At 34.5% G+C, this 72,089-nt stretch overlaps 2 protein-coding genes, 1 long non-coding RNA gene and 1 pseudogene across 4 annotated transcripts; 2 read left to right on the top strand and 2 right to left on the bottom strand.

Annotated features, from left to right (window-relative positions):
- Positions 1–15,644: 15,644 nt before the first annotated feature.
- LOC125656132 (uncharacterized) lies at positions 15,645–40,186 on the bottom strand. Its single transcript, XM_056144624.1, has 6 exons — positions 40,143–40,186; positions 29,853–29,962; positions 28,347–28,582; positions 27,196–27,340; positions 20,574–20,717; positions 15,645–18,858 (listed from the first exon to the last, which is right to left on the bottom strand). The coding sequence occupies exons 2-6, from the start codon at positions 29,956–29,958 to the stop codon at positions 18,626–18,628; spliced, it is 864 nt and encodes a 287-aa protein (XP_056000599.1). The 5' UTR covers positions 29,959–29,962; positions 40,143–40,186; the 3' UTR covers positions 15,645–18,625.
- On the top strand, positions 28,835–33,723 carry LOC125681085 (uncharacterized). The gene is made up of 7 exons (XM_056144623.1): positions 28,835–31,058; positions 31,231–31,376; positions 31,553–31,772; positions 31,909–32,102; positions 32,366–32,434; positions 32,657–32,892; positions 33,037–33,723. The coding sequence occupies exons 1-7, from the start codon at positions 30,848–30,850 to the stop codon at positions 33,371–33,373; spliced, it is 1,413 nt and encodes a 470-aa protein (XP_056000598.1). The 5' UTR covers positions 28,835–30,847; the 3' UTR covers positions 33,374–33,723.
- Positions 40,187–45,473: 5,287 nt separating the features above from the next.
- On the bottom strand, positions 45,474–61,370 carry LOC125656141 (uncharacterized). 2 transcript variants are annotated; one of them, XR_008797075.1, is made up of 7 exons: positions 61,334–61,357; positions 54,030–54,135; positions 52,291–52,526; positions 51,215–51,359; positions 50,558–50,583; positions 48,328–48,471; positions 45,474–47,689 (listed from the first exon to the last, which is right to left on the bottom strand). It is a non-coding gene; the product is annotated as an uncharacterized LOC125656141 (long non-coding RNA). The 2 variants fall into 2 exon arrangements; XR_007363030.2 differs by lacking the exon at positions 50,558–50,583 and having other exon boundaries at positions 61,334–61,370.
- A 9,665-nt stretch (positions 61,371–71,035) lies between these two features.
- The window catches only part of LOC125655029 (uncharacterized), a 2,058-nt pseudogene continuing 1,004 nt past the window's right edge, over positions 71,036–72,089 (top strand).

Genomic DNA, 72,089 nt, shown 5'->3' with positions numbered 1-72,089 from the left:
TATGGGAGAAAAAATATAATTTCTCCCATAGGATTTTAACTCCCATATTTAAACTTAATATGGGATACAATGTCCCATAGGAGGAAATGTCCCATAATGAACATGAAATGGCAGTAAATATCCTATTTGAGCATGAATGGGAATAGATATCCCAAATAAAACACAGGATGGGATTTTTATTCCATGAATATAACAATAAAACAGAAAATTGTATCTTAAAAAGTGTTGTTTGTCATGATTCTTAAAATGTACTTCAAAGCCAAGGCATGACATTAATTTTTAAATATATATAGTAATTATAAACTCTTATGTGTAGGCCTATGTGTTTGTGAATAAATGTCTAAAAAACATGAGAGATAATAAAGGATATTAGAGCTCTGCATTACTAAACTTTTCCCCATGCAATTTTAATTGTATACATATAAACCTTGCACAAAAATATTCATATAAAATTGGACGGGACTATATTATTGCAACAAGCAGACAAGAACACTATGAAATACTCATTCACACACGGGCACTGTAAGTTAATGTAAATATATAGTATGTGCATGTATAAATATATACACATGCACATGATACTACATGTATCTATTTACATCAACTTCCATTGCCCGTGCATTCACATGCAGATGCTCACATTCACTATTCACAACCCTTCATATGTCGTCAGGTGTTAAAATATGTTCACAGGAACCGTTAATTTTGTCAGTGTATTAATAATAGTGTGGGTATATACCATATACCGTACCATCCCCTAATCAGCTGCTATGGAGGGGGGACCTACAAGGGCTGATACTTCACTCAAAACTTCGTTTCAAAAAAGTTCTTAAAATTATCGTCACCCACTATCCTTGTGGTTTTATAAAGGGTAGCAGTATTATTACTACATATTAAATTAAAAGTTCCTGTGATATGTTGTTGAATTACGGAATAGGCCTAGCTTACAACTTGTTTACATGTTCTAAAATTAGTGTTAAGTGCTTACGGTGAAAGATGAACTCTGCTAGGTGATGCTAAGTTGTTTAGTGAACCGAATCAGACATCTCAAATAAGATTCTCGATTATTTAACAACACAAGAATCGTTTTACAAAATGCATGCTTCGGTCCATCTTTCCCTCCCTTCTATAATCGTATTCATTCTCAAGTCAAAGTACTTTCTCCGATTGCTATCATTACCTTAAGCGTCGAAAAGACTTCAATGACAGGCGTGTCCGAATAAACGGTTAACAGACGTCTCGACTCTAGGGAAGTTCGGCTCTAAGTGTTCTAAACATCTCGAGCGATTTTATAGTGATAAACTTCTATGGTTTTCGACATTTGTGTATCAATGTTTTATGAATATTGTAGACTATTTTACTCATAAAGCAAAGCAATGTTATCGCAAATTTTTAGGTCTACTTACAAATGTATTAACCCCGAGATCCGCCACTAATTAGTTACACAAGTTGTGTGGTTACAACAGTCTTATCATTTTAATTTCATTGGATGATAAAATAGATGACGTTAATATTTTGAATACCTTGTATACGCAAAAGAATTTAACTATACGATGTTTATTTTTCAAATTATAACTTGAGTGGCGAATGGTCGAATCCCCCGTCCCATTCCCATCCCTCACGCATAGTACTAATTATTTCCCCAGCCACTTAATGACCAGATATACACGACTATTGAATGTAAAGCACTGTTCAGTCATTGTGTACTCCCAATTAATTAACAATCTACCCTCGTAAATCATAATCGTTACGCTTCGTTGGACATGAAACCTTAAATCGATCCATTGACACTACTTAGTCAACGATTTTGTATTGTGATACATTTCTATGATTTCGGACATTTATATATCAGGATTATCTGATTTATTTATCAGTGTTCAAAAAGCAAAGTACATGTACCGTTACAACGATTTTATACCTACTTCTTATAATAACCCCCTGGATCCGCCACTAGCTAAATTAATTCTGGTGATGCCTATAACAGCGGTACATGTACTCACCTATCATTCTAACTTATTGAAAGTTAAAATAAATGTAGATATAATATAAACATTTTGAATACTATATATCTATATATATATATATATATATATATATATATATATATATAAAGGCATGCCTTCATCATATGATGTTATGATGTTTATTAACTTTAGTGGTGGATAACCGAGAACGACACCCCAACCCTACTTCGCACAATTCAATTTCTAATATTGACAAGCGGCCCATTTTGACCAGATAGACATTACCCTTGAACGTAAAACACTGGTCAGTCATTGTGTATTTCTAATAAATTCATCATTGAATACAGACCGTTAATGTTGCCACTGACACTACTTAGTCGTGAGTTGATTTTGCACGTGATAAATTCCTATGATCTTTACTCGTATGTTTCATTGCTTATTTAGAGTTTTTATTTGTTTGGTTTTCCCCCCTTCTTCTTCTTCTTCAAGAGCAAAGTATTGATATTGCAGTTTAACCCCCCCCCCCCTGGAACCGCCAGTTATTAGGTAGACGTATGGTGTTGATCTACTAATTAGGTAAATGAAGTCAATGGATATCTGCGGTAATATTTAGCGTTATTCACTTAATATTAGCTTCCTAACTATATTGAAAGTTGAAATAAACAACGTTAACATTTCGAATACTTTAAATATCTAGGATACATAATCATACGAGGATTATTTTTTAATATTTTGAAATTAGAAAAACAACTTTAGAGGCGGAGGAGCGGAAGCCATCCCTCTTCCTGCAGGATTTATGGTCCAAAATTGACAAAAGGCTCGTTTTGACCAGATAGAAATGGCACTTTCAAACGGAAAATATTGGTCAGTCATTGTGTACTTCCAATTAAAAAAACTACTCCCATTGTAACTCTACTTAGTCCCTGGTATTCTACAATGTACAATTTGAATATATCATATCTGTATAGTATAAACAGTCACACGATGTTTAGTTCGGAAATTAAAAAAAAAATGTAGTGGGGACACTGGTCAGTCATTGTGTATTCCCAATTAACAAACTACCCTTTTAAATCCTACTCGTTACGGTTCGTCAGACATGACAACATATCCGAACTAGTCTTGTATATATGGATGTACTTGTTTATTGTAATTAAGGTCTGCTTCGCAATGAAAACCTGGTATCATTGACAATTAATTTTTATTCCACTTAGTCATCGATTTTTTATGTGATACATTTCTATGATCACGGACATTTATATATATATATCAGGGTTGTCTTGTCAGGGTTTATTTATCATTATTCCAAAAGCAAAGTACTGTTATCACGATTTTATGCCTACTTCTTACCCCTCTGGATCCGTCACTACCTAAATAATTTTGGTGATGCCTATAACAGCGGTACTCATCTATCATTGTAACATTACAGGGCCGTAAATTAACCTTCAATTTGGAGGAGGCAGGAAATTAGGCGGGGGTCTGGGGGCCGCCCAGGCCCCCAAACGCTGAGCACATTTTGTGCACACTGAACACGTTTCGTGCAAAATCCTTGATTCTAGGGCCTTCTAAGATGTTACTTGACTAACTCATTCTAAAAGAAAGATTTGGAATGCTTTTTAAGGGAGGTATCATGTTCTTAGTTATTGGAAACAACATAAATTCTAATGAACTTTAAATTTTAATTTTTTTTGGCTCAAAAGTTGGAGGAGGCAGCTGCCTCCTCCGCCTCCATGTAATTTACGGCCCTGCATTATTGGAAGTTAAAATACAAGTAGATATAATGTTAACATTTTGAATACTTTACATATATACATGTTAAGGAATTCATCATATGATGTTTATTAACTTTAGTGGTGGATGACCGAGAGCGAACATCTCCCTCTCCCTCGCACAATTCAATTTCTAGAATTGACAAGTGGCCCATTTTTACCCTTGAACGTAAAGCACTGGTCAGTCATTGTGTAATTCCAATTAACGAACTTCACCATTGAGTCCTGACCGTTACGCTTCGTCAGACACTAACCCACTAATACTATCTAGATACTGATTTTGTACGTGATAAATTCCTGTGATCTTTACTAGTATGTTTCATTGTTTATTTGGAGTTTCTATTTGTTTGGGTTTCCTATTTTTTTCTTCTTCAAAAGTAAAGTATTCATATTGCAATTTAACCCCCTGGATCCGCCACTTTTTTTAAGTAAACGTATAAATATAATTGTGTTGATCTATTGAGGTAAATGAAGTCAATGGATATCTGCGGTAATATTCAGCGTTATTCACTTAGCTTCCTAACTATATTGAAAGTTGAAATAGACAACGTTAACATTTTGAATGATTTAAATATTTAGAATAGATTATCGTGCGGTGTTTATTTTTGAATATTTTGAAATTTAAAAAAAAAACAAAAAACTTTAGCGGCGGAGGAGCAGAAGCCACCCCTCCTCCTGCAGGATTTATGGTCCAAAATTGACAAAAGGCTCGTTTTGACCAGATAGAAATGGCACTTGAACGGAAAATACTGATCAATCACTCTACTTAGTCCCTGATATTCAAAACAATGTACAATTTCAATACTTCATATATGTACAGGAAATAATCACACGATGTTTAGTTCGGATATAAAAAAAATATAGTGGCCCAACTGGTCAGTCATTGTGTATTCCCAATTAACAAACTATCCTTTTAAATCCTAGTCGTTATGCTTCGTCGGACACGACAACATAACACATTGACCCTAACCGAACAAGTCTTGTAATTAAGGTCTTCTGCTCCCAAATGGAAACCTGAATAAGATATCATTAAGGTCTTCCGTTTCCAACGGAAGATTTCGATGTTCTTGACACTACTTAAATAAATAAAAAATAGTGGTCCCACTAGTCAGTCATTTTGTATTCCCAATTAACAAACTACCCTATTAAATTCTACACGTTACGCTTCGTCAGACACGAGATCATAAGCCATTGACCCTAACCTATCTAGTCTAGTATATATGGGTTTTTTGTTATCTATGTTATCATTATGGTCTTCCGCTTCCAAAAAAGATTTCGTTGTTATTTTTGACACTACCTAGAGACATAATCTCGAACATTTATGTATCGATGATTTGTTGTTTGTTGTAATTTTTGGTGGAAGCTTTACTGGAGTTGAAATAGTTATGGTTGATATTGGAAATAGATTTTACAATGAAGAACTAATACTGTCTTCATTACTAGGAAAACTTTAGTAGCGGACTGATCAAAGCACCCACCCTTTCCCCAACCCCTCGACCAGCCATCACGTATAGTTCATTTTCCAAAATATATAGATGCAACACTTGATCGTAAAATAGTGATCAATCAATGCATATTCCTAATCAACAAAATACCTTTAAAAGTGCGACATTTAACTCTGGACACGATAAAAGTGCGGAGTTTTTTGTCTATGACAACCACATATTTTCCTCAATAAAAACACTGAAAATTTCACTCTGTCATTAAATGTACGTATACGACGCGATCTAATCAAGCCGGCATAGAGGCGCCCCATGCGAAAATTACCCTTATCAAATGTTACATACTTCGGATTTTTATTGAGCTTAATCCTAAATATTGCACATCTAGATAATTTTCCAAAAATATATGAAACTTTTTACTTGTATCAAAATTCTTTCTGTTTTATATCTTCTAAATTTTATCATAGAGTTAACTAACAGTCTCACTTGCGAAATTATGGGGTGTGGAGATCGCACCCCCCCCCCCCCCCATCATTTCAAAGATAAGAATTTAATGTGCTTGAAATTGCTCTGCTTCAATATTTTCTCCCGTAAGGGAGGGGGACAACCCCTCCCGAACCATCCTAACCGTGATTTGGTTAGTCCTCAATTGCAAAGCCCCTGTAGTCCAATATCCAGTATCCAGTTAATGTAGGGCTTTTACATGTAATATGTATATCAGATATGTTTTATCCCGTGGGGATCCGGTGTTGTATCATAGACACCCCCCCCCCCGGAAAAAACGGGCCCGGAATTGCGCCCCAGCATATAATTTCCCCCTAAGTACAAAGTCAGTATAGAGTCTCCCCTTTGGCGGAAAAATCGCCCTGGTATATATAGAACACCCCCCCCCCCTATTTCCGGATTTCATTTGTTATAATAGTTTAAGGAAATAGATATGCGCTCATTAATATTACGATATTCATAAAACAAACGAATATTTCTTGTTATTGACATGATGAAGTTGGATTTACACGCTGAAAACTTTGAAGTGCATATTGTAAATACAATATGCTTACCAAAAGACTTTAACGATGGTCAATATAAGTAGGATTTTTCGTAAAAAATCGACTATAAGATGTATAATTAAAATATTTGAAAAGTAAAATAGATAAACTGTATAAATAAAAGTAATTAAATTTTCTCGTTTATTTAAATTAAAAAAAATCATTTAAGTTCTTCCCAACTTTACTAATTCAAATGTTAGATACTAGTAAATAACGATAAAGACTTAAGATGTCTGAATGAATTTTGATATACCATTACACGATTTGAGCAATTTCCTTTTTATAAAAAATCATAAGATGATGATTGTTCACGATACACACACACAAAAATAATCAGAAGAATTACTGGGTCTAAATAAGAAAGAGAATTCTAGTAATAGAAATGGAAACAGATACATAGCTAAAATGTAAGAATGGGGGTGTACTGTCATTTAGGGGGAATTTCTATACCGGGACGGTTTTTCCAAGGGGGGTTGGGTTGGACCCGGGTTAATTCTTCGTAAGGGGAAATTCTATTCCAGGTCCATCTTTCCGGGGGGAATGTCTATCCTGGGCCCGTTTTTCCGGAGGGAAAGTCTATGCGGGGGAAAATCTTATGCTTTACAACACCGGGTAGAATAGGTCCTCAGTACTCCTTGCCTGTCGTAAGAGACGACCCAATGGGACAGTCCTTCGGATGAGAACGCAAAAACCTAGGCCCACTGTCTCAACTTCTGTGGCACGATAAATTCCCTCCCTGCTCAAAGGCCGTAAGCACCGAGCATAGGCCTATGTTTTCAGCCCTTCACCGGCAATGGTGACGTCTTCATATGAGTGAAAAATTCTCGAGAGGAAACTTAAACAATATCCTATCAATCAAAACTGAGTCTGTTTTCATATCCATGTAACGTGTGTCTCTAGTACTTAATACATTCTAAGGAACTAAAGATCATGCACCCAATGTTGGGAATGAACTAAGTAAACTTAATTTGTACACTTTTAATGCGATATAGTTTTAGACTTTTTTTTTCATTAATGTATATTAAATATGCGCATGCCAAATATATAGCTTTTAAGAATAGAGATATGCAATCAAAATACTTTAGAGAGTACTGGTGCTAGTTTTTGCAATAAAAAGAAGAGAGAAAAAAGCAGGAGCTTTCATAGGCTTTGTCCCCTGGAACCACCCAGGACTTTGTCCTGGACTTACTGAGGTCTAAAGGCGGTCTTTAGACCCACCCACCCAGCAATTTCTCCGGGCCCCAAACTGAAATATTGCACCCGCCTCTGAATACAATACATAATTCATGGTTATCTTGCTTTAAAATCAACAAATGTAAATTCATGTAATACTACACAATTGTCTATTACTTGAATGTGGCCATTTGCATGGATCTTGAGAGATAATTCAATTATCCCCTAGATTATAACGCGAGAGTCTGAAGGATAGAGCCAGTCAGACAGCAGAAAGGCATGCGCATGTGCACGCGTGTAGATTCTTCTTTTCCAATATAATTTCATACTAGAGCATTACACACCCGTTTTTATTTGTCAAACTGCGTTTTGGAAATCTTAAAATCTTCAATTCAAAATACCCAGTCTAAGCTTCGATGATTCGGGCTGTATGAACTTCGTAATATCAGGGGCGGGTCCAGAAAATGCGGTTACAGGGAGGGGACGCCACTTTATGAGGCAGGGGGTCTGGGGGCCGCCTTGAGGCCCACAGTGGATCCAGAGCAAAGCGCTGGTGGAGTTCAGTTGGGCGAAGCCCCTGGAAGCTCCGGGATTTTACAGGGCTTGAAATATGTCTCCTATTTAGTCATTTGTGAAATTAATAAAATGACTCAAATTTTATGGGTTTTAGAACAAAATTAAGTTCTCCCAATAAAGGAATGCAAGAAATCAAAAGGTTTTGTCAATTATTTCTCCGGGAGTGGAAGAAATTATTGCTTCTTTTATCGTTTTGTACATTTTTCTAAACAAGATACCGCGATTTACCTTAAATTTGAAAATTTTAGGTGGGGGGGGGGGGTTTGCACTGAATATAGGTGTATGGAAATGTATAGATCTATGTACGTGCATTTTAATAACCAATTGGGACTTCGCTTCAGAGTAACACAAACTGGGACTAAAGCATGCCATTCCTAACACTAAAAGCTGGTCTGAATCCCCCCCCCACTCGCTTATATACCCTACAAAATTTACCTGCAATATTACATAGTATTTACTAATGTTAATTATTATAAGTTCTTTTCATTAAAAACATGGAATTTACAAATGGATGAAAAATACAAATTTCACTACATAGACTTAGGTGTACAAGTGGTTTTCGTCAAGTTTCCGCACTCATTTTTCATCTTGAAAGCTTTCTCCCTGCAAAAACTTGGTGTGTCCTGCTGAAACTTGATATATCTACGTTGTTTTCAAGTAGTTTCCGCAACGAAAATTTGCTGAAAGCTGATCAAGTTTGGGCAAATTTCGGTTTGCAGAAACTGTTCTGTTTTAGTATGCACATTGCTATACTGATAGTCTACCGCAAAGTTTTGATAAGGTTCCGCAATATTTTAGTTCTGTATCAGTTTGTACAATATGGTGTATACCAATTTTCAGCTTTGTGGAAACTTACTGAGACTTTATCATCGCCATATAATTATAATAGGATGTTTGTGTTGCAATCAATATATAGAATTTTTAAAAAGATAACTGAAAACAGTCGGACTAAATGCAAAGACAGCCTGTTACATGTATATTATAATTTGCAGAATGTGTTTTTCCCCTTTCGTTGTTAGTCTCACCCCCTCCCTTTGGGGGGATGGTGGTGGTGGTGGTGTTCATTTGTACTAATGAAGTATCACCTATAAGGTGTCAGTATATTCTGGTAGATTATTGCAATATACATCAGTGGCGGATTTAGAGGGAGCGCAGGCGGAGAAATTAATGACAAAATCTTTTAATTTTTTTAATTACTTTATTGGGAGAACTTAATATTTTCCAAAAAAAAAAAACCCCTTATTTTATTAATTTCACCTTATTAAAATGATAGAAAATACATGTAGTACAAATGACTAAATAGGAGAAATATTTCAAGCCCCATAAAATTTGTAAAACCCAGGAGTTTCCGGGGGCTTCGCCCCCTGAGCCCCAACCAGGGCTTCGCCATGGACCCACTGCCTCATAAAGGGGCGCCCCGTAACCACAATTCCTGGATCCGCCCCTGTACATGTAGATATGAGGAGATACTGTCTGCATAAGTTGATTAGCTCATCAAACGCACCTCCTGCGATGTGAAAGTGAAAATAGCTGCAATCCTCGCCGGCGGAATTATGGTAAGGTTCAATTTCAGCAACTATTTGCGATAATGTGCTCCACGAAGATTTCCTTAAAGATTACAATTATTCTGAATGAACCCTGTGCTTCCTAATCCCCGTAATGTAGTTTCTTGTTCATCAGTGGCGGATCGAGAGGGTTGTAGTCACTCCACTTTACTTCCATAGTTTTAAACAAAACTGGTCATTTTACCAGTTTGCGATATTCACCCATCTTTGGGGCCGGGGCGGAATAGGCACAAACTTGGGTCGCAATCCGCTCATCCTTTAAACAATTCCTGGATACGCCCTTGCCCACAGGCACCTTAAATATGGATATTACTACCCCTCCCCCACCTTTTTTCATATTTTTTTTTTTGGTGGGAATAATTTCTCTGAAATGTATGAATTCGTAGTCTATTTCATCCCTCTTTCGATTTATGTAATCGTTTCACGCTTTTTTGTAAGCTTTAGAGATTGGCCTTCTACCGGTATAGAGATTGGCCTTCTACCGGTATAATAAAATTCATTTTATTATATACCAGTAGAAGGCCAATCTCTAAATACATGTATCCATACTTCCGGTGCCTGTGCCCTTGCCCATGGAGAACAATACGTAAAGTGCACTTGTAAATATATTACCATTTTGTCTGTAATGATATTTACGGGTGTATTCAATACCACCTTCTAATAAAAACACGGGGGTGGGGGGGGGGGGGGGGGTATCGTATAGACTCATTATTATCATTACAGACAAAATTACCGGTTCCTGTGATTAATATTGATTTATGTTCACAAAATAAAAATTAAATCAAAATCGGAACCAGGAAAGCTTAATTGATTCCTAACTACATGGAAATGGACATAAGATTTTAATAGTGATATTGTTTAGCTACAGTTCATAATGCATAAGATATAATTGCAAAAGTCTATCTGTTAGTTGGATAATATCTTGTATACAATATAAGAATTTCATAAGTTAACATCAGGGACCTATATACTAACTAGTAGATAGGTCCCTGTTAACATCAACACTGTTCCAAGTATCTGATTTAAATCATTACTTCTTTTTACTGGCTAACAATTTATATTTCTATTAATTTGTCTTGAAAATGAAAAATCCATCGTACCACTGGACCTGTTCATAAAATGAAATTGATCCAACTTCGCCCCAAAATCACAGATTAAGCAGTGGCGGATCTAGACCTCACTGTGTGTGTGTGTGTGTGTGTGTGTGTGTGTGTGTGTGGAAGGGGGGGGGGGCTTTTTTGGTCAAGCAAAGGAGATATGGTTTTGGTATTAAATGTTAATGAAAATTGAAACATCCATACTTCTTCATTATACTAGCCCGAATATTTAGAAGTAATTGTCAAAGTGCACAAATGATCTTACAAAGATTTGGCCTAAAAGCAAAATATGCTTGACCTGGACCATTTAAATTGGCTTTAAAAGTGTTTCAGGTGTTTTCCCCCAAAAAGTCACTAAAATGATTTTAAAAGATTTGAGATGACCTTATAGAAATTAACAAATTTTGCACTAATCAAAATTTATAATCCATAGTTTTGAAATGTTTGAGTGGAGTATGAATGGTTGGTATGAGTGATTATATATCAATTGTACATCTTACCTTTAAAAGTATATATTATGATGCACTTAATTTCTATTTGTACAAATAAATAAAAAAAAAATTAAGCCTAAAAAAAATAATTTAAAAAAAATATTATAATCCGAGTATTAATGTGCATTAAATTATACTTTGTTATACAATATGAAAAAGGTACAAATTAAACAAATATTAGAAAGGGATTACATATCTTAATGGTAGTATAAGTTAACCACATTCACTAACTGCAAAATTGTAGCTCTCTGAGAAAATATTGGGACAGATCTGTACCAATTAATATTTTCTCAGAGAGCTACAGTTCTGCAGCTATGCATTCACATGATTATGAATTTCACAATATTTCATATGAATTTAAACGTAAAAATTAAAATGTATCCTTTGCCTTTGTATTGGGTGATGTATATTGCAACATAATTTTCAATGTTCATGCTGAGAATTGCTTTGCCATTATTTTCCAAATATCACCATATAAGCCTACAATATTACATATTATGTATCAAATGAATTATTTATAATATTGACTGAAATAGCATGATATGTTGATCATGATATGAAATGCTTATAAAAGTATTAGATGGCAAATTACAACCTCACAAAGTCATTCACCCAGTAATTGTAGATAAGGAACAATGAGAAACAAAGCCAGGGGCTTGCTGAGCTGTAAAGAACATCCCATGTGTATTATACACAAAGGGATTAGTTGGGGTAAAAGTCACAAGACAAAACCTGGGTACAGATATAAAAAAATGAACAAAATGACCATGCAAGGACAAAGTCAATATTAGAAGTTTATTAAAGCATAATAACAAAATGTCACAGGACATAATACTGATTCTTATATAAATTCAGGGGGGAAATATGTTCCTTTTGTAAAGTTTACAAAAATCCATGTGTAAAATATATGTTATATTTTTTATGAGATTGTTTTTCAATTTTAAACTATAGATTTTGATAATTATTATTAAATGCTTATTCCTTTTATCATATCTATTGCAAAATATGAATTAAAATAGGATTTTCTTTTACTGATATAGAATAGTAATAGGCTTTGTAATCATTGGGTTTACAAATTGCTACACAAGATCTGACATTTTTCACATAGCTTCTGTGTGCATGCATGTCATTTGATTCCATATCAACATATCAATTAATAAGCAAGATTCAAAATGTGAAATTACTTTGAAAAAAAAACAAAAACAAAAAAAAAAACACAACAAAAAACTTGATGACTGATAATCTATAATATGCATGATAGTTCAAATTTTCTTATGAATATATATGTATATCAAATGATATGTCAGAACAATCAATTTGCTATTATTGTACGTACATGTATATGCTTTCATAATTTTGCTGTTGTGTGATAATGAAATATTGTCAAATTAAAAAAAAATGTGAAATTACAATTTAGTGTCCTTAGGTTTGTAATCAAGAATTAAGGAGTAAATGATAACCCAGTGGTGGATCCAGAGGGGGTGCTGGTTCAGGAAATTTTGCTAAAATAAAGTAAAAATAACACATTTTGAGGGTGGACCCCCTCCCTTGATAACCAAAATTAATGGTAAATTTCCCCTCTCTCAAAAATTCCTGGATCCATCCCTGTAAGCATTAGACAATCATTAATTTGTCATTCCATTATTCATAATTTCTTCATTGGACACATGGAGGCCAACTCTCACATGTGTGTATATAGACATAATTCCAATTATTTTGAAAATAAAGAGGTCAAAGTACCAAATTGAATTCAATATAAAATATATAAAGAATATCTTATCATGGATATACAAATTAAAACATTTCAATCATGTTAATTAATAGATTTTTAGGTCAATTGATTCTCTCATGTGACCTATTGCTAGTGGTCAGCTTCTGTTGTGAGAGTAAACAAAACATCAAGCTTGTAAATATCATGATTCCTAGGGTAGAAATTCTGACTCCAGGAGGAACCAAACTTGATATATAGTGTTTATGTGTAAAACATTTAAATTTAGATAACATCTTCCTTAATGCTATTGATGCTTTTAGGTAAAGAAGGAACAGGTAATTGTAAATTTCATGACCTCGATCAGTGATAATAATAATAAAATTTATATACATGCAGCCTTATATAAAACAGTTTATTACTCTAAGGTGCTTTACACAATCTGATTAAAATAAGATCTTTGATCCGCTCCGTTATTGTTATGTCGTTTCAATAAGATCTTTGATCCGCTCCGTTATTGTTATGGAGCGGATCAAAGATCTTATTTATAACAATAACGGAGCGGATCAAAGATCTTATTTTAATCAGATTGTGCTTTACAAGGGCAAGAAGAGGAATGCAACAATAAAATAAAATTAAATGACATTATGACAACTTATAGATGTATCTGTAAATTAAATTATCAAAATAAAACACTATGATTAAGATCAATAGCTAAAAGTTGGTTGGTTTTTTGGGGTCTTTCTTTTTTGGTATTTGATAATTAAAAACACAGTTTATATATACATGTTAGAATCTAAAGGTTTTGATACTAGCTTTAAAATAGATGGAACCAAAATGGTCATAGTAATCACACGTCTTTATGATTTAAAAGAATCCTTCTTTAATTTTGTTGACACTAGAATATTATAAATGATGGATGCATTGTCAAGAAAAACAGAAAGAGATGTACAAAAATTGTGACGCTTGCAACTCCAGGGTTCTGATTCAAGGTCAGATCCAAATAGTGTTAAAAGTGTATATCAAGTTTATAATTGTAAAATGTTTCATCAGTATAGACGCTTTTGGGGGAATGAATTACACCTTATATTATACTTCTACTGAATATTAGAATTTAGCATATAAATGCATGCCTAGAGCAAGAAAAGTTACTGTATTATATAGATTTCATTCATATTGAGGTTAGTAATACTTTTAACTAAATAACTCAGGTGACTGGTAAGGTCAGTGTCTTGTTGATATTTTTGATGTGTGTATGCATGTACGTGTATGTGTGCGTGTGTGTGTGAAATACAAAAAAAATCCATAAAGATTTGTTTCAGAGTTTTGAGTAGTGATCAGTTTTAGCAATCATCAACAGCTAGGGTATGAATCTGTACACTCATCTTTGTTAATTTCTAAAAAGACTTAAATTGCATTTCAAAAGTAGTCAAGTGTTATGTGAAGGAGATATGAGGAATATATGTTCCTGCTAAATGTGTGTGATCATACATTTGGGGTGTCAATGGATGGAAAATCATCTGAAGATCGAAGTTTTGAAGAAATTGAAATACTTTTTTGAATATTAATCAATCTTATTTTCATTCTAAAATCATGTACTCAAAGGAATTTTCTTTCAATTACATATGTAAGTGCATTGAATTGAATTATTTTTCTATTTCTGACTTACATTTAAAACAGTTATGTTTGTCATTTTGTTTCTCAAAGTAGAAAATATTTTCATGTAGATTTTTCTTCCAAGATTATTATTCCTTAGGTTTCAATTTAGAACATTCAAGTAAAAGAAAATAAGACTCTAAAAAAGGAGGTCTCCATGTGAATTGAGAGAAAGAAATGGAAATTATAAATTCTGTGGTGACATTAAAATTTCATTTCATAATTTTGCCAGCTATAATAAGGTATGATATGAGATTCAGGGTGGTACATTTATGTGCATACATGTACCTTGTTTCTCCAATTGAAAATTGATTGCTTTAAATCAATTTCAACATTATGAATATCCTACAAAAGTAAAACATAATGATTTAAAGTTAAAAAAACACATTGTTTCACTCCTGAAACCTTGACCTCACATGGATATATATTGGTATTTAGTGTTGGTAGGTTTTGGTTCTTTTTGGGTGGATTTTGGATAATGTAGTGAATTTCAGTTAGTTGTAGCACAGTAACATGGAGTGAGCTTGCTTGCTTCCTGATATCTAGTCAATCACTTTTTAAGACATACATATTTTTCAAACTCGCATTGCACATATTTGTTTACATTTTTGGTAGGAGTGTTTTATATGCTCACTATATATGTCATCTTCATATATAGATGTGTAATTGTTTGCAAAAAGAGGAGACATCTAAATTCCTAATAAAAATGATAATTACATTTAAATCATAATTGTGCACTTCATGTACTTTTTACATGCAAAATCATTTCATATAATTATATGGTTTTTGTACTTTCTGTCCATATCTGTAAGTCTGTCTGTCACAAAGTCTTAAATTGTGCATTAAAATGCTTCTCCTGTATGGATTATCTGATAAACTTGAAACTTTGTACAATGCTTCATTGCCATTTGCAGATGTACACATTGTTGGGAGAGGATTTATTGTTATCCTAAAAGTTATAGTGGTTCGATCCAAGAGGGATGCGGGTGTAAAATAGCTTGTGACCATTTCTCCTAGTTGCAAACATATTGGAGAGTCTTGAATTTTTTTTTTTTTTTTACAATACTTCATTATCATTTAATGATGTCTAGATTTCTCTGACCCAGGTATCTAATATTTTCCTAAAATCTACAGTGGATCAAAAACAAGTATTTTAAGTGTTTTTTTTTTTTTTTACCCTTTATTGAATAATCTTTGTAAAATTGCATGTGCAAAAGTAAAGATGCATTGAAAATTCAATTACAAAATTAAACATTTCACTGGTTTGTTAAGGTACTCACTACACTAAAGCTTTATGATACTATGTTACAAGATGACGATTTAAATGTTTTGGGAAAGTATTTGTATTGATCGATTTATTCGTCTATAACACCATAGCTAAGTGGTTAATTAATAAAGCATTGGGCAAGAGAGAGAGAGAGAGAGAGAGAGAGAGAGAGAGAGAGAGAGCATTGGGCTGGTGAACTACAGATCTTGAGCTCAAATCCACCAGTCTTTTGTTCATGTGTTGAAATAATATTTTTGAAAATCATGTTTTTATCCAAATTTGCATTTTTTGCTGTTTTTGGCATACACACTTATTGTATATCATCAGATCTTTTTTAAAATATTAAATCAATTTGTACTGATTTGAGAAACTATTTCCCGGTGTAGTGAGCCACCTTAAATGTAAACATAAAAAGACTCCAGTCTTTGTTTACATGACACAGAATGAAGGCTAAAATTTTATTCCTGCATCCAGAAGGTTAAAATTTTGGCTGTGAACACAGATTCAGTTATACTTTTCATGTTTAACATTTAAAAAAAATGAAAACAAAATTTAAAAAAACAAAACAAAAACGTAAACGTCCTGCTTGAGAATTTTTCACTTGTATGGAGACGTCACCATTGCCAGTGAAGGGCTGCAACATTTAGGTCTATGCTCGGTGCTTATGCCCCTTTGAGCAGGGGTGGATTGATATTGTGTCACACATTTAGGTAATGTCATATAACTGTAAACAATGTCTCTAGAGGATTTGGGTGTTGCTCAACCGGAAATTTAATAAATTAATGCATAAGATTGGGTCATACTTCTTTTTGGACTAGAACATCCAGGACTGAACTTTCTTAGGGTCGAGATGTCTGTTAACCGTTTATTCGTATTTACCTGTCAAAGTCTTTTTGACGCTTAAGGTATAGGAGAAAGTACTTTGACTTCAGAATGAATGTGATTGTCAGAGGGAGAATGATGGACCGAAGCATGCATTTTGTAAAATGATTCTTGTGTTGTTAAATCTTCGAGAATCTTGTTGGAGATGTCTGATTCGGTTCACGAAACAACTTAGCATCATCTAGCAGTAGCAGATTTCACCGTAAGCACTTAATTAACACTAATTTTAATATATTGTAAACAAATTGTAACTGTAAGCTAGGCTATTCCAAAATTCCACAACATATCAGAGGAACCGGTAATTTAGCCTATACATAATGATAAGAGTAGGGGTATATACCACACACCCCTAATAAAAGCACTGGGATTACTGAATCAGAATGACAATTGGGGTGGGGACGATAAAAGCAGAATTTTCGAATTATTTTGAAGCGAAGTTTTGAGTAAGAAATGGTGCCATTCCTTTGGGGTTATTTTTTTCATTGGGGATGGTACCATAGGGCCTACTATTATTATTACAGACAAAAATACCGGTTCCTGTGAATATTCACACCTGACGACCTGTAAAGGGTTGTAAATAGTGAATGTGAACAGCTGCATGTAAATAAGTTAGTGTTCTAACTGCATAATTTAATACCGTTCAATTTTATTCTAATGTTTTTGTGATAGGGTTATATGTATACAATTAAAATTGCATGGGAAAGAGTTTAGTAATGCAGAGCTCTAATATAATTTAATTTCTCATGTTGTTTAGACATTTATCCATTAACACATGTACATAGGTCTACATAATTTAGGAGTGTAATTACTAGATATAAAGTTAATGTCATTCCTTAGCTTGCAGGTACATTCTTAAGAATCATGACAAACAACACTCTTTAAGATACAATTTTCTGCTTTATTACTATATTCATGGGATAAAAGTCCCCATCCTGTGTTTTATTTGGGATATTTATTCCCATTCATGCTCAAATAGGATATTCACTGCCATTTCATGTTCATTATGGGACATTTCCTCCTATGGGACATTGTATCCCATTTTGAATTTAAAAATGGGAGTAAAAATCCTATGGGAGAAATTATATTTTTCTCCCATGAGATTTTTGGTGGGAGTGAAAATCCCCCAAGTGGGATTAAAAATCCCTCCAAAATCCCATGGGATTTTTTGATTTCAGGTGAAATATCTTAAAAACTACAATAGTTACAATTGTAAATGTTGGTGCATGTCTTGTGGACATAAAATCCCATCTTTTTTTGTAAAGGGTTTATTTGTATCCTTAATAAAAGGGTTGGCGAAACTCTGGACTTTTGTCGTGTCCAGAGTTAAATGTCGCACTGTTTTAAATAAATAGCAACAGAGCTTTGAAATTAAGACAATATCATTGCTCAAGAAATGGACTTCATTCAATATTGGTTTTAAATAGTAATATGTTAAGCGCATCTTTAGAACCAGAGCTATAGTCTTATATATGTAGGTACGGATCAACAATAATATACAATGTATACATATGCATTAATGGCTTACATGTAACTTGCATGAAATATATTAGAGGAATGGTACATATTAAAATTATCTAAAATATTGAATACATGGTATTTCTAAGAAGCACCAATATAGGAAGTACAATATAATACTAGTCATTGATGGGATTCATAAAAGATATTGTGATTGAAATGAAACAATATGTCATGTACATGTGTGTAAAATATGGAAATAATAAATTGGAAAAAATAGGGAGGACGTTAAAACTCCATGAAACAGTATAAAACACTAGACTGAACTTCATGAATATGTAAATTAAAGGAAATCCACTCCAAAACATACAACACGGATTAAAACCTCATAATGATATACACCCCCTCCCCCAAAAAATACCCCCAAAACAAAGCAAAACTGTAACAATTTCAATTGGATACAAGTAGCAAACATGTCCACATTACACATATCCGATAGAATTGAAAATAAACTTTAATTCAACACAGAGAATGAATTTATTTCATCACATCATCATAACTAGGAGGCGGGGCTGCAGCTTCAATATTTCCCTGTTCTCCAACATCCGGCTGTTCTTGTTCTCGCTGCCCTTGTTGAGGTTGGGATTGCATATTGTATCCCGCTGAATATGGTGTTGAATAATTCGCTGTCGGATAGGGATTTGCATTCATGGAAGGCTGTTGATAATTGGTTGGTGTATATGGATATGCTTGTTGGTTTAGCATTGGAGCTACAGAGCAAGAAGATATACGTTAATACATATGGTTATACTCATTGTCTCTACAACAGAAATATCTTTCCGTTTTAAAACTATATGAAAAGATATACCTAGAACCTTTTCACTCCGGCATATTGAATGGGGTTCATTAGCGCCCATTGAGATATATGTTTTGATATCATCATGTAGATTATGTAAATCAAATTTATGCTCGGTGATAGTTGGAAGTTTATGAGATATCATTTCAGTTTAAGATAGTAAGAATGTTAAGGAAAAGGCATAGGGAACACATATATAGAGGTTGGGGCTCACATGATTCTCATATCAAATTTGCATGAGCATCGTTGAATTCATCACATGAAATGCAAACGATAAGAAAAACGCATGATATTTGCATGAAATATTCACATGCTTTTTGTGTTGTGTAGAAAAGTCCTCGGGACATAATAGATCTTGTAATGCAAACAGCAATTATAGACTGGTTATGAGATATCATTTCAGTTTCAAACCCCAGTTTTGGATAGTAAATGAAGTTGTAAAGGGACTGATTCACGATTTTACCCAAAATTTTGTTTTTCACTTTTAATGATCAAAATCTACTGTCTAATGTGTTTAAAAGATTTCACATGAAAATTAAGGTTATACATCATCACAGAAGCTCATTTTAGAGAGTTTATTATTTGTTTTGTAAACAAAGATTGCGATATGCTATTGTTTACGAAATTTTCAAAAGAAATGGATATCAATCTAAGTATTATTATATCTTTCACATTTCAAGCATTATTGGGGTGAAATGTGTCATCTAAAAGTTAGAATTTGTTACTATGCAAAATTAAGATGCATTATATTGCAAAATTAATATTTCACTTGTTTGTTTGTTTACATAAAAAGACTCGAGTCTTTGTTTACATAACACATATTTAAGGCTAAAATAGTACTTTTATTCTTGCATTCAGAAGGTCAAAATTTTGGCACTCAACATTAAATGAGCTATATTTCTAATGTTTAACATCAAAAATGAAAAATATTTTGATCAAAAATCGTGAACCAGTCCCTTTAAAACACAACTGGTATCAAATGACGCTATATACCAGTTTTGTGAGTTCAAAAAATTAAAGTATACAAAATGTTTTATTAGGTTTTTGTTCCTTCGTGTCTTCACAGATCAATGTTGCATTATATGAATAGTGCATACAAGTATGGAATAGTTATTATCATACTGAATATCATAAATTATTATTAACTTTAAACAAAGCGTTAGTCGTTTTTAGGTGATTTTTTTGTAATACATGTACATTATTATATACGATTATATAGGATTACAAAAATGGCTTAGAACAAACTTAAGTATCATGTTCTGGAGAAGTTATTTCTACGACTTAGAAATCTGAAATGGCGATGAATGTACACGTCCACTGTTCAGAGAATTCTACTTCTAAACCAATTCTCACAATGTTAGGTTTCCTTGTTACAAATTCGTTTTACGACTCGATGAGCGATATCTTTTGTGCGTGTTTAAAAAGACATTTCATCAAATAGTGTCACAAAATACTTATCTTTAACATGACAGATCGTTATGGTTTGTTGAAACTCCCAATACTTAAAACATGATTTATCGATCAATGGCAAATAACTGCACACTGTACAATCCACAATCAAATACTGTCTATGAAACCTTTCTACACATTCATGTGTTGTTCCAGCATCCCAACAGTGTTCACACTTACTTTGAACTGTTTGACTCGGGCTTAACACCCGTCCTTGCGTGGGCTTTTTCCTGCACACAAAGAAACACACCACCCCTGTCACCAAGGTGATGAAAACAATGCCCCCGATCACACCTCCCGCGATAGCTCCAACGGTACTTCCATCTGTGTTCAGAGAATAGAAAAATACAAAATTTTCGCGGTTTCTTAAGTGAATTCTAATAATTACATGGATATTACATGTAATTATTTGATGTTTATTTAGACTGTACACATCTCACTACAAAATACATTATTTCCTCTTTATTTCTAGGAAAGTTTTAACCAAATATTACACGTATAATCTCAGCCTAGCCCCACGAGATCATGACAACCCGACTTTTGATCCACAGAACACGATGGAGATTTTTAAGATCAACATATAACTAACATGGCCTTGCTGGTTTCGAGAAGCTTTTATAATACCACCTTTTTCTTACGAGTCATTACGGATTTCAGACTCGTAGTCAATCGTAAGCATTCGTAAATCACTCTTCGGTATCTTTTAATAACTCGTCACAATTCGCACACATTTGTAAGGATCCGTGAAAGTAGGGGCAAATTGTTTGACAATTCAAAACAATTTCCACGATTGTCCATGGATTTCATTTTCTGTGAATAACTTGCAACAATCCGCAAGTATCGTAAACTGGTCGCAAGAACACGTAAACTGCTCGAACGAATCCGTAAAACACTCTTAAAAAGTTTTGTTTACGAATCTTTGCGGTTAGTTTACTAAATCTTACGGATAGTTTACGAGTTGTTTACGGATTATTACGAATGCCTAAGTGATATTTACGATTTCATTCACGTCGGGTTACAATCGCTTTACAGATTGTTCAGAGTCGTTACGAGCGCTTTACGTATAGACACGATAACTTTACGTGTATATACTTAAACTTTACGGTTAATACCACCTTCACACTCATGGATTTTTCTTACGAGTCCTTACGGATCACCGACTCGTAGTCAATCACAAGCATTCGTAAATCACTCGTCGGTATCCGTGTCTAAATCGTAACTATACGTGTACTTTTACGGTTTTGTGGAATACGTAAGGATCCGTAAGAAAACTCCGTGAATGTGAAGGTACATGTACCATAAAGGTTTTCTTTCTATATTCATGTACTATAAACTTTTATCCCTGATTTTGGCCCCGTCCTAGCCCAGCGTCCATAATTGGAATGAAATAAAAACAATCTTCACAACTTGGAAATATTTGCATATTAATAGGATCTAGTGTGGCTTTCTTTACTACACTTAAAATATTTCTAATTCCCTATATATTCTCGTGTAAAACTTTAAATACTGGTACATATATATCTGAGTTCCATCCTATCCCAAGTGCCATGATTTAATCAAATATAAATGTACACTACACTGGAATGCTTGTATATTATAAAACATGACTAATCATGGTCAGTGGTTCTCGAAAAGATTTGTAAAGATTTATATACATATTATCACGTACAAGTTTGATCCTCTATTGTGGCCCCCAAAATATTTACACATTCCCATGTAAAATTTTGATCCCCTATTGTGGTCCCATTTTATCCTCTAGGGCCATAATTTGAATAACTTGATTTTGCACTACCTGGGGATGCTTCCATGACTAATCATGACCCTGTTTTCATTTTGAAGACGATTTTGAAATATGTTTTTCCATATGCGGCTGTGTTAAGACATACATGTACTCCATCTATGCATGTAAATTCACAGTGTTTAAAATCTGTCCTAAACAAGAAAGAGCTACTTAACTTTCAATACTTTTTTAGGTGTTTACGAAAGAATATTTTGTTCCAGAACAACGTGACAAATATGCGCTTCGGTATGACGTCATTACATGGCTGGTATAAATAGATCACGAGTATGTACCTTAATAGAAAATGAACAAGTACATGTATAACACTATACCAGGATTCAAACATTGATCTGACTCAGACTAACTGGCGATAATAAGAATAATAACGGCACATGTAAAACACACAAAGTTTATCAAAAGTGCCGATAAATGTCTGTTATCATTAAACATCTAAACACGAACAGACGATACTAGTAGCACTTTCCCTCTACGCTGGTTTATTACATCTCACCCGGTGAGTAAAAACCTCTGAATGTATGCGGCGTAGTGTTATACTTTTGCCGTTTTATTACAGTGCACTACAGACGAAAATCGGTTCGATACACTCAACGATTTTATTTTTCGTTGAACAAAACTGTCAATAAATGAAATCAACATACCTTCATAATACCATGATTTTAAATACTTAGAATCTACATTACGTCAGAAAAGTTTCACAGAAGCTTCCCTCTTTCTTGTCTGTTGGTTCCTGAACAAAATATGTTTTCTAATTCTACCTCTCTCATTGGAAGGGTACGTACAGAACCCTTCATCTAAATAATTTGAAATCCCAGTTACCTGAGGACGTTCTCTATTAAGGTTGATTAAGGGGATATGATGATGAGATGAAAGTAATTAGATTTTTCTGAAAATCATTTTATCATAGAAAGGAGGTCTCTCCTGTTTGAAAAATGACAATTTTTATATATGTAAAATGAGTTCGTTTCCATGGAAACAACCCCTGAACCTAACAATGTTGAAAAAACACAAAAGGCCAAAATTTAGCAGTAGTAGATCCAAAAATATGTACAACAAACAAACAGGTTGTAATATGGCTATATTTAATGGTCACCATACAAACAGTCTATGTGCAGACACTATGATGTGAAAATATTATCCACGTAACGCAACAACAACTTGCCCAAAATTCAGTCCGAATGTCCTCAGCGCCTCTAAAAAATATCTTTTTGAGGATAGAGTTTTCTAGGAAAATGGTCTAAACATTTACTGAATGTAATTAGATTTTAATTCTTTTACTATGATTTAAAGATGGCATCCATAGCTACAGGACTAACTAAAAATATTGGCATGCCAATGAATTGGATAAAAAGATATGATGAACCGAAGGTCATTTGAGGTCATCAAAAATTGCTACAAATAAATCGGACTGATTTTTTTTCTTTCTCTAAAACACTTTTTTTAAAAACATCAAACACAACGTTTAAATCTGATGTTCTTAAAGTGGTTAATTTGGGGAAATATTTTAGTTGGTATGAAAACGAATTCATTTGGAAAGAAAAGTCTGAATTTCCTCTGTCTTTTTTTTAAAATTTTGCATTTTGAGCCTAAATTGCTCAGATAAACACCAAAAAAATCATATCCTGTATGAATGTATATAGAATTCTTGAAATTCCATATAGCGAATAAATAAAGGTAACAAACCAAACAACAAAAAACCACTTAAAAGCATATTAAAATAATATCACCGACCAACCTAAATGTTCTGATCTCATTAAAACTTTAATACTTTAGTGAATCTTTAACCACAATAACCAAATGTTTAGCTCGAATTGTTTTGAACACAGCCTTATTTTGCTTTGAAAAAATAATTCAAACAAGTAGCAATCTGACATCCGATATTGATACCGTAATTGCGCCTTAGTATTTAATAATCTAAGATAGTATTGTGCCATTAGTTGTAATTGAATCAGTGCATGTAATTCATTATAGTAAAAGTGTAAACTGTGAAAAATACAATAGAATTGTCATGAATCAACGGATGATGGACACATACTAATTAGATCATTAATGATTCAACTAGATACTCGCGTAAAGAAATTACATATCGCAGATCTACATTATGTACCCCTCTAAACTGCAAATACTGTTTTAGATGTATGTTTAAATTATTTGATTGCTATTGATTCTAACTATTCTAAAGTTTCAATTTATATTGTGGTGAAACCTATTAATGTTTTGAAAAGGGAAGGGGTGTAACAAGTTGGGCGCACTAAACATTTTCATAAAACTATTAATGAAAGTTGAAGAAAACGAACAATTAACAATCTCATAACTCCTATAAGGAATACAAAATAAAGAGTTGGACAAACACGGATCCCTGGACTTACCAGAAGTTAGATCAGGCTCCGGGGCCATAAAACTTAGCTAGCTCACTTTTGAGATTTAAAAAAAATTCTCACTTTCTAAACTCAACTTAGACCGTCTCACTTTTGGTGAGCTAGCTAAGTTTTATGGCCCCGGAGCCTGGTGCCTAGGGGGGTGGGGGTGCGTGGGGTGGGGGTGTTAGTGCTTCATCTCCTCTAGACCCCCTACTTTATTATTTTAAAAATGTATACAAGGATTATAATAAAATGTTTGGTTTTCTTTCTACGCAATCTGGGGAGGGAGTGGGATTGGGTCTATTTGAATATGGAATTTTCGTAACAAATATGCCGGCCCGTTTCAAAGTAGAAGAGAGACAGTCAAGAACACTCGTTTAAGTCACCCCCACCCCCCATCTGCAAATGAAAATTAGATGGGTAAAATACATTTACTATGTTATATTTTAAGTATACAATCATTATTTGATGATAGCAGCTACAGGATGATAAAGTAAGTTTTGATTTTGCCTATTCCGCATTTCCTCCGTTTTATGACATCTAGGTGTTTCGACCGGTACGGCCGATCTAATTTCAAATCCAAACATCTAACAATATATAATTTTGATTCAAATAAGCAATTAAACTTACGTACATTTCAATTATTTTTGCAAAAAATGCATGCATGCACACCTCATTTGGACTTCATTTTCTCTGATGAGTAAATCCATCGGTAATTAAATTCCGCCATGCATATCCAGAAATCAGTGCTAAATAATACATAGCCTGCTTTGTATATCTCTACTTACATGTATCATAGATGAACCAATGAATTGCATTAAATAATTCACAAGACGCAGACACAGTATATACATGTACCGGTAGAAGTATATACGTGAGCGGTACCACATATACCTATGTGCTGACAAAATGTTTAGTCCTCGGGTAAATATATTTTTCAATTATTTTTATTATTTACGAAATCTCGGAATATAATACAAAATATCTATTATTACTCTGGCATGATAAAAATTTTGCAGAATTTTTTAGCCCCAAGTTTATTGTCGTTCAATTTGGCTATATGTACTTTTAAAATTGTGCAGAGATTCTGTTCGACGTGTTGCGACTCTGTCTTTCATTTCTATTTTGAGTCTATTTTGAATAGAATACACAGGTCTAGAACTATATAATAACATGTGGTACCACGACATCTGTCAAACTCTATTTGCTGTCAACGTAAACAACGTAAATATGGCGTCAAAAATCACGCGCTTATGTCGTTACCTCATATTTTCTAAAAACACGTCATAACGGCATTCATACAAAATTATTTAATCAAAATAAGGCCCCAACTGTTATGATTTATGCTTTTGTATTTCGAAAATATGACTTTAGTCAAAGTCATAATCAATATATGTCACGACAATCATGACCTACGTACGTTAGTTCGAGTTGCGCAGTGACTTCAAAAACGTCACAATCATAGAGGGCGAAGCCCTCTCACGGCCCGAAGGGAGCTCTCCCTATAGGTAACACGTATATACATGTTTAAAAGGAAAATATAGGAAAATGAAAAATTAAACCATACCTATGGAACTTGAAAAGTTTGGTACCAATGGCGTCGATTCGAATATTAGCGCGTGGACATGTATTCCTCCATTTTGAATCTCGTCTACCCTAGTTCACGTCGTTCTGAGATGTTACATAAAATCCGTAATAACCTGTAAATCTTATTTTCTTAATCATATATAATCACTCCACGATTAACGCCATGTTTTTTGCTGTGGTTCAAACGCTATGTTTGTAAATTTGCTAAATAACGACGCTGAATATGACGGCACAATGTACTGTTTACATCGATTGCGTTATATTTCTCGCGTTCAATATATAGGCAGATCAAATGTCCAAAATTAGGATGCTTTGATACAGCTCTGTCCTCGTGCTAACTTTGGGTTATTTTTGTCCTGTTTTGGATATAGATACTAATGCCAAAACTGTTTTGCTTCGCCCTCAAACACGGTCACGCCGTAAAACATATTATCCCCTTAATATTGATCCAGTAGTTTTAGACATATAATTAAAGATATGTAAAGTTTACAGACAGTCGGACAGACGGACTAAGGACAGTGAGTGATTAGAAAAGCTCACTTGTGCGCAGGTGAGCTAAAACTGCACGTATTTATTAAAACGTCAACCTTCAAGGCACAGGACATACTGACTGCCCCAAAATTTTTATATGTCTTTAATGAATAAATTTCTCCAACCCAGTGCACAGGAACCAAACTATGGCTGATTTCCTTTTAAAACAGGGATGGAAAAATGAATATCAGTAATATTTGTTTATTCATTAAAAAATTATCACCTAGCTAAGTAGCTCAGTAGGTCAGCATGTCGACTGCGGAATTGTAGATCGCGGGTTCGAGTCCAGCAGGGGTTTTAAATTTTATTCAGATTGTTTTCTACTAAAACTTCATATTTTGAGTAAAGTAAATTTGAAAGTTTTCAATTTTAAATTATTGTAGTACGCGTCCTCCACTTTTCATCCATATGAAATTTTTGGTGTAGCACACCTTAATATTAATGAGTTATGCAGCACATATCTCAAAGTTTCACATGATTCTGCGAGTTACAACTAATGTTTTTGAAAAATTTCAAGAAAACGTACAATCAAAAACCTTATTGGCTGTGACGAGTAGCTTAAATCTGGCACTTGATGTGTCTTTTCCGTTACGTTCCTTAAAATATATGAACATATATTTCTCAGGAGCACCACAGAATTTCTCGTTGTAATTTGAGGTACAAGTTACACTCTGTAAAAGTAGAAATAAATGCTTGATTATTTACATGTCATACATTAGAGTAAACTATATAATGATAGTCCATTGTATTTATTTATGGTTTCGTGGAAAATGAGTACAATGTTTTTCATTTATTGCGTAAATCCCCTTCAGAAACACGTTTTCAAAGTATCTCCATGCTGTATACTTACATGTACATGCAAATGAGATATACTAGTACTTTCAGAATTCAAGAATACTAAAATAGCATTAGGTGAATAGGTGCAAATGAAAAAATATAAATTTGAATTGATGCTTTTGTTTTCTTGTTAGGAGAATCCCATTGATTTTAAAGGAGATGGAAGAACAAAGTGGGTTTGATATTGAATCATTGAGATACTAATATCTTAATTACTAATACACATCGACGATGTTCTCTGAATATATATTAGAGATTTTATATAGAACAGATAACAGTGGCAGTAGGCATTATATAGTATATGCCATTCTGTAATGATGTATAGGCATGTACCACATAAATCTGTATAAGGTTTTTATGAAAACAGGTCAATCGATGTGAAACTCTAACTCGTGCACTGAGTCATCAGTAAAACGATGCATGCCAAAAAAGGCAATACAGAGTGTCTACATGCAAAGCAAACAACAAAGTCCAGAAAAAAATTAATAATTTTTAGAAATTGTCAAAGTCTAAGGGCGTTACTTTGGAGAAATGAAGTTAATCGAAATGAAACTCTACTTTAATGTAAAGAATACTAGATCGTTACCTACATATACAAGCTTTTCAACAACATCCTTAAACGTATGACAGATTGACGGTTGGAAAGGGATAACAATATATATCCGGAACATTTCATAGTGGGGGCATAAAATTTAACAAGAAGATTCAATATAAAGCTACCCAAATCCGTATAATCTTTTTATGTCACAATTCGCGAAACTACACAATACAACGTATTAAACCAAGATAAATTGTCTAGTGTAAAAATTAGATATAAACTGCTAACCATGTATTACATACCCGTAAGGTGCCGCCAGTAACACTTGATTTATATTCTAATTCTACGGCACAGTCCGGATCCTTAAAGTACTGAGGTGTAACACACAATTCATATTCATCCATTATTTCGTCTCCTTTTCCATCAAACGATATGTCATTGCAGAAGATACCAACGTCACCCCCATTGTACTCAACATAAACTTGACGATTTTCGTCCAGATCCTCCAAGAATACGGAACAGTCCTTTCCAAATTCATCTTTAAAAAGAGTCATTAGATACTATGTGAATGTTTATAAAACAAGAATTAAACTTTACAATTGTTCTTGTGTGTACACCACCAACATTGACTCCTGGAGGAATTGGGAGGGGGAACGGTGTTAGAGATTTGCCATCCCTACAGCATGACGTGTATTTTGTTTAAAGGCTATCTCAATCCTACATGGGGAATCTAAAATCCACAATAGTAAACTGTTTCAACATAAATATTTACGTTATGACTTTACCATCGTCCAAATATGTCCCCCAAAGCGATGTATCTTTTGAAATACCGGAGGAAGATATTTCTTAAGGTTTTTTTTTTTAAATTCATAAGTGCAGGAAAACCTATCGCATCTCGCATACATCAACAATTTGTCGGGTTAGGCATGAATTCGGATTGTACTGGGGATGGAAATACAGTCGGAATTAACATTCAAACGAAGTACACATGTGTGCAATTATGTAGTTTCAACCGCACATGTATCTTATTTCAATGAGTACTAATTTTTAAGAATTGTATTTGAGAAAAAAGGGGGAGGAATCTATAACACTTCTCTTTCGAACCGAATAATTACATGAGTCATTGGATATCGAAGAATCATTTATTTTCGTGGGATCATAATTTCGCGGTCTAAGAAAATTGGTTATGTTCGTAGGGACTTAATTTCGAATGGATGACGAGTTTTAGTCCAGTTCCCGTTTCTCTCATTCAATTCGTATAGAACAATTATGAAAATCAACGAAATTATAAATTCCTTTTTTAAAGTTGTTAATATCGCACCTTTTCCCCTACCCCGACATATCATTGGAAAATTATCAATATTCTATTCTTCAACTGATTGCGGGTTGAATCTTAAAAAAAAAAATATTAAAATATCAGGTGCAAAGTTTGAATCCTGTCACGAAATACATGTAGTTGTTTCTTACAACCCTTGATCTCTGAAAATTTACAATGGAGGCTGGTTTCCGAAATTGCCAACAAGCAATTTTACTTCGACCCGTTCCAAAGTCCCCTGAACATCTCAAACCAATAACATCATTTGATATGTCACACCTCATAAGCGTTTTCCATGCATTGGTTCCGTCTGCCAATGTCCAAATAAAACGGTCGGCAAATTTTTAATCAGTCATAGAAAATTAATGTTTTTAGTCCTGTAATTCTTTTGATCGGGCAACAGTAAAATGCCCATCGAACGAAAATAAAACACAATGAAAATAAATGATTATTCCGTGACAAGACTATGATATGAGAAAAAAGTCAAACTTACATGTAACAGTGTATCCGTATGTTTCAGTAAGATATAAGATTGCAATGAAGGTCCATCTGAAAATCCCTTGCGTCGATTTCATCTTCATCCCGTATACATGTACCATATATCTGTGAGATTAATGAATACTATTAGCATAATGATCATACTTTATCAGTACATCTTAAGAAATAAATTTCCTTTTTGAAATTGCAGGAGGGTATGAACTGCGATGTTTCGATTCACGCTGGCATACTTCATGAATCACGTTAGCCACAATGTATATTGGTAATTCATCATAATGGCTGACTTCTTATCAAAACATAACATCAGCAATGTTTGTATATGCCTTGCCGAGTAGCTCAGTCGGTTAACGTATCGTCTGCCGATCTGTGAATTGCAGGTTCGATTCAAGCAGGGGTTTTAAATTGTTTAGTAAGCCTGCGTTTATTTTTATATTTTAGGTATTTTTAAAATACTAAATAAAGTAAGTTTTCAATGGTATTCGCCGACGACCGTTACCGGTTCTAAAAATTATGTCGTTATGGGGGATACGTTAAAACGCTTTATTTCACTTAGACGCTTGTAAACACTGAAATGGAAAGAGAAACTTACGTAAAGTTTTCCGTCTCTCGACTCAAAGACGAGTTAAAGAAAAAAGGAGCCACCACGAGAGGCAGAAAAGCCGACCTTATAGACAGGTTTGTATTTTCATACCTCATAACCGTTATTTTCGTTTGTAATATTTCAACAAATTCGTAGCTCTGCACCCATGCAGACGACGGAGGATGTTTACGCCGGCATGATTATGCCTAGAGATTGTTTTGATGCTCAGTGCGACAATTCTTTTATCAAAATGCCTCAAAATTCAATAAATTAATGTGATATAAGTTATATTTATGTCATCAATTATACGTAATAATTATAGTACTATACGGACTGTTGTTATTGTAATACATGATACAAGGGCATTCACTGACATGTACTAGTACGTCTTGGTACCTAATATTTTTTTTATGGGAAGTGGACATTGTACAGTACTTTATTGTAGGCTTAAGGCATATTATAGAAATAAAGATTTCAAGAATGACCCAATTCAAATACCTGAGCCTTTGGAAGTTGATTGGCCAACGAGGGGATTTCAACAGCTCCAGGAATCACATAAAGAAGAAATCCCAAAGATATGCATTGAGCAGATAGACATGTATTTTGTACATAGATTAGCAGGTTTGTTCATATAATTTACTCATATGATTAAGAACAACATTTTTGTAAAACATACATCTAACATTAGGAGTCATTTAATGAATGTGCAATATATTATAGAATAATTTATATATATAATTATGTGTTTATGAGTAAATAAATTATAAAATAATGAGCTTGTACTTATGTGTAGGTGACAGACAAAGCACTGGTGATGTCAAGGCTATCGAGAAAGGAAGGCTACTTGTTGAAAGTGATAGAGTCTTGGCTGCGTCATATTTAAAGGAAGATGATTCCCTGTTCTTTACAGGCATTGTTGGCGCAGCCATGAAAACAAAGGCAAGTATTACATTTAATTTGTGGATATAATATACATTGTAGTACTAATTGTACATGTACCATGTATGTTATCAGTTATTTTCTCTTATTTTATTACTTTGTACTGAGATATTTCTGTAAAAATAACTAAAAAAAATTATATTACCCAGAATACATGTATGTATTTCAAATTAAAGGTAACATACAACTTCAAATTAAAATTTGACAAAAACTCGGGAGACATCTTGAACAGCCATTGTGAGTGTCCTGCAGGACGAGGTCCCCATGGAACTTGCAAGCATCTTGCTGCTGTTGCCTTAGTTTTACTCTCTTGTTCTGAAGGAAAAGGTTTGAGGATTCAGAGATCATGCACAGAAAACCTGCAGACATTTCATAAACCCAAACATTCATACTCAGGTAAAAATACATGAATATTATGTGATGTTCCATGATGAACAGAAGCAATAGTTTTATGACCATATATTGAATCAAGTACAATAATTTATTTCCAGTGTTTTTTCCACATGTTTAACATATTCAAATTTTGATATAGGTTCACCAGTCAAAGCTGAAGATCTGCCCAGGAAGCGGAATCTGACTGATGATTTTTTAAATGATCCCCGCCCTGAACATCTAAAAGGTGTGGCTGGTTACCCGGATAGGGTTCGCAATATGGTCTTAAACCATTGTGCAGAGACCTCAGACAATCTGACATACAGATATCTCATCGAGAAAGCAAATATTCAGGTAAACATAAGCATGAAAATGCATTACTCACACAAGCAAGAATCTCACTTAATGTCCCTGTACATCGCTAATTATAAGCAGCGTCAAGTCAAAACTATCTCGCTAGTGAACTTATAGCAAGCTATATTAGTAATGCATATAAAATGTTGATTTTAAAATTATAAGTCTGTTAATCTAAAGCAGTAAGTAGTGATGGGTAAAACTGCACATATAAAATAAAGTGTTTAATAACAAACAAACTGTAACACCTTTTGTTTCACTAGGCAGCAGTATTGGACCATGATTATTTGGAAAGACCCTTCACAGAGTATTGGGTTCAACGAGCTGTTGAGGTAGGTCTTTTGTTAATTGGCTCAAACTGCATTTCAACAAAATTAAATTTTATGACATTTGTGCAAATGTTGTATATGTGTTAAAATAAGATATAATGTGCAATGTAAATTGATTGCAAGGATTTTTTTCTCATGTTCATATGTATTACTAATACCATGCAAGTTTATACTACAAAACACAGTACAAGATATATGGTTTTTGTTATATACAATTTCTTAAAGGTTACAGCAGATAAAGTAGTTGCCATTGAGGAGCAGACACGTGGACAAGCCAGCTCAAATAATTGGTTCAAGGAGAGATCATGGCGGATCACAGCATCAAGATTTGGAGATATCTGTTTAGCTACAGACAGGCGTAATAGGCAGAAACTCTGCGAGTCTCTATACCAGCCTTCTGCTGCTGTATTTCGCAGTGAAGCTCTAGTCCATGGACGTACCTACGAGACACGTGCTATTAGGTATGTTTTAGTGGGAGCTAGTCAGACAATCACATGTACAGCAGAGACCTAGTTTGTAAACGCTCTACATAAGCATTGGTCAAATCAGTAAATTATTATTTACATATATTATATGCCTTTTCTTATTTTTATCTCTCATTACAGATCCTTTGAAAGAGAGACTGGCCAAGGTGTTCAAAGATGTGGTTTCTTTGTTGATATGGATCGACCTTACTTGGGGGCATCACCGGATGGACTCGTTGGCACTGATGCACTAATTGAAGTCAAATGTCCCTTTGCTGGTCGCTTTGAGAAGATTCAGCCTGGAAAGTACTTCCCATATCTAACAATGGACTCTGTAACTGGTGAAATGAAATTGAAACCCACCTCTAAATATTTTTTCCAAATACAAGGCCAAATGCTTATTGCCAAAAAACAAATTTGCATTTTGTTGTATACACTTTCAAAGATTTGTTCATCCAGAAAGTACATATTGATGTAGAATGTTGCCAGAATTCTCTTCTTCCAAAGCTTGATGTATTCTATGATAAATTTTTCATGCCATACTTGTTATCCTTGCTGTAAAGTGGAAGCATATATGCAAACTTGTGTAAAAGTTTCTTCCAAATGATTTATCGAGACAGTTCATTTTTTTTTATACAGAATCTTTTTTGTATTCATGATTTGATTAGAGTCTGCAAATGATTCTTCATGTTTTTTTGCCTAAGTTTCTGCCCAGAATGCCAATCAATTTCAGATGAAATACATTGCATATCCATGATATGAAATTTTCTGTATTGACAATATACATGTAACAATGCATAGATGTTGGTTATATAAAGTGTTAAACTTTTTAAATTGATTTTTTTAAAAAGATATTGTACTTTGACCCTTTCAAGGTAAATAGCTTTTACACTTAAAAGTTGATATGTCTACCAAGATCCGTGTATGATGTATCCCTTTGAATATTGACAGCACATGTTGCATAAAGGATACAAAAAATGTACGATACATTTAAAACTTGTAAGCAGAAATATGAACACAACTCTCAAGGGATTCACTGTATGTGCAGGGCATACATTTATTAAACTTAGACATGTATGCATGTACATTTTGATATACTACTGGCACATGTTTAAGCACTTTTATCAACAATGCAATTCCTAAAATTTGACAACATAAAACAAATGTACACAATTCTGGAAGCTAGGGGGATTTTTGACATTGGTAGCTCATGTTTCAAAATTTTGAACCTCTTTGCAAGCCCAATCACCCTCTCTACATGAATACGTTTTGAGGCAACTCGCCTATCTCTAACTATTTCTTCGGGGTCAAGTTGGCTTTTGCCCTTGAGAAACGTAGGTATATTAATAAAAACATTCTGATTCGCAAATAAATCTTGAACAAGAATTCCCCGATCTGCCATAATGCTGTCACCAGCATCAAATTTGCCTACATCTAGCAGAGTAGAGTGTTCAATGATTTGTCTGTCAGACACAGAACCCCCATAAGTAGAGGATACATAAGATACTGCTCCATTTGGAGTTACACCTACCATGGTTTTCAACGTGTTTTTGTGTTTATAAGAAGACCATGTTTTGGATTGTGCCTCAACATTTGATGGTTTGTGAATTGGTTGCTCGGTTGCATCTAATATTACGCGTGTATTGGGAAACTTTTTAGCAAAATCTGTTGGCATATGTTCTTTAATGATGTCTTTAGAAGGCCAGAATTGTTCCTCTAACTCTTTTAATTGAAAATACAAAAAGTTAATCCAAGTTGTTACAATTTTAGAAACAGTAGATTCACAGACTTTAAAGAGCATAGCAAGTTCCACATCTTCTTTTGCTTGTCTTGAGTTTCATCAGAGTTAAAAACAACTGATCTTGTGGACTTAATAAGCCACATTTGTAATTCAAGTCAAAAGCTGCTGGCCCAAGAATATTAAAGAGAAGCATGAAATGATCATAGCCATTCAAACCAGTGTAATAAGAAAGCATCTTAGTGTCCAGTTTCATACCTTCAATTGAAAATCTACCTAAGGTAGGTATGTCACACTGGATTTCTTTCTCAGCTGTTGAACACATTTCTTCTGGCATGGATGTGGACATACTTGTAGATGACTGATCTACGACAACTTCATGATGTACAATCAATTCATCCATATATATGGGCAGGTCTTCAATCATTGGAGTACATGTATCTTGAGTAGACTCTCGCAGCCTCTTTCGCTTAGTTCTGTCAGATTCCTGGGTAGTACTGGTATTCTTGAAGTCAAAAACAGAGGGCGCAGCTCCATACTTAAGTCCTCTTCGTTCACCTGTCACAAAATGAATATGTTACAGGAATGTTGGTTGTAAGTTATACTTTATATTTAAAAGCTTTAAGATTCGCTAATTATAAACTAGATTTGTTATAATTGATTTACATAAATAGTCATGTAGCAAATTCAACCTTGCATTTTTAACAGTCACTTCTACTGTAAAAAATATTAGGTGGGGGGGGGGGGGGGTGGTCACCAAATATATGAAAATAACACCAGAAAATGGTGATTGTTAATGTGGAGACCCAATCTAATTAAAATTAGATCTTCCATCCGCTCCCCAGTTTGGGGAGCGGATGGAAGATCTAATTTTAATTACATTGTGTGGAGACCAGGACTCAGCTGGTTATATGTGTGTATATATATACATATATGGTATCATAGCACTCTTTCATCCTGTAACGCTTTATCAAAGCAGTATATGTCTCGTCATATAGCCTAGTATTATATTAAATGAATACTGTGATACATACCACATGTCAGTAGTTGCACCTGAAAAAGAGTAAAAACAAACCACAAAGCAACGCATTCAAGAATGTAAAAAAGAACGTTATCAATACACGAATACAAGACAAAATGAAGAAACTTTATAAATCAATATTTGAAAGAAGGAAAAATTCAAACAATTCAACAAATCAATTGACGAAGCAGATTTATATAACTGATTGATAGGACCTCGATCTAACCTGATTCGGTGATTTTGTAGTCATCTTCTGTGAAGTGTATATGGCAAACAACGTCTTCTTTTCCTGGGTTCCATAATTTTTTTGTTTTCCTATCCATCCGTTTGATCGCTACCCTCCATTTTAAGAGTACTTCCTGATCTGTGGGAAACTTGTGACCCCCAAAACCACCACAAAGTGGAACACAACAATATTTCACCATTGTTTACTTCAAGCGTCTAATTGATAAAGCGTTTTCAGTATCCCCCATAAACCGTGACTAATATTTAAAACCGGAAACGGTGCTGGCGTAAACTATTACTGTACATATCCTCCATTTTTCATTCATATCAAATTTATCTGATGTTTGGTTTATCCTTTAAAGCACTGCAGTTCGTCTTACCCGCGTCGGCGGGTTATGCATTTGTTCTGCATTGATTGCTACCTTCATCACCAGAAAAAACAATAAAAAAGCATGTAACTGATTATTGATATATTAAGGGTAATTATAGATCCATTAGTGTTTTACATATGTACCAGCTATATCTAAGATCTTTGAAAACGCTATCAATACTCAGTTATCAGCCTATTTTGATGGGAATTTTCACCCCTTCGTAACGGCTGTGGACGCCAATCCACCCTCTTAAGAATAACTGAGGATTGGAATAAAACACTTGATCAAAATAAATATACTGCTGTCATCCTAATGGACTTCTCCAATGTCCTTGAGTGTATACCTCACAACCTTATTCTGCTCAAATTAAAATCTTATGGTCTTTCTCCACCTGCCGTAGATGCACCCTACATACAGCTCTGTAGCTACCTATCTTGTAGAAAACAAATTGTGTCAAAGTTGTCCAAAAAATATGTTCTTTTTTATATTTTCAAAGGAGTTCCGCACGATTCCATTCTCGTACCAGTAATGTTTAATATTTTCATAAACGGTATTTTTCATTTTGCTAAAGACTCAGCATTGTACCATTATGCAGATAGAAATACCCTAGCTATCCCACTCTGATTTTGTTTTAGATAATCTTATTAATACATGTACACTTGAAAGGGAAAGTGGTATTCTCAAAGACTGGTTTTCAATAAACAAAAATTATGCATGCCATCGTCGGTTACCCACGGGTGTTTCTCATCGATTCTCTCCATCTGGACTCAAAACCGTGGTTTGTGACGATGAATGCATGCTAACCCGGAAAAATTACAAGCAATCTCCCTCGGTAAAACACACATCATAAAACATATCTTTTACTTTAAATGGCACAACTCTTGTCTGTGACGTTTCTCTTAGCTTCTTGGTGTTAAAATAGATTTTTATAGCCTAAATTTTGATTCCCATATTTTAAATGTTTGCAAGAAAGCAGCACTTCAGATAAATGTACTAAAGCGTAAAGGTAAACATCGTTGTAGGTTTAGTAAACTCACCATCTACCATTTTTTAAATGTCAAATTTCAGTTACTGTCCTCTAGTTTGACATTTTTGTAAGGAACAGAATTGTTGAAAAATTGGGGGGAAATTCAAGAGCGAGCGCTACGATTTATATACGAAGATCATATTAGCACAACCAACTCCTAGAATCCAGGAGATACATCAAATCTTCCCCTCACTGAAAACCAGATGTATGAGAGCCAAGGACCTTGAAGTTTTTAAGATTATCAAAAAAGGAAATACCAAGATAACGAACAGTAAGCAATCCCATAACTCCCACAAGGAATGCAAAATAAAGAATTGGGCAGATACACACCGACCCCTGGACATACCAGAGGTGGGATCAGGTGCCTAGGAGGAGTAAGCATCCCCTGTCGATCGGTCACACCCGCCGTATGCCCTATGCTTTGATCATTCAGGTAAACGGAGTAATCCGTAGTCAAAATCAGTGTACCAAGAACGGCCTAACAATCAGTATCAAACATGTCAAACAGCATTTGACAAGCAAAGTCCTTTCTTTCTGCAAGATTTGGTTCAGATAAGAAATTCAAACTACAATTTCAGAACTCATAAGACTTTGGAACTAGTGCCTAGGCCAAGAAATACTAGGTATGGTTAAACAGTTGTTCAGATATACAGCCGCCATGCTGTGAAACTCCTCACCTAAATATGTAAGGGAAATGTCCACCTTCAATCAATTTAGGTCATTGATTGACACTTGGTTTCCAAGGGAAAATCTGCAGATGCAGCTTCAGTCGAGGACACAGCGTGGAGGTGAATGGCTGAACGAATGCATCTTTTAAATATACTGTTTTTAGTCTGCAGTTTGTTTCTTCGCTTTATGTCTTTCATCTGCTTTACTGCTAAAGTTGTTTTTAAAATCTTTATTTCAGTTACTTTTCTTCTTATTTTTTTCTACCCAACATTTTTTTCCTATACATTCAATGTAACTTAATTTTTTGTTCGCCTTTAAGAATTATTATTATATTTTCATTACTTTATTATAGTGGTGGTAGGGATTGACACAACCCATGGCAAGATGTGTTGGTTAATGAATTGTTAATCTTTTATTTCATACACTTTCGTCTTGCTTTGCCAAGAAATCTAAAGCCTCAAGTAAATTCCTATTTATTTTTGATTACTTTAATAATAATTATATTTTTTAAAGTTATAACTGTCACAGTGCTGCTTAACAATCTTACTGCTGTCGTATAATTTAGCACTTAATTTTTATGGCAAGATGTGTTGGTTAATGAATTGTTAATCTTTTATTTCATACACTTTCGTCTTGCTTTGCCAAGAAATCTAAAGCCTCAAGTAAATTGCTATTTATTTTTGATTACTTTAATAATTATTATATCTTTTAAAGTTATAACTGCCACAGTGCTGCTTTACAATCTTACTGCTGTCGTTTAATTTAGCACTTAATTTTTATAGGTAAATGCTTCTGTAGATTTGTAATTTATTTCTTAAATTTGAAAATATTCATTTATACGTGTATAAATGGATGTATGTATGCGTTCTGGAAGCTTACCTTTGATATCTAGTGATATAATTGCCTGTGATAGTCGGTTTATAAAAAGAGTGTTGTAGATCTAGTTGTACGTGTTTGTATTGTATACATATAAATGTTGATTGAGTGTATTCGACTACTTTTTATTACAAAAGTTATTTACCTTTAACTAACAGTTAGCGTCTAGTCAACAATACATATACAAGTAAGAATTAATGACAATTTAATTGTTAGTTTTTTAATCAAAAGTTAACTAACCTTTGTGCAAGGGCCCTGGAGTATAACAGTTCTTACACTTCCTGAAGAAGTAATGAAACTAATCGAGTTTACTCAATCGACTTTGTGATATTCTTATTTCATATATATACAACAGTTGAGGAGAGAAGGGAAGACATATTTATTTGTCCCAAACCAAAATGAAATAACAGCACAGGATTTATTTTTGGATCAGATCTCCATTGTCACTAATATTCAATTTCAAGAACGAAATGGCACGGTGTGTTCTGTTTCTGAATAATATACTGCATTCGTTTTCTCATTTTAAATCTATCATATATTTAGTTTGCGATTTTTTTTATATTCAGGAATCGAGGACAGGCGGAGTTCATACAATGTATATACATGTATTTAAATGCAATAGTACTGAAACTGAAAATGGATTCAAAATGTTAAAATAATTTGAGCATCAGTGTCTGAAATTAATGTATTGCACATCTTTTTCTGAAACAAAATATCTCATGTATGCAGCAAAGATGCATGGGTACAAGAATTGAAATCTGACACAGTTTACAGTATATTGCACCAAACGGAGTCATAATTACCCTACCAAACATACATGTAGGTGACTTGGAACACCTATAGAAATAAACATCCTTCCGTAAATTTAAAGAAAACGATTTGTTCATTAAAACCCTAGATGGTACATGTTGGTTTGATTTTAAAAAAGAAGAAGAAAAAAAAGACGTCATTTATACCAACAACTCGTGTTCCATACTTGTGTATAATAACATGATCTAGGCCTATTATACAACTGTTGTATGGTGTGAAGGACGCAAAGTAAAGTGTACATAAATAATCCGTCGATGCTCTTCTGATTGACGCGTCATTCACATACCTTGCGTTTGAAGTTAAATAACGAGATGGAGCTTAGATATAATCTGTGTGTGACCTCAATACGGAAAGTAAGGCGACATGGTATTGAGGCCTAAATGTTTGCCGTTTAATACATTTAACTATATTTTAGACTGTTTATCACACACATTAACATAACGTTGCAGATATACTAGAAATAATGGCAGTGGATCGAGTTTTCTAGGGTTAAAGTCTTAAATGACTTACCTTCCTCTAATCCACACACCGTGACGAAAAACAAAGTGTATGGCTGCCCATATGTATCATTATAAATACTTGATAAATAATGCACCCCATCAACATTGCTGGGGTTTGCCCTCGTCTCTTGTTTTGTACTTTTGAACGTTGTCATTATACTTTTTATTTCAGCTCAAATTTGTAGAAATCACACTGTGTAGCAATCATACTGTGTAGACATCATACTGTAAGCATGACTAAATTGTATGCATTTTTCGATTTTCCTTTTTAAAAAGGTACACCCAAGGGTTAAAAGTATTTCTGCACTGCTAATCTTCGCTATATGATTCATGGAATAAAATAAATTTCAAAGCACTGATAAAACTAATTCTACTACAGCTATCACTAAAAATATTTCACAAATCATGAATATTTAGCGAAAAGCAGCTGGACGGAAATACTTTAGACTCTTGGATGTCGGAGCGGATTTAGTTTTGATATTGTACACACACCGAAATTTTATTGAATGGTTCGTATTAAAGCAGCTCGTATGAAACATAATTTCACAATCGAAAAAGTGATACAAGCTCTCAATTATTCTATATGAATTTATTAAAATGATTTTTCCCCGGAATGATAAAAACAGTGTAGTTTTGTTTGCATTTTCAAGAAATTTCAGTGTCCAAATTTTGCTGAGATTTGATGAATGCTATGAATATTTATTACAGCATACATGAACCTAAAAGATTTAGATTGACATTCTGATTTTTAAAATTATTAAAAAGTTTTTTTTAATGTTTTTAAATCTTCGAAAAACATGCCAATTTAAAACAGGGCTTTATATCGAACAAATGTAAATGAAATGGCCAAAATTCAGAAATATGAACGTAACATTTTTTTTTTTTTGGATTTAAACCAAGCTCGATCGGAATTATAAAAGAGTGGTCATATATATTGTAATCAGAAAAATATATTCCTTTGAGGTAAAATGGTTTACAAATTTTAAAATGAATTTAGAAAACTAATCTCTCGATAAAACGTGCAATTAAATTATCAGCAATATGACTATTTTAATCAGTAATTTTTGTCAATTATGATGTGGATAGTATTTCTTTTCTTGAAGATTATAGAAGTAGATTTGAATAAGTATTATAAAAAAAAATTGCTATGATAATTGTCATAATGAAATTTCATTTTAAAAATTACAATATTTATATGCGTCTACTTTGCAGGTTTTATTAGATAATAATCATATGTATGAAAGGTGAAGATAACGAACAATGATCAATCTCATAACTCCTATAAGCAATACAAAATAGATAGTTGGGCAAGCATGGACCCCTGGACACACCAGAGGTCAGATCAAGTGCCTATGAGGAGTAAGCATCCCCTGTCGACCCGTCACACCGGCCGTGAGCCCTACATCTTGATCTGCTAAACGGAGTTATCCGTAGTCAAAATCAGTGTGCCAAGAACGGCCTAACCATACGCATGAAACACGTCAGACAGCATTTGACTCACCGATAGATTGTATTGGCAAACTAGATCGTTATAACGACCATATAATTTGCGAAATGCTGACTTTAAACGAGATTATTGGAACCCCTGCACCATCAACTTGTTTGTCAGTAACCTGTTTCGAATTAAAAACTGACTATACGCAGAACAAGCTCTTGCGTATCGAATCAGTTGAGAAACATAAACGCCATATCCAGGTGATAATGGAACATTGCTATATAAACGTGGGTAGTTGACGATGGAGAAGCTGAAATGATTCCGTTTGCCATAAAGTTGAGTTGTTAGCTTGCCGTTGATATCTACTTTCAATAAAATATCTAAGTATGAAGCAGAAGTGGAAGACTCTGTGGTGTCTTTTATTTCGAGTTCACTGGGATATATCGAATCGACATATGAATAAAAATGATTATTGTTAATAGATGTAATACGTCGTCAATATATCTAGATGTCAAATTGAAGGCCACATCAAGAGATGTTTTCTTCTCAGGTAGAAGTTTTTTTAAATAAATTCTGCTTCATAGGAATATAAAAACAGGTTAGCCAACAAAGAGCCCAATTCGTGCCCCTGGGGATTCCAACAAACTGTTGGAAGATCTGATCACCAAAGACCACGAAGATATTGTCAAATGAGGAACTCCCGTATATGTATTTTTGATTTCAACTTCAGAGAACCTGTGCGTGGTATCAGAGTGTCGTTTCACAAAGTATTTTTTTTAGATGACTGATCACTAGATATGAATATTTCCGTTTTCAATTTTTGTTGAAGAAGCAACTGTCTATGATGTCAAAAAGTCTAGTCTTTAATATATCATGCATCAAATCAAAGCAAAGTTGAAATTTTAAAATTTTATTTGCAAAGAAAACACCTTTTCATCTCCCGGAAAAAAATTAATGTTAAATAATTGAGAACTTGTATAACGAGCTATTAAATAAAATTTTAGTATAATGAACAACCTTAATAAGTTTAATGCATTGGCTGGCGCGAGTTCATCCTAGTCCGTAGGGCGTTCGCTTCGCAAGCGGGAGATCCCAGACTGGAATCTTAGGGACCGGTCAATATTTATTGGAGGGGGAGGGGGACCGGTGCAAAATGCAATAGGACACACATTTATTTTGACTTACATACTGATAGGACTCAACTTTTTTATTTTCAACACTCATAGGGCAGCTATATTTTTTTTGGCGAATGTTATCAATGAACAAAGAAAACAACCCACTTCATATAAATGTATATTTAGATGTGAACACTTATGTTCAGTCATCCACTCATGACAAAGTATCAACTCAATTTTATCATTTCCTACTTAGTGATCCATATTAAACTTTTAATTCTCGGATTAGATACCCTTCTTTGGCACCTGTTCCCATCTCTGGTATATCTAGGGTCAGTGTTTGCCCAACTCTCTATTTTGTATTGCTTATAGGAGTTATGAGATTGATCACTGTTTGTTATATTCACCTTTCATAGAGAATACTGAGATGTGAAAATGATATTGTAAGTACACGAGACAATTCAGTAAAACAGTACTGTAATTGAAAATTATGCAAAATGTAGCACAACAATTTAAGAAGAAGAAAAACAAACTAGTAATCTTAACTGCTCGCGAACAATTAGAGGACTGTTCACCTTTTCATGGCTTTTTCCTGACAATTTTCATCTTCAGTCTTCAATACTTCTTCACTTTTATCGCCTAACTGTACAACGCCTAAATCCTTAATCTATTTTTAGAAAAAATTCCGGTCACCCATCCAACTACTCATTGCGATGAATGCTGCTTAAATTGCTTCATGGCGACAGACTCCCTACCACACCAGACTTACATCCTTCTTAACGAAGTACAAGTGAATTTTAAACTGTTTATGGCCACGGACGCCATTGGTTAAGGGCCGTAGGATCGAAAGATAATAAATAATGGACTTTGGAGGGTTTCAATGCTGTTTTCATGTGTGTTTGAAAGTTTGCCATGGGTGAATGTGAATGGATATAGTGTGGTTTTAGGAGGACGTGCTGAGAGACCGCAAGTCATGTGTTGAATTGTGGACAACAACGGACTCGCACCGGGATGTGTGTGACCTTAACCTCATTGAAGGTCAAGGTCATTCGTCTTCATGTAAGTGGTCCCGTGTCTCGATGTATATTCATGTCAAAGTTAGAGGCTTAAATAATGACATCGGATAATTTCATGGGCAATAACTCTACTTAAGGGGTTTCGGTTCACTTCTCACTGCAAGATTTTTAGCGATAACACGTTTTTCAACGCGAGTCGTCATAATTCACGGAAGGGTCAAAGTTTAGTGTTGTAATTCATAATATGGAGACCAATCCAGAATTCCATGCTGACCCATATGATATTTCAATGCTATCTGAAGCAGGAAAGAGAGTATAAAAAGTGCTATGTTCTGGTCTTTTTAGGATGACTTTGACCTTGACCTATTTTTCAAGGTCACCCAACCCATTCCAGTGGATTCCTTCTCTCTACGACTAATACTATAGGAGTCGTAAATTTCTGACGTAGAAATCGTAAAACATAAGGGGTAATAACTTCCTTAATGGGTCATTGAACCCTTTTCTTGAATGCCCATATCAATTCGAATAAGTCACCTCTATGCTCCTATCATTCACGGTTTTCGAGATGAATCGATAACAATGATGTTTTTATTTTTTGTGTAAACTCCTCCAAGTTCGTTAAAGTTCAATTACACAGGGTCAAATTTGAGCCTCTCAAGATGTCCAATAGGATAGACAACATTGTTTTTCGATAAGTCTTAAGAGATCAAAGCTTATCGCGGCGGAAAGAAAAGAAGACAAAAATAATAATAAACAGAACAATATCAACAGGACTTTCCACAGAAAGGTGGAAAGCTCTAATAAGATGAAAATAATGAGATTTGTAACTTCACTAGACAAATTACCGAACAAGCATGACAAAGTATACAAACGTTTCTCAGGATCTTGAATCCTTCAGCTGATATAACTGGAAACACAAATTTAAGAGATAATTTTTAAGGACTTCTGAGATTTTTAAAATGAAGTAAAAATGTTGTTTTAATGATACATATATACATACATATTATATATATACATGTATATATATATATATATATATATATATATATATATATATATATATTTGTTATAATATTTGTTTCATTAGAGAGGACACACTTTTTAATTACACATCAGATATATGACAGCAACTGTTTTTGTATTTCTAGAAGATAGAACATAGGATTTAAAAAAAATGGAAATATGAAATACACCGGTCCCACCCCCACCCCCCAATAATATTGACCGGTCCCTTAACCCTGGACCAATACCGTTGCATACATTGGACGTTTAAAATATAAGCAATTAATTCTAGCACTGTAGCTCTTTGAGGGAGATTGGGATAAATTATAGCGTTATATACCCACTCTTTATGAAACATTTAATTTACAGAAGTTCTTCTGAGCACGATTGAAGTCATAGTCATGAAAGGGCAAAAATAACGAAGTTCAACATTAATCAATCAAATAAATCTTATAAAGAATACAAATAGGGCAAACACAAATCTCTGCAAACTTAGAGAGGTAGTACCAGATGTCTTTTAGGAGAAGCAAGGTCACATCCACCATGAGTCCTACATTTGAATATATTGATCAGGTAAACTGAGCATTCCCTAGTCAAATAAAGCATTATGTAAATAACGGTCTAACAATTGATATCAAACCCGTCAGACAAAATTCGACCTAATATCCGGTTGTACATGTATGTATTTGCAATTTCAAGCCGTGGGTATCGAAAGAGAAAACCATAATATTACATGCCATGAGGACTCAGTCTGGAAATCAAATATAAGAAAATTCTGGAAAATGAAAACTTTACACAGAGTAATTTACGAAATAAATTGAAATATGCCTTATAACAATTTACAACAATGTAAACAAGCAACTTCTAGCCAGTCATTCACGAACCAATTTTCATATTGAAACACCATGTATAACCCCGAATAAATGCGTATATTGATATTACATACAAAAATACATGTTAAATGTGATATTAATTTAATTAAGAGTCTTAGAGAACATATGTGAAATATATAGAATTACAGCTGCTTAACATCATATAATTAAGCATGGTGTTTAAAAGAATGTTTAACATAAAATAATTAAGTATATAGTTTAAAATATGGCACATTGCTGTAACTAACTGAGCCAATCTAGCAAAACTATGAACTATTATTGAATGTTACAATAAAACTTCAATAAAACACAAAAAATTGGTTTACAAACAAGTTTAGGCTTGGGATAGAACATACGAGAAAATTTCCAACTTCTAGATATTTGGTGTTATGGTTATTTATATTGCATTCCGTTTGTTGTTGTTTATATAATGTATATTTATTTCTCTCTATATACATGTAAATAAATTCAGTTTCAGTCTAATAAATTCAGCATCATAACTTTATGAAGGGTTACAAACCTGATCATAAAACCCTATATGAACATGCAAATCCAGTTAATACAGTGTTTTCCCTTGTTAAATTTACAACATCCTTCACGATCTGAACCCCTAACTGTATTGATATCAAATGTTTTGTATAATCAGTTTGAGTTGAAACTTTGTATTGACTGCACTCTAATGAAACTGACGACCCAACACAGTATGTTGCTGGTTCACCTTTATGTTCAATCAGGTGGCCCACGATTTCACAAAAATAGAAAAGCATTCTTAAAACGTAAAGATAGCAATGCAGTACGTTGCCGCTTCATGTTAAAATAATAGGTGTATAACCGTTCATAAACATACAGGTCATATTCTAAACATACTATGGTGGGATCAAGATAAGGTTTTGATTTTGTACTGTTAAGTGACTGTATAACCTGTACATACTCGTATATCTGTAGAACAGTTCTGTGTAATTAATCTGAAAAATCTGATAGAACAAGAGGTACTGTGAGCAATGCTCACTAAGAATACCCCCCGCTTACACCAATCTCCCAAAGGGTGTTGTTAATAGGTATAAATTACCTCTTTCCTGAGTGTAAAAATATGGTATGCCGTTGTAAAAGAAAATGGAAGATATAGTCCGAACACAAATCCATGGCATAAACCTATAATTTTGACCTTGAGATAAAAAGTCAAGGTCATAAAGAGGTCATGAATGTACATGACACACAGTCTCATGGTGATACACCCTTGTCTTATGGTATGACTATGTCAAAACCCTATAATCAATTTTGACCTTGAGGTCAAAGTTCAAGGTCATATAGAGGTCTTGAAGGTACATGACACATCGTCTCATGGTGATACACTCATGTGTCAAATATGGTATGCCTATGTCAAAGAACAAAGAAGTTATGGCCCGGACACGAATCCATTGTAAAAAAAACCCTTTAATTTTGACCTTGAGGTCAAGGTCATATAGAGGTCATGAAGGTAGTCGACACATCATCTCATGGTGATCCACCTGTGTGCCAAATATGGTATGCCTAAGTCAAAGAACAAAGAAGTTATGCACAGACAGACAGGGTAATTCCTATATACGCCCCTGAACTTCGTTCGGGGGGTATGATAATGCATACTTTTGCTAAATATTTTACAATCATGAATGTATCAGTCAACACTGCTCACATACCATAGAATATATACAAAAGCAACACCGTGTTACGGTGTAATGCTATTACTTAAAGTGGAGTTTTTTTTTTTTTGGTGAGGAGTGCATTAGCAAATCACCAATGGTAAACTTCGAATGAGCTATACAATATAATTCCATTTAATGTCACTTTAAAAATATACTTCTAACAAAGGAGAAAACGAGCTGGACTGAAATATCAAGATAAAGATTCCCCAAGAAAATGAAATCACGTCACACTACTATAGCTAGGTGGAGGGGCGGGTGGTGTTTTTTCTGTAGGTTGCCAGTCACCTGCCTGCTGGGATTGGAGAGGAGGTTGTGTATTATACCCTGTTGAATATTGTGTTGCGTAGTTTGCTGTCGGATAGAGGGTTACATTGTTACCCGCCGGTTGTGTTGAATACGCTGCTTGTGGATACAATGGTTGGTTGACCACTGAAGCTAAAGAAAGTTAGGAACAATTATGTTACTTTTAAAAGTCACAATTACTGATAGACACTTAACTAAACCACAGAAATGTAATGAAATAGCACAATATTTATCAGCAGCAAAAGAAAACATTCGAAACGTCAAATTATTTGATATTCTCATCAGACGCATCTTGCAATATGTACAGTACTAGTGTATATCCAAGAACATCGAGATAAATTTGAAGATGATGACAAAGAAAAGGAGGGAAAGGAGGAGAGGGTGAGGAAAAACAATAAAATCGCATGGCGTTGTCCATATCAAATGTCAAATATCTGCTCAACAAAACCCTTTTGAAGATTTTCTCATAAATCTACAGTTCAGACTTACTTTACAGTTCAAACTTATTCATCCCGAGGGGATCCAGGTTAGAATAGGTCCTCAGTACCCCTTGCTTGTCGTAAGAGGTGACCGCAAAAACCGAGGTCCCGTGTCACAACAGGTGTGGCACGATAAAGATCTCTCCCTGCTCAAAGGCTATAAGCGCCGAGCATAGGCCTAAATTTGCAGCCCTTCTCCGGCATTGGTGACGGACGTATCCATATGAGTGAAATATTCTCGAGAGAGACGGTAAACAATATACAACCAACCAACCAACCAATCAAACTTACTTTGATTTCCCTGACTTGGGGTTAACACCTGTCCTTGTGTGGGTTTTCTCCTGCACACACACCAACAAACAAGTCCAGTCAGCAGTGAGATCAAAACAATACCACCGAATACTCCACCGACGATAGCTCCAACTACAGCGCCATCTATGTCAACAGATTCTATAAATAGTTAACTCAATAATCGATATATAAAAATAATAATGATAATTATGATAATAAATCGCAGGTAAATGTTTGCATACATTTATCATAGGCAATATTTGTCCCCATAATATTTTGTTCTATTTTTGGAAATAAAGATTTTCATATTTCATTATGTTTGTGAACAACTCCCAGTTGTGTAATCAATTGGTGTCAACCAAATCTCTTGAAGCGAAATTCTTCTGTAAATGCGTTAAACAACCATATTTTTACTTATCAGTTCGATAAAACATGCAAAGGCCTATGATTAATCTCACTCTTTGATGCCGATTCTGAGCCAACTCTATCACACAAATAATACCGCATATAATAGCATGCCTAGTATATGCGCATTTACCCAAGGGCCCGTGCACAGTGTTTGTTATTCCGGAATATTCCCCGTCTGGCAAACCTAGTCTAAAATTAGCGCATGATCCATGCTTCCTCTCTTCGACTCTTGGAATTTCGTTAGTCGGGTATACCCATTGTATAACAAGCCTATTAACGCGTCGTCCCATCTTGTTACCGTTGCCTTGGTACATGTACATGTAGCCTCCAATCACAGCGGACAGTAGCGTCATACAAATCGTAATTGACAATTATGGGTAATGCGCTTATTTTGACACTGATTGTATTAGTTGTGTGATCTTTTTTATGAATGTCTTAAAGTAGACCTATACACGGCTACGTCACAATCAAATGTAAATGCGGAACCACGCGTCCGTTTTCCGAAATGTGGTATTTCAAAGATATCAGTTTGATTTTTTACATTGCGATAGGATTGTCCGATATTAATTCCTTCCAAGGCGTTCTTATCAGCTGCGGTCAAATTTTGTACAATGTATTTTTAAAAAAAAAAGGGGAGCTAAAGATGATTCAAGCTTTAGATAAAAATCGGTTGGAGAACAGTACCACATTTTGGCGGATGAGGGCGTCCGTGAGATACATTGACTATTCATGTATGTAAAACTTTTACAATGATCCATGTTCAACATATGGAATTACGCGGGCATCAGAAAGTTGGAGAGACGGATGGGAAAGGGGGACCAATTCATATTTCCACCAGCATCATAATAATATTATTTCATTTGTGAGGATCCGGGTTAAAGTAGGTCCTCAGTACCCCATGCTTGTCGCAAGAGGCGACTAAATGGGACGGTCCTTCGGATGAGACCACAAAAACAGAGGCCCTGTGTCACAGCAGGCGTGGCACGCTAAAAATCCCTACTCAAAGACCGTCGGCGTCGAGCATAGGCCTAAGTTTTGCAGCCCCTCATCGGCAATGGTGACGTATCCATATGAGTAAAAAATTCTCGAGCGTAATAATTGCTAATTCAAAACTACGCAGCTGTTGAATCCAAATTGTCATGAACAAATACATGGTAAGCTTGTGTAAAAATAAAAATTCACACTTCGCTGCTCCAGTGACCACAGATGTCATAGTTATGTTCGCTGCTCCAATGTTGCAGATATTGACGCAAGCTTCAAAGAACGTCGCAAGCTTCAAAGAACGGCTGCAAATAATTTGTTTTATTTCACCGACCGTCATAAATTTGTCATTTTTGTTGTTTTTCAAAATTATCGGGGCGGCATCTGTATAATGCGATTACAGTGTAGTTCCTTATTGAGATTGCATCTACATAGATCGGCGTAAGTGGTGTACATGTACGTATATCCAATTTATGTACATACAAATGATTCCATGATAAAAGATATAACACATATTACACACATGCATTAATCATAATAGCAAAACTATCAAAATTCAGTTTGTTACTTTCGTTTTACATTCACATTGTGAATACCATCTTCTAGAATGATTTGTTTTCAGATAAAATGTAAAATCTAATTGCAACCCACATGTATCTATAATACTTATAGTTTAACATAGTTCAAATTATTATCCAATGTTGTAAATATACTCAAATTTCACATGTCGTATGAAAATATGATAATGTATAATTCAAGATTTGGGGGGTTGGGGGTTGGGTTATACTTGTTATAGAGCTTATAGCTTTTAAAATGATGCGTCAACAGATGATTTTCTTACGCAAATCCTTTTTCTGAGATAATAATCTGTAAATTAGAAACAATTTATTCAAGGTTTAGTCCATAAACATTGGAGGAAAAGACCAATATTGACATCAAATGGCATTTTCAACAGTATTTCTTTTAACATCTGTGGGCTCACAAAGTGTACATTATGAAAATAGTTATTCAAATTCATTAAAATAAATGATTACATATCATTAAATAATGGGTATATAGTCTATGTTGCTTATTACAGCCCATTTGTTTTGGAAAAATAATAAATATTAAGAAAAATAAGAAGGAGGAATACATTTTCATTAATGCTGATTATATGTGGATGGGGTACTTACTTTTGAGAAGCAATAACAATGAAATTAGCATGTTGACATATATATTTTTCAATGTTTATCTATTACTAGAATATATATCTATCTTATAAAGGCAATTTTTTCATGATTGAGTCCATTTAAGGCAGAGTATAGGTCTACCTTAAGCAACACGATTTCCTCGGATAGCCAAGAATAAAGACGTGAAAGTTATGCTAAAGACTCCTTTCCTATTTTTCAGACAAACGATCGAACAAACGCAGTCATACATGTATAGATGCCGATATTTTCAATGTTTAAAAGCGTATACATAACCTTACAATATTTGATAAATATTAATAAAAACTTACAATCAGAAACTTTGTTGGTTGTGATAAGCAGCTTAAATTTGGCATTTGATGTGTCCTTTTTGTAACGTTACTCAAAAAATATATAAAGAGTTTCGTCCTGGGGATCACAGTATTTCTTGTTGTTATTTTCTGTACATGTTACACTCTGTAAAATAATGAATATTGAAATATAGCTGTGAACTCGAAATAAAAGACACCACAGAGTTTTCCACATCTGTTTCATACTTAAGTATTTTATTGAAAGTAGATAACATCAAGCTAACACATCAAACTTATGACAAAGGGAATGATTTCAGCTTCTCCATGCATTGTTAACATCCCATATTTATGAAGCAATTCCATTATCACCTGCATGTGGTGTTAATATATCTTAACTGATCATCATTCGATACACAAGAGCTTGTTCTATGTATGGGTCAGTTTTTTAAATCGAGGCAGGCTACTGACAAACATGTTGATGGTGCAGGAGTTTCAACAGTCTCGTTTAAAGTCAGCATGTTGCAAATTCTATGGTCGTTATAACGATTTATTATTGGGTCTAATGCTGTCTGCCTATTCTCATACCGATTATAAGGCCATTCTTGGCACACTGATTTTGACTACGGATAACTCCGTTTACCTGATCAAGATATAGGGCTCACGGCGGGTGTGGCCGATCAGTAGGGGGATGCTTACTCTTCCGAGGCATTTGATATATCCAGGGGTCCGTGTTTGCCAAACTCTTTATTTTGAATTGCTTATAGGAGTTATGAGATTGATCATTGTTCGTTATCTTCGCCTTTCATGTACGTACCAGGCACGTAACAACAAGTGCGTCAAGAAGGGTCTGTCTCCATTTTTGACAAAGTAGCTATCAGTTATCTGTTAATTGTACTTGTAAAGCTAGTTATTTTCACATACAAAACAGGACATATTGGCGAATTGTCCCCTTTTTAGCATTAGTAAATGGCAAAGGAAATGGACGAATGAAATTACCCATCAAACTTAGGGTAAAAGAAAACAGCTAATGTTGCGATTTTTTCTCATTGTGTATATATAGGAAATCAGTGTAAAATCAAAATATTGTTTTATGTTACCTGTAACGTGCTACCGCTATATGAAGTTTTATAATCTAATCGCACGGCACAGTCTGGATCAATAAAATTAAAAGGAGTCACACAGACTTCATATTCATCTAATACTTCATCTCCCTTTCCTTTGAAGGAGTAGTCATCACAGTAACTTGCAACGTCCCTTCCGTTGTAGTCAACGTAAATCCGATCATTCTCATCCAACTCTTTCCAGAAAACCGAGCAGTGCCTTCCAAATTCATCTTTGAAAGGATAAAAAAAACTGTGTAAAAGTTCTATAATAGGATAAATCATTTTTTTAGTACAACAAGATGTGTTTGTGAAACATAAATACCCCCGATAATGGCCAATTCCGAAGATGATCAAGGTCACAAGGACAAATATCTTGGTACCAGTATTGTCACAAGAAATGCTCATGCACAATATGAAAGCTTTTAGAAGTTATGACCGATGTAAAAAAAAAAAAAAAAGTAGGTCAAATGTCAAGGTCAAAAGGTTAAGTACCCACGGAAAGATCTTGTGAAATATCAAAGCTGTATCACTTACTGTTCAAAAGTTATTAGCAAGGTTAAAGTCTTCAAAAGTAGGTCTAACTCCAAGGTCAAGGTCACTGGGTAAAAAATATTGGTACCTACGGAAAGGTCTTGTCACAAGGAATATTGATGTGAAATATCAAAGCTCTATCACTTACTGTTCAAAGTTATTAGCAAGGTTAAAGTCTTCAAAAAGTAGGTCAAACTCCAAGGTCAAGGTCACAGGGTAAAAAATGTACCCACAAAAAGGATTTGTCACAGGGAAGACGCATGTGAAATATCAAAGCTCTATCAATTACAGAATGACAGATAGGACAAAAACAATAAGCCCCCCGATCTTCGATATCGGGGGCATAAAATCATCCCAGCTTCTTAGAATGTGTGTAAATATTCATTTATCATATTGAATAAACATGCAATGCGAAACTACAATAAATGGCACTTCGTTATGAAATATGTTATTTGTGACGTACATGTACACATTGTAATGAATTATTTCATTATTTTTATTTTTTAAAAATGCGTTTTACACTAATGCTATTTTTTGTGATATACATATCATTTTTTTTTTAACCAAAGTGATTGAATCTATTATAGTATGAGTGAAGACCTACCACTGAGCGTATATGTATAATCGATAAACATATGCATGAATATATAATCTAAATATTTAGATATTCAGCTGAATGACTGTTGTAGATTTAAATGATGGAACTCGTGATTTTATCCATGTCAGTATGAAAGTATACTAAATGAAATCTATAGATCTATAATCTATGAAAGTATATAGATAATATCCTAAAATACTTTTTAAAACATTCTTTAAATCAAAACATGTATGTACAAAGTGATCCTTTGCAAGAGATCATCGGTTCTTGCGCTTGAGCATTACCTTCTTATCAAGGCAAACGTTTTGGACTGCATTCATATTTACTATTCTTTATGAAAGACAAGCTAGGACAACTTATTACATGTATATAATGTTTGACGTAAATTAGCTAATCAGCCCGAGTTGGTTCATAGAAAAAGGACCTTGGCTTTTAAAAAAAACGCCCCCCCCCCCCCCTTGGCTCTGTCCAACTTTGTTCGTCAGTAAACAACAACTGTTTTTCGTAATTATGAAGCATTTTATTGCCTTTCAACCTAGCCGTATCTTTTAACAATGTATCACCCCTCTGAGGCATGTGTTCTATTTATAGCAATGATACTTACATGTATAGGTCCGTCCAAATGCTTCCACAAAATTTAAAATTGCAAGAAATGAACATGCTATCCATCTTGTAATTTCCATCTTATAGGGCTCTTAACAGATCTATATCTGTAATTAAGAAATGACCATGAAGTTTTACATAATGTATACAGCAGAAATACCAACAACACAACTTACATTTAAAATTTGTTACTTGTGCAAAGTAAGTTCATGAAGTCATGTGGAACTATTTTTACAATGTACAGGTCACTTTTACGGTCTATATATTCTATATCGCATGTATAACATTATAATCACTGAGGAAACCTAACACACAGCTCTTTAATGCAAATCAAATCTTTACGAAGTGTGTACTGCTAGGTAAACAAACAAGAGGTCCATGGGCCTAGAATCGCTCATCTGATACATTGTCAAACAGGCAAAAATTCTCACTAACCAACATTCATCAAAAGAAGGCCACAGTGACCTACTTTTTGGTCGACACACTCCAAAGACTCAAGATGCATCAACTGACAAAGTTTGATAATTGAAGTCAAATAGTATCTGAAATATTCAGATATAAACGTCAAATTCCAAAAGTAGGTTACAGTGACCTACTTTTTGGTCGACACACTCTGAAGACTCAAGACCCATCAACTGACAAAGTTTGATGATTGTAAGTTAAATAGTATCTGAAATATGAAAATATATCCGTCAAATTCCAAAAGTAGGTCACGGTGACCTAATTTTTGGTCAACAAACTATGAAGACTCAAGATGCATTAACTGACAAAGTTTGATGATCCTAGCTTTCGTAGTGTCCAAAATATGCATCTAAAATTGAAAATGTGAAATTTCAATGTCTGCAAAATTCAAAAAGTAGGTCACAGTGACCTACTTTTTAAAATAAATATGTTTCGAGACCTCTAGACGCATCAACTTAGAAGGTTTGATGATTCTAAACATCTCGGTATCTGAAATAACAACCTAGAATGTATTCATAAATGATTAGCCATAAAATTCAGAAAGTAAGTCATGGTGATCTACTTTTCACATGACGCACTTCAAGGTCCCATGATCCATCAACTGCCAACTTTTGATGATAATAGGCTCAAAAGTGTCCCAAGATATGCATCAAAATCCATTTAATAATAATTACCTGCGAAATTCAAAAAGTAGGTCACCATGACCTACTTTTGAGACAACATGATATTACGTTCAAAGATGCATTAACTGACAAAATTTGATGATCCTAGTCCTTATACTAAGCAAAATGTCAAAGTTTTTACAAAACAAAAATTAAGGTCAACTTTGAAGTGACCTTGAGACCACACCCTTTGCCCCAGGATGATACCGTGACCAATTTGTATGCCCCCGAGATAGAAGATCGGGGGACATATTGATTTTGTCCAGTCTGTCATTTTGTCATTCTGTCTGAAACTTTAACCATGCTAATAACTTTTGAACAGTAAGTGATAGAGCTTTGATTTTTCACATGAGTATTCCTTGTGATAAGACCTTTCCTTGGGTACCAACGTTTTTGACCCCATGACCTTGACCTTGGAGTTTGACCTACTTTTTGAAAACTTTAACCTTGCTAATAACTTTTGAATAATAAGTGATAGAGCTTTGATATTTCACATGAGTATTTCTTGAGTCAAGACCTTTCCGTGGGTACCGACATGTTTAACTCTGTGACCTTGACCTTGGAGTTTGACCTACTTTTTGAAAACTTTAACCTTGCTAATAACTTTTGAACAGTAAGAGATAGAGCTTTGATATTTCACATGAGTATTCCTTGTTACAAGACCTTTCCGTTGGTATTAAACCTTTTGACCTTAATATTTGACAATGTTTTTTTTTACATTGGTCATCACTTCTAAATTAGAGCTTTCATATTGTACATGAGCATTTCTTTTGACAAGATCTTTCTACTGGTACCACGATATTTCCCTTTGTGACCTTGGCCATCTTTGGAATTGGCCATTATCGGGGGTATTTGTGTTTCACAAACACATCTTGTTTTTATCTACAACTTATCCTCATCCTTATGCATAAGTTTGGTAATAATTTGCCCAGTGGTTCTTGGGAAATATTTTTAGCAACCACTACTTTTGTTTGCATTTTCCTAATTATCTTCCTTTGTTAAAGGGTCACAACCCTAGTTTTAGTACAAATAAACGCCCTTTGGCCAAGGATACCCTGTGACAAATTTGACAAAAATTGGCCAAGGGGTTCTTGAGATATAGCACTTTTTCCAAAAAGTTGACGCACACCACACATATGGCCATATGATTAGCTCTTTGAGCCTTCGGCTCAGAAGAGCTAAAAAGGTGAAAATAGTTAACAGTGAGAAAACAAAACTGAGAGTAAGCAAAACGCCTTGTCCTGGGAACATCAGTGGTTGGGCCAGGTAGGGGCGTCGGCAAAGGCGGCATGAAACATGATACTGGGTCTGGTCTATAAGTATATCAGCTGATGTCTTTACGACATTGATAAAACAGGAAAAGGATATCAAGATTCAGGTGGTAATCTGTAAGTCAAAACATGTTAGGTAGACCCCTCCTTTTGATCCAGTTCGCCTCCCCAATGTCAAATACTAGCCGACGCCCCTGCCAGGTGTTGAGGCGGGGTAAACATTCCCTGCTGACCTTTAACCCCCACAATGCAAGGTGAAGATAACGAACAGTGATCAATCTCATAACTCCTATAAGCAATCCAGAATAGGTAGTTGGGCAAACACGGACCCCTGGACACACCAGAGGTGGGATCAGATGCCTAGGAGGAGTAAGCATCCCCTGTTGACCGGTCACACCCATCGTGAGCCCTATATCTTGATCAGGTAAACGGAGTTATCCGCAATCAAAATCAGTGTGCCAAGAACGGCTTAACAATAGGTATGAATCAGACAGCATTTGACCCAATGCGAGGTTGTATTGACGAACTAGATCGTTATAACGACCATAGAATTTGCGAAATGCTGACTTCAATCGAGACTGTTGAAACCCCTGTACCATCAACTTGTTTGTCAGTAGCTTACCACAATGTCAATCTTTATCAGCTAAACGAAGCAATCCGTTGTCAAAATTCGTATCTAATATAGCAAAATATTCGGTGTATCTACTGAAAATTTTACGTATCAGTCAACCGATATAGACGTAACAAACAAAAATAAAGAAAAACATAGTTGTTCTTTGTGTGGTATCTATGTGGGTCTCTCTACTGCCCTTCCCTTATTCGGACTTGTATCATGAACAGTTTTGGATCTTTTGACTGACATAAATAAATTTAATATTGATTTGAACTTTATTTAATGGAACATTTTCTGAAATTTTGTTCCATTCAAACGCATATCATCACAGTGCATGCATATATGGAACTCATGCCCTATTTCTAGCTTTAAGCGTTAACATTCGAAGCATTAGTCATCTTTGACATGTTCGTATTATAAACTTTAAATCAAAGACTCGTTTGTCCATAATTTGATTATCTGTTCTTGATACATTGCATTGGTTACATTTCACTATATGACTTGCAAATACCTTTAGAAATCATGTATAAAAATAACATTATGCGTCTTATTTTCGCTGACATAAGGGGTGTTGCTAAAACGCGGAACGGAACGGAAAATATTTTATGCAATAATGTTATGAGGGAGGTCGGCATTTTGTAAAATCAAAAGGCTTATTATGAACAAGGGAAGCAGAAAGTACAGAGAGAACAGGAAGTAATCCTCAGAACCCACCATTTCATATTAATACATGTACCTCATACTAATGCATTGTTATGTATTTTAAAACGGTGTATTTTGTGGATGAATGTACCAAATATTTTGCATACTAAGTTTTAATAAAAATATTAAGCAATCGCCTGTTTTTATCATCCTTTTTCCTAGCTTTGACCCCCCCCCCCCCCCCCCCCCCCCGGATTGTGACAGTATGTTGTCTCAGAAATGAAGAAGAAAAATAAGATAAACAAACTGAAAAAGACTTGAATTTTAATTGAACTCCTTTTAAATTGTATTACTTTCTTCTGGCTGATTTTATGAGCCTATCCAAAGAATAAAAGTTACCCCCCCCCCCCCCCCCCCGAAAACAACATCGTTAAAGATAAAATAATTTATTTTAACAATTTCCCCAAACATCGCCTTTTTAAATCAGACGTGCTTTTAATCGAACTAGATATGTTTAAGATAACTGAACTTGAATTTAGTTTTACACTTGTTACACTGAATACACATTTATGTATCACATCAAATTTTAAAGCGAACGAGTCCGGTGTGGAAAAAGGGTTAGCCTCATTTGGGATGAATCTATGTGAAAGTTCGTACATTTACCGATATCCTGCGGGAAAGTGTTGAAACTGATGAGATACAACAAAACAGACAGATTTAAACAGAACCAATGTAAACTAGGGTGAAGTTTACGACCCATAGTAAGAGGAATTTTAATAGATTTATTTCATAATACATTATATGAAATAGCTAAAAGGCTAACACAGAATTTATGTTTGGATGGAATTAAAAGTCATCTCATTATTAATCTAAATGCTAAGCTATTCAAGTACATGTACTTAGTTTAAAAATGAACTGCCAGAAGTACTTCCTATTTAGGATTGGAGTGCTGTGGTCACTAATTGTCTGTTAGTTAACAAATAATAAATCAAACACAAGATGTTTAAGTTGTTGACTTAATAAGATCATGAATTATCTCGTTGTTTTATGCATATCACACTCCCTGTACAGACACATACACAGTAGTAGGTGTAAATACAGTATAATTTGTCCAAACCGGCCTCTGAGTACTCCGGCGCTCTGTCAATTCCGGCCATAAAATATAGTCCCTAACATTTCTTTAACAAATCCTTTATTAATAATTCCCTGTACTCTGGATACTGCGTATTCTGTATATCGGTCGGCTTACACAGTCCCAACTCCTATCAATTAACTTTAATTATCCTGTGTAAACCGGCCTCTCGATGATACACCACCCTAATTGTTGCGGTCAATTGTATTCGGTGTACACGAGGTCCCAACTGCTCGTAATTAGCTCTAATTATCGCATTTAAACCAGCCACCCCACTATGACCAACCTGTCGGTATTCGGTCGATCACATGCAGTGTACACAAAGGGTGTCTCAAGGGAAGCCACAGGTAAGTAAAAGATTGCAACTGGTGATGAGTCGCGATCAGTTTAAAATAAAACCTGATTTTTATGGGGTGCACTTTTCAATTATGACAGCACCACGCACGAGGTAATGGCGCCCTCCCCCTAACGACAGAGACGAGAACTGACATTAAAAGACAAAGTTCAATTAATCGATGAATTCGATACATTCTTGGAATGAAACAAAATCGGCAACAATCCCGTTATGTTTTCCAAAAGCAGGGTTTCCCCTCGTGGACTTCTCGGAGCTCTACGGCGAGTCGGACAGTGATGATATGCAGTTAGTTAGCACAACTCGCCATGTCCGGTCGATCACTCGGCATTACATTAGTTTCCGTTTCACAAATTGAGACAGTTGAAAGCGATACATTTACAATGAAAGCTGGGAAAGACAAATTTTAAACGAACACAACACAAACTTGATGAACGTACATAATGTAGCACTTGATAACGGCGATGATGTAGACGAAATCGACAATTTACCTACAGAAAATTGCACGAATAATTCCCAGATTTTAAACTGTTTAATAAAAATTGAAACTTTTTCAAATGAGCACGACAATAAAACACTGACATTTATATTTTTACATTTTGAATTCTTTTGTGATATATTAAAACGTTAGCAATCATTACACACGTATGCATAGATAGTGAATACAAGGGAAGGCAACTCTCATTCTTGTCAACATTCTGCACTCCGGACTCTGTGCAAACCAGTCAATTTCTTTGGAACCACACATAGCCGGTTTAGACAGATTATACTGTACATACATATACATGTACATGTGTGTTAATGACGTTTTGCTACGGGGAGTGGGGGTATAAGTAAGCAATTTTTAGTAAGTAATTTTATTTATTATAGTGGCATGTGTACATATATTCATACATCCAATTTCATCACAATATACAAATCAATAAACACCCGGCCCGTCGGGCCTATATGCCACTTTAAACGTTGACATAATAATATATAATGCAAATAATTGCGCATAATAACATTTTCTATAATTATATATACATACATGTGTATACATGTATAATAAGAATATAATGTATAAATAGCTCAGTTGTTGATTTTTCCAAATGTAATAGTCTAATAGATTGTCTAAGAGAAAAGGAGAAGTACAAGTATTTTGCTAATTGTCTTGGGTAGTTTGTTATTAACATTCGAAGAACCTCTCCATCTGACATTGACATTTGATCAAATCCCGTGTTTTCAAACAAATTGTTCTGAGTTTAGAATACAATGGACAATAGAGTAAAAAATTAATTTCGTCTTCCACACAATTTAATGAACACAATGAGCATATTCTTTCAATAGCAGGTTCCCCATAATATCTTCCCGTCTCTATTCTTAAAGGTAAAATACCACATCTAAACTGTGACATAATTGACCTAAAGTATTTTGGCATATCCAATGTTACATAATGTTCTCGACCAAAGGTTGATTTTATAGACACACAAGTTCGTAATTTAGGTACTTTAAATACTTCATTTTTCCAGATATTTGAGTAATAGTAATGCATATTTGTTTGAAGAACATTCATGTCTATTAACAATTTTGAGTCAAAATAACTTTCCAGTTCCAAATTCTGCAAAATGTCTTTCAGAGCACTACACCAGTTGTTTCTACATATATCATAATCCATTTCAAACACTTTTCTAGTAATGCGTTCACTGTCAAATAACAATACTCTATTCCAAAATAGTATATATACCACGTGTGTTCTTTTCATTCTCTACCCACAGGTGTCACTGCTCGCTAACACCTCTGTCAATGCCGAAATTTCAAAATTCTTGTACAACGCTTTGTCAATTTATGATGCAAAATTTTAAGAGATGTTTTATCGCTTGTAAACAATATCCAACTTGTTGATTTTAATCAAAATGAATCATTTCCCACCGATTTTTGGCGTTGTCTTATCTACATTGATCATTATAATTCTTAAATTCCGTTCCGTTTTCCGTTCCGCGATTTATCAACACCCTGACATAAGACCACCGTGTGTTGAAATGTGACTCGATAATGATCAATACTACATATATATAGGCGTCTGGTGTTAGCTATTGTGAAATATCATATACTCTACTTATACAGAATTCACATGGTGTTTGGTAACATTGATCCTAGAATTGAAGACAAAACAAAAATGAGCAACTTACCTTCCTTTGTCAACACCTAACACGGGTATAATAACAACAAACATATGGCTACCCATACTTGCCAACGAAAATATTTTGAATGCATATGAAGGACTGCGTCGCTAACATTACCGACTCTCAAAGTGTATGCATATGGATGGTTGAATGCTTTCATTTATTCATTCATTTTGTATACCCATGTGTATTAGTGTCTATGTAACCAAAAATGGTTGCTGTGAAATATTATTCCATTAACATTGCTTTTTCTGAAATTATAAATTTTGATTTTCAACGTAAGCATAATAGATGTAACACACAAGTTCTTTTCACCATTTATTCACAGTTGTAGTGTAATGTAATCAATCAATGAATCAATGGCAGTGCTCCTAAACAAGACACGCAATATCCGGCCCAAAAAATGGCCACCACGACAGGTCAAGGTCAACGTAATACACTGATCACCTACATGTAGACGCAACATCAGACACGTCTTCGTTGTTCTGTATCTCGTGCAAAAATACCGCCAATAGCAGGTTCTATTATTACACACACTGACCAATCACTGACCGTCTTCATAAGTGTGAAAAATATTACACGAAATTATTTTAACTCAACAAGAGATACTCTTACCCAAAATTAATAAAATATAATACTCTTCAAAGTCAATTATAATTAATTTTACAATAATAATCAGACACACAAAATACCAAAAATATTTACGTAGTTGCAGAGTCTCAATGGCGCAGAGGTTAATGCCTATCGCGACCGCATCTCGGCACCCGGTTCGAATCCCATCTGATACAACTTATTTTTTTTATATAAAAAAATGTTCTCCCCTTACAAATCTCCCAACTTTTTATCATTGCTTACCACAGCAATGGGAAAATTTACTTCAACTCTAAAAATATGTAAACATAGACATCAAAATAAATTTAAAAATATATACAATATTTCTTTCTGCACAAGACACTCTAAACTATGTCTCTAATCTGACTTTGTTTAGTCCAAGAATCACTAAGGGTTGCGCTTAATGGAACACCAAGATTCACAATAGCATCACTAAGTTCCTTAAAGTTTGAATTCTGGACCGAAATCTGATTACAATAGTTTGACGACAGGACACTTTGCGGTAATTTAAACGGATTGGAATGTTTTCTAGCCGTTGTTCGTTTACTCCGGAGCGGCTGTTCTGGTTCAACGAACTCTTCGTCTGATTTGCGATGACTCGACGACTCCTCAGCCTGGATCACTTCTTGTATTTGTTCTGGAATGTAATCACTATCTGAATCCTCCGTCTCGGAATCATCACTACTAGCGGTCACTTTTTCACCGGTGTCTAAAATTTCCTTCCTAGTGACGTTTTTGATTGGACCAGATCCATCCGCGAGTTGAATAGAATACACATTATCAACAAGATATTTCACAACTTTATACGGAGCGGAACACCACGTGTCTTGTATCTTGTTGCGTCCAAGAACTTTGTTCTTCGTTAGAACTCGGGTTCCTATCGGAATAAATGAATCTGTAGCCTTTTTGTTCCTCTGTTTGTTCCTTTGTTCAGCCGATTTCCTCAAGTTAGCGGATGAACACTCGTAGATTTCACACATCCTCTTTTTGTGGCTCTCTAACCAATCATCAAAGGATACAGGTACGTTAGCATCACTACTTGACGAATTCCTGGTTCCAAGGAGGAAGTCCACCGGTAAGACAGGTTCTCGACCAAAGAACAAGAAATGTGGAGAGTATCCCGTAGATGAGTGCACTGTGGAGTTGTATATATAAACCAACTCTGGAAGATACTCCGGCCATCTCCGTTTTCTTTTAGGTGGTAACGTTTTTAAGCGATCATGCATGGTGCGATTGAATCGCTCATATTGTCCGTTGCCTTCAGGGTGATAAGGCGTTGTGCGTGATTTTTCTATATGATAAAAATTACACAGTTCTCGGACAATTTTATTGGTCGAGGGCTGGTCACGTGAAGGGAGACAATTCGTGATGTCTCCCTCACGTGCAGAGTGACAACTGTGTCGTCTCCCTTTAGAAGATGACTTAAGCGAGCAACGTAACCATAGGAAAATATGCGGGATCGTAAACCATAAACGTCAGCGTCGACATTAACGGTCACAAATAACAATAGAGAAGAAATATATTTCCATTCTAATGCAATTTTGCATTTCACTTGATGTTTACGTTTTTGTCTTGAAATACGTTACGAAATGTTTCATTCTCTACCCAGAGTTCCGTGCGCTCCTCGCACTATACCTCTGTCAACGGCTTTTTACAGAAATCTTGTAAAAGTTTCTAATATCCAATATTTATGTTTTGGGCCATGCCAATTTGTAATCTAGTTCGTCGGATTCGCCGCTTCTATTTGTAATAAATCCAGATTATAATATTATCAAAAAATAAATTCCCCCCGCGTGTCCAAAAATATCTGCGTAAAATATTTTCGACTTTTTACAACAAGCGCAAAAAACAACATTGATGCATGGGCTTGAAAAATGACAGAATCGCGGGCTCGATCTCGAAAAATTTCCTAAGAGTATAATACGGTGTTTTAAGTTATTCATGATATCTATTTTAATATGTACGATACTTCATAACACTGGATTGGAAGTTGTTCCTTAATATGTTGTACGGTGTGACCGTTCAGACGAGCGAAGCCCATTAACATTTTGCAACACGACTTATAGACATTTTATCTGCCTCATTATTTAACGCGGGAAATATCATGCGGTGGATGTAAACAGTTACTTTGTGACGTCATATTAGCTGCAATTTTCTTCTTCTTTCAAACCAAGCAGACACAAAACGTTTGAAGCTATGAGAAATATTGTCTGGAATTTAAAAACGTTCATGGTACTTTCTAAACAATCTAATTATTTTAATTATGGGATTGTCAATTAAGTATACCGCAGTGACGGCGACATTTTTCCAGAAGCATTATGGGTGATACTCATCTTTTTTCAACTGATAAAGAGCAAATCACGTGACTCATATGCGTAATCATTGGAGCGAGCTCGTCGCGTCGCTTCGCAATCAAATTGGAAGCCGAAGAAAATTTTGAAGCGCTATTCGATGCCACTCTTTAGAGAACATCGACAGTGTACGATTGATTATATATTGTTTAAAGTATCTCTTGAGAATATTTCACTCACATGAAGACGTTACCATTGCCGGTGAAGGGCTGCAAAATTTAGGCCTATGCTCAGCTCTTACGGCAATTTTTGCGGTCTCATCCGAAGAGCCGCCCCTTACGACAAGCAAGGGGTACTGAGGACTTTTCTAAATCGGATCGACAGTTAACGACAAATTCACAAAAGGTTTTTGGTGATTATCAATTATATGTGTTCAGGGGCGGATCCAGGAATTGCGGTTACGGGGGGCGCCACTTTATGAGGCAGTGAGTCCAGGGCGAAGCCCTGGTGGGGGTCTAGGGGGCGAATTTCAATTCAATTTATTTCGCTCAAACCATGTTAAACGGTACATGAAGTACAATAAATATAATGCAATGTACATGCAAGAAAAATCGTCAGAGGTTCATATATGGAATAATACAGCTTTCTTAGTTACCAGAGGGAAACATGAAATACAATGTATGTATAAACTAGAGCAAAGCTCGTTGCAAAGCAACGAGAGGTCTTCCGTCGGAGCTGTGTGACATAAAAACCTTGAACTTTACCAATGTCCTTGGGTCAGGTCCTAATGCAGCCTCAGTTAACATGAAAAACTGAAGAGAATAATTCATCGAGTTTGAATTATTTATACATACAAATCAAATAAATTGCTCTCAAATCTTGAATATTTTTTAAACTTTAATATCTATCTGCGTAAATACATGTAGGTATATTATGTACACAGTACGCACAGAAGTCGCGTATGAATTTCACGCTAGGGACACGTGCCGAAGTTTCATAATTTGGAGTTTTGAATCAATGTTTAATCAAAGTCATTGTTTTTAAACAATAAAACAACAAATCATTTGAAATGATACTGGTCGGCTATGGGTTTCTGAATATTCTATACGCATGTTTAGATTTGGTTTAATCATGATTATAAATTATTGATTTCAAAACATGTTCAGAAATAATTCGTTATGTTTGTAAAATGTATCCATTTTCTTTTTCACAACGAAGAATTTGAGTAAAGCTTGTGTGTTCAGTTAGAGTAGTGTGAAATCACAGATCGCTAGTCCAGCAGCGATGAATCTCCGATATTAAACACACATTCAATTAGACATGATTGAGAAACGAACTGTATATTAAATTGCAGATTTTAAAATTGATGCCTGACTCAATGCTCTAGCGTTTTAAATTTAAAACAAATCAAACGTAAGACCAGGGACGTATAAACAAGTATATACATCCCCGGAAAGACTGAATTATTCTAAAAATCCAATATAATCAAAAACATAACATTCTGTGTTATATTTAGGACGACAATGTTTACTTTGTGTACATGCCCTGGTTCACACGCGTTGGTTCCTCGAGGCGGTTACGTAATTGTAAACAAAAACAAACCCCGCGGTGTATGTAAGATGCATGTAGTTAATGACTGAGTTATTCTATACTTGAAGGTTTGTTTCTTCAATCAAATATATCGTTGTTTTAATAACAAACGTAGAAGAGATAACCTTTTCCTCTTTTTTCTTTGGAACGATTGTTTATATTAAAGCTACTAAATAATAAAAAAAGAAAGTTGTCGATAGATGATTTTTAAAGGAACTATAGATCACGTTAAAACCTTATTTTAAAAGAATATTAGCATTAAATGAAGTCAGATTTATCAATTAAAGCAAGTTTTTTTTTTAAGTTATACGCATATTTTCCCCCCTTCACCTACCTAATGATACGGTTACCTGTTTGCGGGTCAAGCTTTTTACTCATATATAACACAATACTCGAGCAAAATATTATGTTTATGAGATCAATAAGATGTTAAAAAACAACTTTTCCAGCGAAAGCCATATCGAAATATTTACCGTTTTTTAATTATAAAGCGAAAAGTTTGAAGATCACCAGATCCCTAATTGAAGGGGCCAGCCCCTTTTTAGGGATATCAAAAGAAAGCTCTTAACATTTTGCGCAACTTTTGTTCTACATGTCTTAACAAAATATTTTTAGTTTAAAAGATACAAAGTAAAATATTTTGCTCCTTTAGGCGTCCTTATTTTTGAACCCTGTCAACCACCATTTCGAACGCTGTAATAAAAAAAAAACAAAAAACAAAAAAAAACAAAAAAAAAACGATGTGCACAACTACAATGCTCCTACTTTTCATTTTAAATGCATTTTCTGTTCAAGCTTTTACAGTCTCGGAGCCTTTGTCTGGAAACCAAAGCCCCTAAAATTTCATTCAAAGGGAAATAACTCGTGAACAGAAGGGAATTTCTGACATGTAGTTCATGATTTTAAAATTGTTCTGCAAAGTTTATAAACCCTGAAAATTTGAGCAAAATCCATACAGAAATGAGCGAGATATGAAGCTACAAAGTTAGCGTCTAGGAAAAAGGGCAAAAAAAGAATAATAAGAATAATCTTAAGGTAGTACTCTACATCGTCATAATGGCTGACTTCCTTTAAAAACATGGATGACAAAATCGATATCAGCAATATTTGACTTTTCCTTTTCTATTTAAATACCTAGCCGAGTAGCTCAGTAGGTTAGAATACCGACTGCTGAACTGTAGGTCGCAGGTTCGAGTCCAGCAGGGGTTTTAAATTTTTTTCAGATTACCTTCTACTAAAACTGTATTTTTTGACAAAATAAAGTAAATTTGAAAATTTTCAAATTCAAAATATTTTTGTACATATCCTACACTTTTCATCTACATCAAATTTCTCTGGTGTAGCATAACTCCTTAACCAGCACAATCAGTAGAAGGTCTTCCGTTGTTAATAGTAATGCGTTTAAGGTGTAGCAGAAGAACAATTACGAAGAACAACAAACAATCTCAAAAATATGAGAAATAAAAACACAGAGAGTTCTTAATATTTTCATATCTTGAGTTGACAATAGATTAGAAAACTTGAGAACATTTGGTCTTTCATAAAAAAAATGTCTATGTATTTTTTCCTTAATTGTGAAAAAGTTGGACACTGTAAAATGAAATGGAATTCATCTCCTATTTCTCCTTTATTACAAAATGTACATAGTCTTTCATTCAGGGGAATACCATGCCATCTTCCTGTCTCTATGGGTAATCGATGAAGCTTCTGGATTTTACAGATTTTATGGGGCTTGACATATTTCTCCTATTTAGTCATTTGTACTATCATTTTAATATGGTGAAACTGATCAAATGACCCAAATTTTAAGGGTTTTTTGGGGGGAAAATTAAGTTCTCCCAATAAAGTAATTCAAGAAATCAAAAGATTTTGTCATTTATTTCTCTAGGAGTGGAAGAAATTATTGCTTTTTACGTTTAGTAAGATACCGCGATTTACCTTAAATTTGAAAAAAAAAAATTGGGGGGGGGGGGGGGGCGCCGGCTGCGCCCACTCTAAATCCGCCACTGGTGTTTTATTAAAAACTCAAGAAAATACTAAAAGCGATACATTGGAGATTTCAAAATTGGACATGTCCTTAGCAATATGCTTAAATCTGAATCGAAAGTTTGTAGAAATGAACTTAAAATAAAATTCTTCAAAAATATCTTATGAATTAATGTTGGAAAGTACATGTATTAAGTATGAAGAAAATAAAGTCTTTGAAATCTAAAATACTTCTTATTTATTGTAAACTATATCAACAAAGTTGAAAAATGTTAAGTTCAAGTGGAAAACCTGATGATTTTATATCTTTATTTTTAAGCGCTCGCTTTTTAAAATCACGCTTAATTCAATCAAAATTACTTATATTTCTTGTATTCGCTCGCCTCATATTTTTTTTTATCTCCAAAATAAAAAATAATATTTGTAAAATAATTTCGCCCTCTCGTCTCACTTTCTTTGTTTGAAAATCCGAAGAACTATTTTACAAATTTGTGTGGCCTTGGACTAAATATTTAGTGACATTATGAAATGTTTTTGATGCAATCAAATTGATGCTTACTGTAAATTGTTTAAAATCGCCGTTTTCTGATCCTAAATTTGGAACTACTTCGTAATATGCGTATGAATGTAGGACATTCACGTGGTGGTGATTTAAATGTAAACATGGAATCAAAAGTAAGAAAGGCTGTGAAAATACGATAAAACTTGTAAAATAACAGACAAACAGTTCAATGGTAAATATGTACTAACTAAAGTGCCAGTGGGCCATGAACAGAACCTATTGCCAGAACTTTTAAAGGGAAAGGAAACTGAGAATGATTGTTTATATTATGTGATTAGCAAACATTTATGTACTGGTATAGACTAGAACACTCAACTTCAAACCTATGACAGGCTGCTATCAATTTGCCCCACTGCAAAAAATTATGTGAAAATAAATTTAAATTGTACATAAATAAGCAACTGCGTAACAATTTCTCAAACTTTTGGGGAAATATCCGTACCAGTTATATGCAAGGATTTAGAAAATTAAGTACATACTTTCAGTACAAAAGGTTGTTCAATTTTGAAAAATACCTGAATTGAAAAACTCGAGACAATCGGGTAATTCTCACTAAATTCAGAACTAGTAATCATTGTCTACGGATAGAAACAGGCAGATATGAAAGAAAAATTGATAACCATGGTAAATATGAAATTCTTCCTAGATGTGAAAGAGTCTGTCAACACTGTATCTCAAGTTCAACAGACTGAGGATGAATTGCATTTTCTTCTTGAATGTCCACTATATAATAATCTTAGAGGAGAATTTTTTAATAAAATATTTAAAACCTTTCCAAACCTAGTACTGCTTAACATACTGATCTGTTTACATGGATTATGTCAAATGAAGATTTTATTATGCCAATATTTAATTGTAAATTTCAATACAAGAAAACAACATACATGTACAATATAGTTATGTGCATGTATAAGATGCAAGTTGATAACTGCAACATAGTTACTATGCTTGTACTATATGAATATGTGTTTTGTGTGTTTATTATGCATTGATAGATGTGATGGCTAACTCTCTGTTCATCATGCAGTGCAGTTGTCTTTGTTTTCCTTTGTCATGTGTTTCTCTGATTTTGGACTTTGTCAATGTACATCATTATGCTCCTCTGGGGGCCCAAATTGGTTGAATAAATATTCTATTCTGTATATATTGAAGACTAGACACTTGTCTTGTCAATTTTTACTGTCACATCTATTGTCAGATTTAATTTTCTCTTTGAGATTTATAATACAAATTATTGAAATTAATATGCAATTGAATTTAAAATTGATATTATGAATTTAAATAGGTTCTACGTAAGGCTCTCCAAAAGTTTGAGCCAGACACAGTGGAGCATGTTGACATTGACTCTATACCTGACTCAGAAACAGCGGCGGGTCAAGAGGCAGCCACAGAGGTACTGTTGGATCATGAGACAGCAGATCAGTCAGCTGAGTCTACCACTACTATCAACAAAGTCACGGCTACTAAGATATGCCAGGCCAGTCTTCAGATTCCACAGAGGACCAGGAGAATTCAAGTTTCACTGGACAAGAAAAATACAAAGACTGAGTCTAAAGGTATTCAGTGTTCAAGCTTGAATGACGGTATTCCACTTCGTGTGGCTGCTGGCCTTGCGACAATTCCCCAGCTACAGTGTGAATCAGATTCTGATGATAGTGACGTAGAATTTAATGCATGTGATGACCCTGACTACGACTCTCTAGATGATGATGACACAGACAGTGTGAGTGATAGTGATGATAATGAGTTGGTAGAAGATTATGCACTTCGTACAGGTCTTCCACCTGAGGAAGAGCGCCAATTTCTGGTATCTGAGGGACAGCTGGCCAAACTTTTACAAAAGTGTAAGGACTGTGGAAGTATTTGCAGTGCTACAGTGACAGACACAAGAGGATCCATGATTCGAACAACATCAGAATGCTTGAACAGTCATGTGAACCATTGGGAAAGCCAACAATCACACAACAATATGCCATGGACCAATCTTTTTATAACTGGTGCTATTATGTTCAGTGGTTGTAATGCCTCAAAGACGCTAAGGTTGTTCAAACATTTAAAGGTTCAGATGATATCTATGTCAACATTCAGTAGGCTTCAATCTGCATATGTTGTGCCCAGTGTAGTTTTCACTTGGGATTTTCATCAGCAAACCCTACTCAATGATTTCCATGGGAAACGCCTCACTTTAGGAGGAGATGCTCGGTGTGATTCCCCAGGGCACACGGCAAAGTTCGGTTCCTACACTTTGATGGAGTTAGAAACAGGAAAGATATTGGACTTCCAGTTAGTTCAGGTATCTATATTATGAATTTTGACTAAAGAACTTGACCCACACTATGCCATTTTTGGCCTACCAAATTTGGAAAAATTAAAGAACACTTTCTACTAAATCTAAGAGGATATTTTTCATCCATAATGTGAACAAATTTATATTGCGCAATCGTTTCCTGACACCGGATGTCTATCACAATACGATAAATGCCCAAACCAACAGCAGTTCAATGTTTTCCGGGAAAATCGCAACATTTCGCAAATTTTAGTCTTGAAATTCACCTTGGCCGCATTACTCCTGACTCGATTACATTTGCTTACATAGTATTAGTAGTACTTTTGTATAACACATGTATTGTAAGGTGTTAAATTATAATTATGTAAATCTGAAATTTTTTTTATGATAATCTATAATATAAATTTTGCATAACACTAAATGTATATTATGTTATGTTATTACCAATTCTGCATTGCACTTTCAGAGCAATGAAGTGGCATCATCCACCCATATGGAACTCGAGGGGCTGAAGAGGGGTCTTCAGCATTTGAATGGTTCCAACATCATTATCGAGGACCTTGTAGCTGACAGACATGGGATGGTCAAGAAATTTATGAGAGAAGATCACCCAGAAATCAACCACTACTTTGATGTGTGGCATGTAGCTAAAGGTAATAATATATTTTACCTATTTAAACTTATAAAATATATTTCACGTACTGTATAATTTTAGGGAGACCAACAGTACATGTAAGCATACAAATTGATCAATGTAGGAAATATTTTTATTCAAAAAGGAATTTCTAAAAAAACTTGAGGCTGCATCAAAGAAAAGAGACTGTCAGAATATTAGGCCATGAATTAAGAGTTCTGTGAACCACTGCTATTGGACTGCAGCATCTTGTGGGGATGATGGGATACAGAAGCAGTTGAAGTGGTGTTCTCTGGGCCAACATGTTTCAAACACTCATATTAACTGTGAGCATGGTGTTTTGAACGAGGAAAAACTTTGGCTCAGAGAAGGTAATTATTTTGTGTTTTTAGTTACCCTACTTGCATAACAATGAATTGGTTATCCAGGACGTATTCGTCACAAATGTTTTTCAAACTTTTATTATTCTAAAATCATTAATATTTTACTTAAGAATTAATCAGATAAAATATAATTAATATTTTGTATTTTACATCTTGTTTTGTGATTATTTATAGGATCCAGAGCTCACAAACTCTTCAAGGACGTTGTTGAGAGCCACTTCCTTCTTCGTGATGTTGCAAAACTTTCCCCACTACATCAAACTTATGGACTGGAAGTTTTCCACAGCGTCGTCAATACATTTGCTCCTAAAAACACACATTTCTTCTATCCCGCAATGATGGCAAGGTTGGTTGATATTTTTAAATGCTTTTATATTATTGATACTAGTTATATACTAGTATACAATTATTTCATGC

Source organism: Ostrea edulis, chromosome 7 (genome assembly GCF_947568905.1).
Source record: "Ostrea edulis chromosome 7, xbOstEdul1.1, whole genome shotgun sequence".
NCBI lineage: Eukaryota > Metazoa > Mollusca > Bivalvia > Ostreida > Ostreidae > Ostrea > Ostrea edulis.
This window is presented reverse-complemented; position numbering and strand designations above follow the sequence as displayed.

What these genes read in the sequence shown, in the direction of transcription:
- LOC125656132 (XM_056144624.1), bottom strand. Translation starts at nt 29,958, where the DNA reads ATGGTACATGTATACGGGATGAAGATGAAATCGACGCAAGGGATTTTC. An exon ending in ATACGGATACACTGTTACAT is followed by an intron (nt 28,583 to 29,852) that starts GTAAGTTTGACT and finishes CTCTTTTTAAAG; the next exon opens with ATGAATTTGGAAAGGACTGT. An exon ending in AGCCAATAAGGTTTTTGATT is followed by an intron (nt 20,718 to 27,195) that starts GTACGTTTTCTT and finishes CTCTGAACACAG; the next exon opens with ATGGAAGTACCGTTGGAGCT.
- LOC125681085 (XM_056144623.1), top strand. Translation starts at nt 30,848, where the DNA reads ATGGGAAGTGGACATTGTACAGTACTTTATTGTAGGCTTAAGGCATAT. An exon ending in GCGCAGCCATGAAAACAAAG is followed by an intron (nt 31,377 to 31,552) that starts GCAAGTATTACA and finishes TTCAAATTAAAG; the next exon opens with GTAACATACAACTTCAAATT. An exon ending in TCGAGAAAGCAAATATTCAG is followed by an intron (nt 32,103 to 32,365) that starts GTAAACATAAGC and finishes TTGTTTCACTAG; the next exon opens with GCAGCAGTATTGGACCATGA.